Raw genomic sequence first — 69608 nt, forward strand, 5'->3', positions numbered from 1 at the left:
ACGTCTTGAGCCGCCAATGGTATTCTTCCCAATCATGTTATGAAGGTAAAATTGCGCTTGAAAGACTTAAATTATTGTTGAACTTTTTTTCTGAAAAAAAAAAAAGAATTGTTGAACTTTGGACTTTATAACCAATTGGTTGGCGAAGACTGATGTGCAAAATTGCAGTAAAACGCTAATTAGCAACATAAAAAAATCGTTAAAGAAAATTCGAAAGCAATCCAAGTGGTCCATTAAGGATTTCTAGTTCCAAACTGTAAAGATTTGATCTTGATGTATTAGGTTTATAATTAGAGCAGCACGATCCCACTTGTTCCTATTTTGGGTGACCTAGAACCTACGGGTGTATATTACGTAGCCAGAGTTCCAAAATATTTTTTAGGCTTTCTGTTGATCAGCTGTGTAGTTTTGTCTCCAAAGATTGTCAGATTGACTTGCAAAAGGTTTGTTGAAAAGGGTTTTAAGTATGCAATTTGTTTCAAGTTTTTCATTGAATAATACATTTTTCCACCTTCTTTGGGATGTTGTTTGGAAAAGGTTGTTACGTGCGTGTCATTTTTATTTTAATGAAATACGCTATCCCCATTTTTGTTTCCTTGAGGTCGAAGTAGACCAGACCCCAAAAAAAAAAAAAAAAAAAAAAAAAATTCTGTGCGGCTAAGCCTTAATTATCTCACAATTGTATACAATAACAACACTTCAAAGCTTTTGACTCATAGACAAAAAATTAGTACAATGTGAAAAATTACTTATTAAAATGAAGCTAAAATAATTAGCCGAATTTGAGACTCAAATGTATATCTCAAAATTGATTGGTTAAGTAATTTATTAAGTCTAAATATGGGAATTAGATTTGGATATATTTTTGTGGTGAAAGAAAGAACGTTCAATTAAGTTACCAAAAAGATTGAAAATTTAGAAACTGATTAACTCCCGAATTCTGCAAAATTCAAGCCTTGTACCTTATAACCCGGGCTTCAAACCTTTTTTAGGCTTTCTTGTTGATCAACCGCGTAGTTTTGTTTCCAAAAATTGTTAGATTTGACTTGCAAAAGGAAGTTTGCAATTTGTTTCAAGTTTTCCATTGAATAATACATTTTTCCACCTTCCTGGTCAAGGTGCTTGAAAAAAATTGTTACGTGCATGTCTTTTTTTTTTTTTTTTTTTTAATGAATAAGCCCTCTCCACTTTTAATTTTTTTTTTCTTGGGATAATTTCACAAACCTCCCTTGAGGTTTTTGATAATTTCACTCGGTTCCCTTCAGATTTAAGAAGTTACACTAACCTCCCTTGATATGTGATAATATGACTATAATGTCTTTCACTTAATAGATAATTCACAATATAATGCAAGTGTTAAATAAAACCAAGAAAAAGAAATCCTACCTCTTCTATTCTTTACCAATAGTCATTCCTTCTTTCTTCCTTTCTCTCGTTCTTGTATGTAACGATTCTTTCTTCCTTTCTCTTATTGTCCCTTTTCCTTTCCTTTCCTCTTATTTTTTTTCTCTTATTAATATTGTTGGTTCTGCTTTTGTTATGGATGGCCTTACTCTATTTTACAATGTTAACATATATTTCTATGGAGGTCGGAGTATTGTTCTACTGGTGGTGGTAAGTTAGATTATTATTTTATTTGCGATAGTGTTAGGTACTGAATTGAATTTTATAGTGTGAGTTTGGTTGTAAAATTGTTAAGAGAGAACTGATTTTTCAAAAACATTTAGGCTGGGATGATATTACAAGACAGATGTTAGGATTTTTTAAACTACTGGAAATTTTGAATTGTTCAAACTGTTTGTTTAGTAGGTTTGTCGCATGTTTGGAAATAATTAGATTTGGCATTGGAGTTTGAAGTGTTTGCTTGGTGGTGGTGTTGTTGCAAATTTGGAAGAGAATGTTGAGCAAACTAAGTTTCTTTTATTTTATTTTTTTATAGAACAAGGGTAATTTAGGGTATTTGAGGAAAAGTCTAGCTTGATGGGTCTAATCTTGTTACCTAAATATTAAAACCAAGGGAACTAAGTGTAATTTCTAAAACTTGACGGGAGCTCTTAGTAACTGTCAGATACATTAGAGGAGGTTTGTGAAATTATCCCTTCTTTCTTATTAACAACAACAAATTCATTTATGCTCCGATTAAGTTCCCATTCTACTGCCAAATTCGAGTTCGCTTGACTGCTCCTTCATGAATTCTGTCACACATAATGCACATCTTGAACCAAAGTTATTAAGTCTAACTGTGGCAACAAAGTTCATAAGCTTTTGTGGGTGAAGTAACCAAAAACATTGAAGATTTTGAAGCTGATTAACTTCTTTGAGTAAAACTCAAGTCTTGTTAAAATAATTCGATCTTCAACAAGTTAATTTATTGAAAGCGATTACACCCACCGCCGGGGGGGGGGGGGGGTCGTTGGCTGCTTAATTATAGATCCATAATTATTTGATATGTATGAATAATATTGACTCCAGACTAACAAAATCTCTTCTTGCAAAGACCGTCTGGAAACATTCCAACTCCTTTCATGGCCGTCCCATACCAATTTGGCTGTCCGACAATTTAATAATGGCGTTTTGTATATGCTCCAATAATAAGATAGCATTAATGCAGTACCTGTACCTCACGTATCTTGGGAAATTAATTGCTGCCTTTCTGGTCTAAAATTCCAATTTCTTAAGCTACTTAGGGTTTGACGAAGATCTTCTGGGCTTCGATCCAACCACAATTATTGAAGAAAGTGACAATAATAATTAGTCGATGACTGAATTGTGGTTAGTGGTCTCGTCCTATAAGGCCAATCCTGATGCAAAATAATGACAATAATAATTTTAGAAGATTGAGTCACCAACCCTTGCAACGTTATATAAGTTTCAGTTAGTTGGCTGTTTCGGAGTCACACTACATTGAAATCTAGCCGTAATCCTTCCACAGATTGCAATTCCGATTATGTTCTTCAGGTGCAAGTGCGTGAGATTTGTAGGTGATTAATAATCTCTGGACTGTTTTAGATTTCTGCTTATTATACCCCTATATTATTAATTATGGAGATTAAGGGAAACAACATTAGTTGTCTCCTTGACAAGTCAAATTATACTAGTAGTCTGTACTGATACGGACAACACAATAGTAAAAGTTTTGTCATCAATGAACATTAAATTCTTGTGAATTTTGACCTACGATACTCGACAACCAATTACGATTACAATTACAATCAAATACAAAGAAAAAAAAAGACCCTTTATTTATTTAAATGTGTGCATTTCAGTTGGTTACTGTTGTCACAAAAAATACGGATAGAGCATAAAAATATGTTGAAAGAGGAAAAAAATAGGTTCACAATCGAACACCGACAAGTTTTATTAACTCAAAACTCATGAACGATAGACTTAATTACAATCTTACAAGCTTAGGAGGCTTGCCTCATGACCTTGATTGACCAACTAAACTAAGATCCCAAAAGAAACAAATTGAGTATCATAGCTTTCAAAGTCTCTAACCAACCAAATAACAAATTAAGGAAACAAACTATGCAACCCTACCTACTTTGACAACCGACATTAAGAAACTAAACTTCCAAAACACTTTGGCAGGGGCTAAGTTAATCCCGTATAACACGCACTCTAACAAATAAAACTTATGCACATAGTTAAATAAATAGATTAGTTTTGCTTGGTTATAAAAAAATCTTCCAACACATACATATATATATATATATTGCTCGTGTATACATAAAAATGCTTGATATGAAAGCTGCACCGACAAGATCTTCTAATGCAGAATCAGATTTTTAGGTCAGCATTCACAGTATCTTGGAAATTGAAAACCCTAACCAGCACTCCTCTTCCATCGTATATCCGTAGAGGACAAAGCTTGAATGTGTAATTGAAAAAAAAAAAAGAGTTTTAATATGTAATTTTCCGTCCGTCCATCCATCCATGTTGCTCGAAAAAAAAAGATGTACTTTTCCATGCAAAACGGGGCATCTTTGAGCAATGAAATGAAGAACGCTATTTTGAAGTCAAATTACAGTGGGGACCTTATCAGAAGAACACTAACTCCATATCAAGTCGAGATTTCGAGTCGATTAAAGTGTGCAATTTGATCCTAACAAATAGATTGAAATATCAACTAAGCAGCCCCACTTGTTTCTTCTGAAGACTACAAAAACTTGGCTACGTTCGATGTATATGCCATCTGCCATCAAAAGCTCTGATAGCTCATAAGCAGTTCTTCCTGCCCACCACAATGTACCTTATTTTACTTGAGTAACATACCTTATTTTGGCACGACTGATTTAGTTCGACATATAAATGTCAATATTTGTTGCCAAGCCAAAGCAAAATGCTTAATTCTTTCCCTTTTTTTTCGTTTGAAATTTTCAAGATTGAATCTGATTTTAGTTTAGTTCTTAAAGTATCTTGTACTAATTCAATATGTTTCTGTTTTAGTCTAGATTTAGTACTCACATAATTTGTCTTACATTCTAATTAAGAGTTCAATGTAAGCCACATAACCAATGTAAAGGGAGTGATACATGTCTACTCACTCCAAAAAGTTTCTTGCAAACACCTATTATATATTTTACCTACTATACATATTAGTCAATTCGAGTTCCCCATAAAAAAAAATAAAAAAAAAAACTCAAAAGGTATGCAAGAAACTTTCTCTGGTGTACAGATATATCATGACCTTAATGCAATAGACATGTAATGGCTTAATTCGTATGACAATGCAATCAACTTGGCACCAAACTGATATGCAAAAAAACGCCATCCAATCGATTTTAAAAGGAGCTATTGATCTGTTTAACAATATTTCGGACCTTCATAGTAGAGTATATTTGACGGTTGAAGATAAAGCAAAGCAATATACAAGAACTACATTGATATATATATAGTCTTTTAGGATATATATATATATATATATATATTACAGTTAGCAAAGAGTATCAGAATAGCACTCTGGAATACTTATCGGAAAACTTTAGAGCTTAAACGTTTTCACGTGTCTAGATTACAAGAAGCAGAGCTGCACTTGATCCAGAAATTTTTAAGCAGTGATAAATTGACTGAAGAAGAGAAGGAAGGAGAAAAGTGCTGTAGCTGAAATAAGTACATATTTCTCGAATTTGAAGCTCAGAACTAACAAAGGGCCTTTTTCTTTTCTTTTCTTTTCTTTTTATCATTTTTTTCCGAAACAAAACAATAGTTAATTAACATGAGAAACTTATGAAGTCATTGCCTACGTCAAGATACTATTAGTTTCTTGACCAATAATCTGTATATATACAGACAGGGTCTAATACATTATATCCACCACCAATAAGTTAAGCCCTTCATTTGTGAATAGGAAAGTGCCCAGTGATGATGGACAACGTTAATTTTCTTTGTCAAGGAAATCAACATCCAAGATTTTCTTTTTCTTTTTTGGTTAAAAAATTTTGGGAACCTGGGAGTCGTGTTATTAATTAGATAATCCACTAGCTATAAAATTAAGATCCTCGCATTAGAATAATGCAAACTCGCAAAGGCAATATGATCAATATTTCACGTTATACAGTTCGTTGGAATTCCGTAGACACTTGTAAACTGGAACTAAACGAGTAATTAGTTACCTCCAATTAAGACATTAATGGTGGTCTATTATTTTAGTACTGGATCTTAAGGGTGTCATAACCTTCAGTTACAACATTAGATTAGCTAGTCAAATGCAACCTTTTTTAAAGGCATACTGCAATGCAACTTTATTAGTTCTTGGATCAACTATATATAGCTTCTTCTTTTTTTTTTCTTCTTTATTTTTGGAGTTATATAGGTTTTATTTTTCTTTTTTCTTCAGAAGTTGTCAATGAGAAACTCTTGTTCAGGTGACTCGGGCTGTTTGTAATATCATTTGTAATCAAATGGAAAATATAAGGTAGACTGAATTTACATGCAGTTCCACAGCTTATAAATGCATGTTAGTTCCAAGAATGAAGTATGATAATGTGAAAAAAAAAATATTGATGGTGTATCATGTATAATAATAATAATAATAAATAAAGCAAAGAAAACTCGTGTGACTGTTAACTACATGATCAGATGAACACCAAATAAAGAGGGAGAAATTAATAGACCAATTATACTTAAGTATTCTACAAATCGAATATTGCACCCCGGATAGAGTCCTTGTCATGATGACACCTGGAGAATAGTTACAATATGTTGCCCAATTACTATGGAGAATAATATCAGAAAAAAATATCTGTTAGTTCACAACCAAAAATGAATCTATTAGTTCAAGTTGCAATCTTTCTACGCGGTGAGAGATTTGCCTTTTTATTTCCCTAGTATTTTTGCTAAAACAAAAAAAGAAGAAGAAGAAGATATTAATATTGCATAAGTTTAGAATTTGTTAAATCTTTCACACTTGGAACTTTATTTATTTTTTTCCTCCATACTTTGGCATGCTCCGCTAGCAGTTTAGCTGGCAAGTGTTTTCAATCCAGCAATCTTTTTCTGGTGTAGCTTTAGTACAGTGATGAATCTCTAGTCTAAATTATTAGTTTCGTAAGATTTCAAAGGATATGTAATACACGAGGACTTGCAGCAACGACTTGCGAAGCCGCCAGAGACGCAATAAATTGGTCTGTCGATTCCACATGCCCTCCTTACAAAGCCAAATGAGTCAGAAATGAACTAATCAAGTAGCATGTATCTTGGTGGCCACCGGCTCTTCACCGCCAAGCCACCAAATTGCCATTATATGTGGCTGCCCTTCAGTGGCTTTCTTCGATAGAGTTTCTACTCCCATCGACTCCCCTTCCCCCAAGATTAGGATAGATTAGATTATAGGAATATTATCGTTGCGACAAAAAAAAAGTAGCTTGTATCTTGGTAGTTTAAGTTAATATAGTTTCAATCTAGAAAAGATCCAATAGTAAAAATATGTGTAACAAATTATCTTTCTGGCAATTGGTTACTCTTAATAACTTATTTATGAATTTTGGGCTGATCAAGCCGGTGGATAAGGGATGAAAATAATTTTATAAGAATTAATTTATTGCAACACAAGCAAACGTATTGTTTATTTATTTATTTTTTTGTTCTATAAGCACAACTTGTTCATTGCTAAATTGATTGATCGAGAATGATTTTCTTAAAAAAAAAATGTTCTATCAAAATTTCAATGTCTGAAGTAACTAATTGCACAACAATGGATATCAACTAACATTTTCATTAAAAGTTTTCTTTTGCATAGAATATCAATGTTACGTTACACAATCCTTTTTTCTAATATATATATATATATATATATAGATATAACATCCATATTGAAGTATATTACTAATGCAAAAAAATTATATCATCAAGCATGCACAGATATTAAAGGTCTTAAGAATAGATACTATAGATCCGAAAAACAGATAAATTTACACTATAAAGCTCTAAATATATTTTTTAAAAAGCTACAATACTTGCAGTCCCAAAACTATATCTACATGTTTTCAATAGTTAAATCTACTCATTAATTATTTCATGTTCAAATATTATGCAAGATTTGTATAATAGACCTAAGAAATTTTAAATTTGATAAGAAATTTTGAAAAAACTCAGATCTAATAAAGAAATTGAAAAACTACATAAAACTTTCACTAAGAATATCTAAGAGAGAACAAAGAGTGTGTTTGGATAGTATATTATTTGGGATAATTTTTTTAAAAAATATTATAGCACTTTTTTATGTGATGTATGTGAAATAAAAAGGTGGTTGAAAAATGTGTTGATAATGTAAAACAAATAAAATTTGACAAATAATCTCTATCCAAAACAAGAGAAAACTTTTATTAGACAATATTATAAGAGAAGAAACTTCCATTAAAAATCCTAGGAGATAATTTATTATAAACATGAAAAATGAAGAAAGAAATCCATGGAAAAGAAGGAGACCAATCAGGAATTGATCTCCCTTCCATGAACAAAGATGTTTAGTTTACAAAGGGTAAAAAAATTAGAGAGGAGATAGAGAGAAAACAGAGAGAATTTCCCATTACAAAATATTTGTTTCTATAAAAGAATTTCATAATTTATTCTCATAAATCTGCATTAATAACAAAAGTAACAAATATGCAATTTAGATACACTAAATTTGAAAATTTTTAAAAAATATATAAAAAATGAAAAGATAGCACCATAAAATCCCAAAATATCTTCCAATAGGATGAATCACTGTAGTTCGATTTTGTGCATGTCTTGAACTACTAGACATAATGTGAAACAAATTTGGCCCAAGGAGAAAGTTATACCTGATATGATAGATTTGAGAATTTATGGTTCTGATAAAAAAAATTTTAAGGAATCTTAGTTCTAATAAGATAAATAACAAACAATAAGAAAAACTCTCACAAGAAAATTTTAGAAGAGAACGAAACTCCTACTAAAAGAATTTAGGAGAGATTAAACTGTCATCAGAAAATCCTAAGAGAGAGAATATTCCCACTAGAAAAAACCTAAGAGAGACTGTTATTTAAACAAAATAAGAAACAAGAAATTAGATAGAGAGGGAGAACATGGCCGACCTCCTTCCCACAGAGGATGAAGAAAGTTGTCTACAAGAAATATTTAGAGCGGGAAAGAGTTCACATTATACAATATATTTTTGCAACAAATTAAGGGCAATCCAAAATGTGGACTGCTCAATTGAGTATTCCCCCCAAATATTGAATTGTTCAAAAAGATGTTGATATATTGAATGATAAATATTACTTCTGAGATGAATGATAAGCTAACTAAAGAGGTTGATGAACTGGAAATCAAAACAGCTCTTTTTTCTATGAATCCTAATAAATCTCCAGGTCAAGATGGTATGACTCCTTTGTTCTTTCAAAAATTTTGGCATGTGGTTAAATCAGATTTAATTGCTGCCATTAGGCTTTTTTTCCATTCAAGTCATATGCCTAAATCCTGGAATCATACTGTCATTTCTCTCATTCCCAAAACACAAAATCCTACTAATCTGAAGAGCTATAGGCCAATTAGCCTCTGTAATGTAGTTTATAAAGTGATTTCAAAAATATTGGTCAATAGACTCAAGGAAGTGTTAAGCTATTGCATTAGCAAAAATCAAGCAGTTTTTATCCCAGGTAGGCAAATCCTTGACAATGTCATTCTGTCTCATGAATATTTGCATTACATGAAAAATAAAAAACAAGGTCAGAGTGGTTTTATGGCTGTGAAACTTGACATGTCCAAGGCCTACGACAGAGTGGAGTGGAAATTCCTTGATTCCATGATGGCTAAGATGGGCTTCGGTATGGTTTGGAGGCAATGGATTTGGAGCTGCCTTACCTCAGTCACATACTCCTTTAATATTAATGGAGAGCCAAAAGAGTTTGTAATTCCAGAAAGAGGAATTAGACAAGGTGATCCACTATCACCTTATCTTTTCCTTTTATGTTCAGAAGGCTTTTCTAATTTATTGAAGCAGGCTGAAGGAAACAAAAGGATTTCTGGGATGAAGATAAGCAGGAATGGCCCAAGCATAACTCACTTATTCTTTGCAGACGATTCTTTAATATTCTGTAACGCTGAAAGAGAGGAAGCCTGTGAACTTATTCAAATCCTGAGGAGGTATGAGATGGGGTCTGGTCAATCTATCAATCTGGAAAAATCCTCCGTGTTCTTCAGTAGTAATGTGGATTATCAGAGGAGAAGGGAAGTGAGGCAAAGTCTAGGCTCAATTCAGGTTGCTACACAAGGGAGATATCTGGGACTACCTATGGTGATAACAAGATCTAAACAGCAAGTTTTTGGCTACATTAAGGACAGTATTAGCAGGAGAATGGCAAGCTGGAAGAACAAGCTGCTCAGCCAAGGTGGGAAGGAGGTATTATTGAAGGCAGTGTCTATGGCAATGCCAGTCTATACAATGTCCTGCTTTAAGCTGCCAAACAAACTTTGCAAAGAGGTGTCTTCCATGTTTGCTAACTACTGGTGGGGTGAAGCTGAAGGGAAAAATAAGATGGATTGGTGTGCATGGGGGAGATTGACTAAGGAGAAAAAAGTGGGAGGATTGGGATTCAAGGACCTTCAGAATTTTAACAAAGCCTTGCTAGCCAAACAGGTATGGAGACTGGTTTCCAAACCAAACCTATTGGTTAGTAAGGTTTTGAGAGCAAAGTACTGCCATAAGGACTCAATCTTTAGGTGCAAAGTTCCTAAGTGTGCATCGTGGATTTGGCAAAGCCTGATGAATGTTAGAGATTTTGTGCAAAATGGAACTAGGAAAAAGATAGGTAATGGCAAGGCAACCAACATTTGGAGGGACAAATGGATTCCGGGAAATAAGGATGGCAAAGTCACCTCTGTGATGCCTCTGAGCTGCAACATCACAAGAGTAGAGGAGTTGATCTGTGGCTTTCGATGGAGGATACCACTTGTGTTTAGGACCTTTAACCGGAAGGAGGCAGAGGAAATTCTGGAGATTCCTATTAGTATATCAGGAAAGGATGATAGCAATTACTGGATACATAGCGGCAATGGCATCTACACTGTCAACTCAGGTTACAAGGCATTGTGTAAAGGAACTGTTCAACACAAAGGAAGAAGAGAGAATGAGGCGGAAACTAGTATAGCAAGTTCCTATGAAAAGCAATGGAAGTGGATGTGGAGGTTGAACGTTAAGAGCAAGATCAAACATTTCCTTTGGAGAATGGCAAGCTGGAAGAACAAGCTGCTCAGCCAAGGTGGGAAGGAGGTATTATTGAAGGCAGTGTCTATGGCAATGCCAGTCTATACAATGTCCTGCTTTAAGCTGCCAAACAAACTTTGCAAAGAGGTGTCTTCCATGTTTGCTAACTACTGGTGGGGTGAAGCTGAAGGGAAAAATAAGATGGATTGGTGTGCATGGGGGAGATTGACTAAGGAGAAAAAAGTGGGAGGATTGGGATTCAAGGACCTTCAGAATTTTAACAAAGCCTTGCTAGCCAAACAGGTATGGAGACTGGTTTCCAAACCAAACCTATTGGTTAGTAAGGTTTTGAGAGCAAAGTACTGCCATAAGGACTCAATCTTTAGGTGCAAAGTTCCTAAGTGTGCATCGTGGATTTGGCAAAGCCTGATGAATGTTAGAGATTTTGTGCAAAATGGAACTAGGAAAAAGATAGGTAATGGCAAGGCAACCAACATTTGGAGGGACAAATGGATTCCGGGAAATAAGGATGGCAAAGTCACCTCTGTGATGCCTCTGAGCTGCAACATCACAAGAGTAGAGGAGTTGATCTGTGGCTTTCGATGGAGGATACCACTTGTGTTTAGGACCTTTAACCGGAAGGAGGCAGAGGAAATTCTGGAGATTCCTATTAGTATATCAGGAAAGGATGATAGCAATTACTGGATACATAGCGGCAATGGCATCTACACTGTCAACTCAGGTTACAAGGCATTGTGTAAAGGAACTGTTCAACACAAAGGAAGAAGAGAGAATGAGGCGGAAACTAGTATAGCAAGTTCCTATGAAAAGCAATGGAAGTGGATGTGGAGGTTGAACGTTAAGAGCAAGATCAAACATTTCCTTTGGAAGTGCCTACATGGTTTATTACCAGTCAACAGCCTGGTTTTTAAAAGAACACACAAAGGTGATCCAATCTGCGGTGGCTGTGGTGAACAAGAAGAGTCAATCGAACACATGTTTTTCCAATGCAGCAAAGCACAAGAGGTGTGGAAAATGGCTCCATTACAATGGGATGGGTTAAGGGAACAGACAGGGAATTTTCAAGCTTGGTGGACTGCTCTTCTGGAAGCTACATGCCGGACAGAAGGAAAGGAGCATATAGAGCTCACTGTGAACATCCTCTGGCAACTCTGGAAAAGGAGAAATGAATGGCAGTTCAATGCTAAACACAGGCACCCTTGGAAAACAATCCAAAAGGCTCAACAGGAATGGCAAGAACTAAAAGCTGTCCAGAGCAAGCAGGAAATATTCACTGAAGATGCGGTAATAGCAGATGAGGAAGAGGATCTGGAGGAGGCAAGAAGGAATGAAATTCAGATCAGAATATCAACCAAGGTGCAAGACCAAACCAACAGAGTTGGCATGGGGATTTTTGCATCTACTTTCAACAATCAGTGGGTGGCTGCCTGGGCACTTATTGACAGAAAAACAATGAATCAGATGCAGTCTACTGCAGAAGCTGTGAAAATGGCCATTATAAAGGCTAGACACCAGCAATGGAAGGAAATTGTTGTCCACATCCCCTGCCCCCAGCTATTGAAGATGATAAAGGAAAGGATGGCAAAGGACATCAAAATGGCTACTTTGATAGACGATATTAACGACCTCAGGTCTTTATTTCAGAAATGCTCTTTTTGCTTAGATAGGAGCTTAGATTCTAGATGTGAAGTGATTAGTGATTATGCTTTAGGCATATTTCAAGATGAGGAATGGATTAATCCTCAGTGTGTCTAACACTCTTGTATAGAATTCCTTGAGCCTTTGCTCATTTAAGTTTTTTTGCCAATCAATACAAAAATCTATCGTTGCAGAAAAAAAAAAAAAACAAGATAAAGTGAAATTTACAAGTCTAAAATTCTAAATCCTTGGCAATGCTTTCTTCTAAACACCTTCGAAAATTTCAGCCATTTGTTGCGGTTCAATTGGGTTATCGGCCTCAAAATGTGTCATTCAACCCAACTTTTTTGTACTCATGGAAGCGCTTCACTTCGTAGCTTAGCAACAAGAAGCCTCGAGGCCCAAATTATTTGAGCTATTTCGCTTCGGGCTTTAGCTCATGAAGCCAAGCCCAGATTTGGCCTCAGTCTTCAAGAACCTGCACGGATGAAAACTGTGGAAATTGCACCAATGATTCTTCATATATAAATCTTTTTTTTTTTTAGACACAAAATTTTAACAATGATCCATTGTGGTTTATGATCTATTAAAAGTGTAACATGTGAGTCTCGAATCAGACTTCCAACGTGTTTGTTAAAAGCCACACAAGATACATACATACATACATTAATTAACTTTTTATGCGCGGATAGTGTAGTGATTTTTTATACTAATATTTTTGAATGTATGCCATATGTGTATGATTTAAATTTCAAATTTGAATTCATGTTATGTGTCGTGATTTAAAACTGCTAGTGTAAAAAAAAAAATTATACACTGGGCAGTGTATAAAAAAGTTATCCAATATATGAGCAAGATCCTTTTTGGTGTAAACAATTTATGTCATCTAATATTATACCAAAAATACCCTCTAAAGTTTGTTTTCAAATTACTCAAGTTCGCTTTTTTTTCCTCTATCATTATTTTAAGTACAATAACTTCCTAAAAAAAAAAAGAAAGAGTAGCTTTATAGATTTCTTTAAAAAAAAAAACATATATGCTCTAGGATGATATTACAAACAATAACTTATTGTAGAAAAAATAATCAATTATATATTTTTGAAATAAGCACACATGTAGAGTATGCTGAAAGGACTAGTATATATAAAGTTTTTCTCACACTTTGTTCCTCTAATTAATTTGGTATCCTTTGTCTTTTTAAAATTTATGTATTCATTATTTTCTTCTTAATATGCACACACATAGTGTGTGCCTTGGGTTGAACTTTTCCATTTATACTAAAAAAAAATTATACTAAAAAAAAATCATAGTGTGTGCCTTACCCACAAGTGTGTGTGTGTGTGTATTTATATATATAAGATTCATTTTCCGCAAGCCAATTATTTGATACTCACTTACTTTGCCATCAAGATTTTCAATTGCGTTTTGAATATATAGAAACCAAAATGACTCATTTTTGTTTTGCCTTAAAAAAAAGACTCCAAACCTTACAAATCAAAAGGAGAAATGGGAGAGTTTGAGAGTTAGCTGATGTCACTTGTCGAGTTGAGTTTTAAATAAAAAAAAAATACACCATATTATGAATAATATGGAAGAGCCAAAATACATGCTACCATTCTTTATCTCAGGTGAACAACGTAAAGTCTGCTGTAGCACTGGCAATTCCTTTTTTTTTTTTTTTGGGTTTAAGAAAAAGGTAAACAAAGAAAAGATGTTCACGTACCTCAAGCCCTCAAATCAAACATACGTATTGTGAATTAAAAAAGAAAAGTCCTCAATTATGTAGAAATTATACATACCACATATACTAACAGTGTATGTACTATCAGCATCGACTTTTTTCTCAGTTTCGGAAACAAAGGTAGCAAAAATAGAATGATTAATTTTGCTTACACTAACTGTGTATATACTATCAGTAGTATCGGATGAATGATAATTATATAAAATTTTAATTTAAAATTTGACTTTTACATATATATTTTGAATCAAATGATATACTATATGTTACATGTACTATAGGTCTATATGAGATTTACGTAAAAAAAAAAAAAAAAAGAGTGAGAGAGAGAGAGAGAAATGAAAGAAAGAGATGGCTTGCAGAAAGTACAACGAAAGTAGAAGTAGCAGCTTTCTATAACATAACATAGGAGGACAGGACACCCCAATCCGGATCCGTTTGCCGTACGTTGATATTATTATTGGCTACGAACATTTGTTTAGCGTTGGGAGTTGGGGACCCCCTTTTAAGTTTTAACAGTGGCCCCAATACCAATAGTTGTAGCACCTCCAGAAAGCCCGAGTGGTCTCAGTTTCATTTCTTCCAATACTCTGAAACAGAAATTCCCATATTTAGAAATAAATAAACAGCGCCAGCAGTTTCCGAGTCCCCCTCGTCTTTTGGAGCCGTACCATTCATTTCATCCTCTCTGCCCGGTAAGATTTTCTCTGCATTCTTTTTTCTCTTTCTGTTGGATTGGTGATATTCTTGCGTTGCATATTTCAGCCTTATTACCTGAGGAATCTGGGAATAAAGACAAAAGTGAAAAGCAATAATTGTCTGTCCCTCTTTTCTTTCCTTTTCTTTTCTTTCTTTCAATTGCACCCCATATGAATTGTGCTACTAATTTCTTGTGGAATGTTAAAATAGTTATATGAAGAGAGCAGAATATGATATGCCAAGACTTGGGGAATTGAAAAGTGTTGTGAAACTCGAACAAATTGAAGGTTTTTCCTGGTTTATTTGTGTGATGATGCGCAGATTTAGGCGTTGGAATCCTGATTTCTGTTGAAATGCGCAATTTTGTTTGTACTTTTGAGATAATTGTGTGATTGCTTTAGTTTTAGAAACTCGTAAATCATGATTTTACAACTTATGCTGCAGTAGTTTCGTAGCTTCTCTACTTGATTGGGAATTGGCGGCCTTTGTTCTGATTTTCTTAGTTTCCTTTTTGGCCTCTACCTGACGAATGTCGATTAATGAAGTAGTAATGCAGTTGCAGATATGGATTGCTCTGTTGGCCAAGGCTTGTACCCATTACACCGCTGCAAAACTATTCACCTGGTTTGTCCTTTCTTCCTCATGTTAGAGCCATAAGTTCATAATAACGAGCCATGTGACATGGTGTATTTGATCTTTTCGCTTAAATTGGATGTAGAAAGTGGTGTACACCTATGTACTGGTGCATTCCAATTTCACTTATTTATTTTTGCCTTCCAATTTCTAGGTAAGGCATGCTCAAGGATTTCACAATGTTGCTGGTGAAAAGGACCACAGTGCATACTTGTCTCCAGAACTTTTTGATGCCCAACTCACACCTCTGGGTTGGAAGCAGGTAAAATTTCTGAAATGTGATCTGCAAGTATTGCTGGCTTAAGGTCTTAAGGATGGCTTTAGATAAAGAAACATTACTGGGCTTGATGTAATTATTTTTATTCTTCAGATCAATTTTAAAATCAGACAGAAATATTTGCTCAAAATCTGACTTCTGCTTTTTTTTTTTTTGCCTTTTTTAAATGATTAGAGAGAACCATGCCTTAGAATTTGAGAAAGGTTCTTAATAGAAATATTGAAAATGCTTTTAACCATAATAAACTTCTGTACTGTTCATGAGTAAAAGATTTTGCATTATTATTATTAGTGATGAGGACAGGTTCATCCTTTCTAACAGGTAGATAATCTTCGTAAGCATGTTCATTCAACTGGACTGTCCAAGAGGATTGAATTAGTCATCTGCTCCCCTTTGTTAAGGTACTAGTCGTTAAAACCTGAAGCTGTTTATTCTTCGTTCTGGAGCATGAAAGGTGAATTCCTTATAATTTTTCCATTTTTTTGCATTTGTGTGTCTCTGAGTTGCTGCTATTTGAAAATTCATTTGAGAATCCTGCACTGGCACTTGTTGATTAATATATTTGAGTGGATAAAAATGGATGTCTGAGATGTGATAAGTAGAAAAAAGACGTTGAAAAGGGGCAAAAGAATTAATACCTCCTATTTGTATCATGATTTTACTTTCAAAGGTGATATTGGATATTAATACCTCCTATTGGTGGTATCTAGCAGCCTTAGCATTGAACATGAAGACAATAAGTTTCAATAACGGCGGTTAGTTTTTTTGTAGGACTATGCAAACGGCAGTAGGAGTTTTTGGTGCAGGAAGTTACAAAGACGGAATAGATGTTCCTCCACTTATGACTGAAAATGCTGGGAATAGTAGCCGACCAGCAATTTCAAGTCTGAACTGCCCTCCATTCATAGCTGTGGAACTTTGTCGAGAACATTTGGTATGAGACTCCAATAGCATGTAACTTATCTGACCATGGAGTTTGAACTTTGCTATTGATATATTTTTTTTTAGCCATAGATATTGAGTATATATATGTTCTTTTTTGCTTCCTCTAGCTCTAAAATGTGTGCCTTTGTCTTTATGTATAAACCTTATGCATAATTGCAGGTTTTATATGTTTGTGTTCTTAATCAAAACTAATTTGCTTGTTTGCTTTCCCTTTTGCTATGCCCTATTGAATGTGGTATTTAATGATATTTTCAGCAAGTAACTTGATGGTTTACACTAATTTTGAAACAAAATTGCTCCGACATTCCAGTGGACTTTTAATTCTCTGCTTTCTGATGGATTGGAACTTTTACAAAAGCTGTTATTTCTTTAACTTTTACTTGAATGACGTGGATTTCTTAGATGCATCATCCACCTCTCTCTCTCTCTCTCTCTCTCACCCCTATACTTGGACAAGTGGCTATATAAATTAGGACTTCAATTAAATGCATTGCATGATTTTGTGGAGATTTCTACCTCCAACAGTATTTCGCCTGTATCTGGTGATGTTTGAATATAGGATGTTTCTTGATATTTTTCATTTTCACAATGCAGGGAGTTCATTGGTGTGATAAAAGGAGAAGCGTAAGCGAGTATACGACTCTTTTTCCTGCAATTGATTTTTCACTGGCAAGTAGTTTTTTGCAAGTTGTTAAACAATGCCCAGAAAATGAATTAACTGCTTCTTTTATCTCTTTTGTAGCCACTGCTAATAGATTATGTTTTACTTTTACTTTCAGATTGAAAGTGATGCTGATGTATTGTGGAAGGCTGATGTCCGAGAACCAAATGACAAAGTTGCAGCTAGGGGGATGGAATTCTTGAAATGGTGACTTCTTGATTCTTTGGAACAGCTATGGTAGCTCCTTAAATGATTTAATTCCTAAAATTAAATTTTGGAAGATTTGTATCAATTCTAACAGGATGATAATGCGTGAAGGCTTGAACTGTGTATTTTATGAAAAAGGGAGAGAACTTAATAAGGGCGGTTTGGCAAAAAAAAGGTTGTCAGCCAGATTGTGAAAGATCGACTTCTTGGTCCTCCTTCTATTCTTAACTTTGTTTTGTGAAATTGTCCAGGTTGTGGACACGGAAGGAAAAGGAGATCGCAATTGTTACCCACAGTGGCTTCTTGGTTCATACACTAAGTGCATATGGAAATGACTGTCATCCATCCGTTAAGAGTGAAATATGCACACCGTAAGTTACACTTTATGTCTGCAGACTACTTTAATGGACAATTTTTTCAATCGTTAGAAGTAATTGGCCACAAATTTCATCTCAATTTTTGTTAAAGCTCATCTAGAAGCCCATGATTGTATTCGCAAGATGAGATAGACAATTTTGATGGGGAGAAATTGTTTAACATGACAAATAATGCTTTTTTGTCTGTTAGTACAGCGAGTAAGAAGCCATCAGAATAAATCTAATCCTGTGGGCTAAAAGTCTCAAGTAGGTTGTAATTTTATTACAAACTGGTCTGAGTTTGCTGGCTTCTCCCTAAATTGGTGGATGATATGGAAATGCAATTGTTAGTTACTGCAAACCCCATTAGTTTTTTTGGCAGATAGGTAAACTTTGAACTAACTCAGTAGTTGCTATTGAGCATCAACATGATATTAGGTCCACTGTGCTTGTACTTTTGGCATTACTGAAGGAGAATTGCTTCCCCTTTAAACGTGGTCCATGAGATATTGCCTTGAACTTTTAATTTTGCATTTTGCAATGGATTTGTTCCCTGATGGTGTCAACAATGACACATGCTGTTTGTAGAGCGCAATCCATGCAAAAAAAAAAAAAAAAAAATCAGTTTAAAGAGATGTACTTGCTGATGTCAATTCCAGAAATATTCTTTCACCATCCGTTGGCATTGTTTTGTTCCACCAGTGCGTTGATGTTTCCATTTCCATTTGTTTATGCAGATTTAGCAATTGTGAACTTCGCTCCATGGTTATTGTTGACAGAAGGTATGTTGCCTCCAAATCATGAAGGGATCCTATACCTCTCGTTTTTCATCTTTCTCATTCATGAATTTTTGGACCTGCAGCATGATTGGGTCAGATTCTTCAACAACTAATTATCCAGGCAAAATTCCAAGCGGAACTGATGTTCCAAGTGATGATGCTAGTGAGGAGCATCCTGCCGGGTCAGCCAAGTAGGATTTGATTCTTTGGAGTACTAGACAAATTACTATTAATGCTTAGGTCTATCAGGCTCGTCAGAAATCTCAGGTTTTAGAAAATATCATACTTGGCAAGGACCTCCTGCTCCACGGATTCATTTTCTTACTATCATTTTGCTTTGATGACTCAAAAGAGTCAAAAGATTGTTAGAGCCCATTTTGTTGTGGCCAAATCTTTGGCTTGTTGGGTTGAAGATTTATGAATACCCTAAAATCATTACCTGATCCTTACCCCAAAAGAAATAACCATCTCTCTAGCAAGCAATCTCTACATTATGGAAAAGGGTCATTCTTGACTTCGGCTACTCGTTACTTTAGCTCCAGGCATGCTGGCTCTTGATGTTTCTTATTCTTCTTCACACCTCCATTCCTTAGAGAGAAGATCGGTGCAGCTTTTAACCCTTGCTGCATGTTGCTTTCAGATTTTTACAGGGAACATGATGGCGTTAGGTCAATTATTTATTACAAACCCACTACTTGGTCAAAGTGATTATTTGTGCCTATTCAAGCGGCTATTTTATCTTGCACTAAATTGTAAAGAAGACGACTGGAGAAATGTGAACAAGTTTACTCTACACCATATTCCTCCTGCCTTTTCAACTTGCTTAGAGAATACATTTATCGGAAGTGTGTAATGTAGGAATTACCGACAGCCAATAGCAAGCAAGCTCATAACTTAGTAAGCGCAGGTATATAAATGAATCCAGAATCATGAAACAAAAAACATCTAAAAACTGCGTGTAGATCACACAGATTATCGGTACGAAATGACAGTGAAATAATGATCAATGTTCCTCCACTGATCATATTATCCTTTTAAAATGAAAATTCTCAAAATGTGGTTACAACAGTTGCTTACTATAAGTTCAAAATCTAACTCTGTTTCTCCAAAATTTTGATTTGGTGGATAGTATCCAATCAGACAAGAAGAAAAGTTTCTACATACAGCCTTGGCACGTCTGGATTGAACTTCAATATTATTGTGATCTGAAAACAAATAAAGCCAAACCCACTACCACAGAGAATATAAGAACAAAGAAGGCTGCAACTATACTCAAATCACCTAATTTAGCCAGCTGTGATGTCCCGGGGCTCCTTTCCTTCTTACTCTTCTTTGAGATTAAACCATCCGGCTTAGATTCTGAAGATAACTGACTAGCAATGTCCCAAAAAGACTTGCTGGCAGAGGTTACGGAAAGGGCTTCAGATTCCAGCCCCAAAATTGCTGAATCATCTTCTGGAGCTTCCATGGACATCAGCTCAACACAATGATCTTTGAGAACCTGGGATGGCAAGAGCAGGACAAGGAAAAGTCAAAAGGGTATCACTAAGTCAACATTTCATTTTATTTTAAGAAGTGTTTAACTACGCAGCCAACATAATCAGCTAAAGATGGATACTGTCAAAACACACGTCTCTTTCTGAAGAATTAAAGTTCCAATCAAAGATCTGAAGCCCTTAATTCTGATCTAATATATCATTTAGCATTCATCAAATGTTTGAATGGTAGTCAGAGAACATAAATTATTGTTAGAAAAGAATATAAAACATAAGTTTATCAATATGATCTTGTTAAATTCAGAGTTTCCAGAAACGCACCTCAATTGTTTCAGATGGCAGAATGTAGTCACAGATGTATGTACCCGCCAGCCATGGAATGAATACTCTTCGAGGAAATGACAGGTTTGAGAATTCTCTAATTCAAATGACGATAAAAATAGGTGAAAAGGAATTCAACTATCAGCTTTCAGGACTTAAAGAAGATGATCTATTCATAATGGAAGACATATTATCTTCATAAATGATTCCACTTCCAACCAACTAATAAACCATGAGAACAGAGGACGAGATAGGCACTCGCCAATTTTGTTTTTGGGTTGTTTTATATTACTCTATTTCTGTCTTTGTTTGTCCTTTCATCCCTGATGCACACATGCACACATACATACACAGAAAAGTTGACTGCAGGGCCGATCCTTCTGACCTAAAAAATACTCCTCACTTCCTATTAACCAAATTCAGAAGAATTTCATCTGATTCTCTTTCACTGGACTAAGTAGCTTTCATTAGCATTGACCAAACAATTTATTTTTACATATAAAGTTCCATGTCAGTTCAGCATAGTCACCAGAAACAGTTTGTTGATTAAAATAACTTTTTATATTGCTCATATTCACTCACTGAAACCATGACAGGAAAAAATAGAAAATTGGAAAGTAGACACGTCTCATCACGACAAGATAAAAATGGCATCCCATGATCTGATCATCAATAACAGTCAAATAAATGCCAGGAAAAAAACATAATTAGACATCCTTTTCCTTTCATAGAAGCGCTTAAGACCAACTGAATCCAGGACAGATAATGCAAAACTGTCTGTGCACTCTCGTACTTTCCACCAATATTGAATAAGCAACACTTACTGACAGTCATATACCTCTGCAATTGTAGGTCAAGCTGCGGAATTTGTTTTCCCATTGACAAATGACGGCCTGCTCCCTGATCTTCATCAATTATTGATTCTGAATCTCTGTCTGCCTCATCACACAAGATCTCCAATCTACTTTGCAAACTCATGATTATGTCTTCCTAAACACAAGAAGCCTATGATCATACATCTGAATAAAGTTACAGCTACAAAATATCAGCCTGAAGGGAGAAGAAATATAAAACCCTGACCTTCCAAGAGATTCATCACTGGACAGGGCTTTCAAATCAAAGCATGGGCATTTAAAAGATTCAAGTAAAATGTTACTAACATCAGAACATTATCAAGAGATCAAGTGAATTTGAGATGCCAGTTTACATTGATCAAAATTGCAATAACAGTTTCAGCACTAGCTGATTAATTTTCGTAGTTGAAAATTGCCCTACCAAATTCACAATTCTTCTTGAAAATTCAACTCTCTAAAGACAAGCATATACTATCCATCTGTCAATCTTGGTATGTTCACAGGATGGGCACACCAAAAATCTTTATGGAATTGAAATAATTTGTCAACAAATATCAAAAAGATTTCATGTTAGGGAAAGAAAGGGGGAAGCACATTCTGAAACTATTGTGGAGTACCTTTATCTCATTCAAAGCTTGTGACATCGGTTCCTTCGGATTCAGGTATGCAAAAGAGCACACAGAACCATGAAAGACAAGGACACCAACCACCTCTGTCTGCCTGTATACTTTATAAAGAAAAATCACACCAATAAGCGATATAAGCTTACAAAAGTTGAGCAAAGTAACCCAACCAGGTCCTCAATGACGTATAAAATGAAATATTAACAAAACTGGCCAAACTCACCTTCTAAAGATTTCTCGTGCATGAAAGGTAGGAGAAATTCAACTTCATGTAAACCATCTGGTGCATATTGCTCATCTTCAATCCCCTAAACATACATGATTTGAGAAGATCGAGGAAAGAGAATAGACTAGAAAAGAAAGGAAAGAGATAAAGCTGACAGTAGACAACTAAACATTGTCTATTAATAATTGCATACAGGAATTGTGTCATTGAAGAAGCAAACTTGACACCATTTCTTCTGCAGGCCATAATGGGGGCATTGCAGGGTGTGCACAATATATTACTCACTTTAACTCATCAACCATACTAAAATCTGCCTTCAATCCAGTGGGAAAATAACTTTTACACTCTAGCCAATAGCTTTTGAATTGGATGGCTTTAACAGATGGAAGGAATGAAATATCAACATCACACAAAGCTATACTAAGCAATCAGAAAGCAACTTTTTAAATTCCGATCTAGCCTCTTTTATGAGATTATTATAGCTTGGGGAAAAAACATACATTTGGATTGATAGGCATCGAACCATATGCAATGATTTCAGGTGCACACTGATGGCTGGATGGTAAGAAAATCACTTAAACATTCAACCATGTCTAAGTACTAAAGGAGACAGACACTTGCAGTTGCAAAGTTGATTCACTTTGCAACAAAATCATGCACCTAGACTCAAAAAATCAAATTTCAGATGACGGCTATAGCTTGACAATGCAATATCTACAAGTAATCTTCTAAACTTAACATAATCACAATGAAATTGAATAGGCTGATGTATTTTATAAGAAAAAGGTAGCAAAAAGGCACGCTCTTTTTCCATCCACCAGATCTTCTCCTTATCTGAAACAAAACAAAGAGACATGCTTTCTTCATGTCTTATGTGGCTTTCACCATATAACTAGGAACTTACGTACATTTCTACTACCAGTCGCAATACTCTTAACACAAATTAACTGGACTATCTAAGGCTTACAGGACCACAAAATTGCCTTGTTTATTCAAATATATTACAACTTTGAAGAAGAAGCAGTGGGTAACAAAAGAGCACCCTGATGATGGCCTTGTCCCTGAGATGTTTAGAAGTGAGGTTCATGATCCCTAGCACCCTAGACCACCTATCACTAGATGCCCCATATCTGTGACCTATACACGATGAACGCAGGTTAGCATGAGGTAGGCAATTATACAAGAAAAAGCTGAGAACAAATTTTTTAAAAGGTAAGCAGGGCAATAATAGTTCAGAAGTCAATCTAAGCATGACTTCTGCAGCTTTACAACTTGCCTAACATATTTTCCTAATTTCCTACTAGAAAATACCTTTTACCATGAATAATACACGTTATAGAAATCTAAAGGGTATATTTGTGCCAGAAATGTCTCATTTTGTTAATTTATTTGCTTTCTTCTTTGTATTATGTCACTGGATCAGCACCAACAGTACACTATCATTAGTAATATCAATATTAGCAGCATTCTACCCCGTTATCTTCATAGTTAATAGATGACATTAGACATTAGTTACTAGCAGTATATATGGCCAGCAGACAAACAATATTTTAAAGGCTCCAAAAAGTGTGCATCACTTAAAAAGTTTATGACCCAAATTACATGCATGGTGGACACAGACCTTGCATTTCAAGTTAGAGTTTCACAGAACCACGCTACTCCATGATTGATAATAATTCACTGTTTCCATACCAGGCGCAGAAACAATACATACAGTGCAACAGTTCCGCAATTTAACGGTTCCTTACCAGTCTTCCATTAATCAAACACTTTGCGCCTTTAAGCTCTTTGGCATGCGTTGAAAGTCCACGACGAAGAACTTCACTCATTTTTCTGATACTTGATCCATTTTCAGAGAAAACTGGTAACCTGTGAAAAATATAACTCAACCACTTAAAAACATACCCAAGTAGCCACAACAATACTTCACTAAGTGTGATTGGAAAATGTCAAGGAGCCCAAAAAAAAAGAGAGAGAGAGAAAAATGGGAATAGTGCTCTGTCTCCTAGAAATGTTTTTTGTGGGTAGGAATGGAATGCTAGATACTTTCACCAATCACATTAGGCTTAGAATATGAAAAACTAAAATCAGATTACAATTACCTCATATCAAAGTTATATGTGCACCTAAATTCTTTCAAGGAAGACAAAACTTTTCCCATTTTGAAATCACAAGGCCGTAAACTACTTGATGTAATGTTAGAAGCCAGCGAACAATTTCGACAGGTCCATCTGATACAAAATTTTCAGGCAGGGTATCAATGAACTGAAAGACATTAAACTTGTATGAGGGGGCAAATTTTTTCCTGAAGTTACCTTCTGGGACTGTAACTAATGTGGATGAGCAGTCTCTCATCCATATCAGTGTCCATAAAGGGCACTGCATCAGAGACTCCTTTTACAGTCTGAAAGAGCATAATATTAGCAGTAGCATATGGACCAGGTCAAATATTCAGAAACACTAAGGTCATTAAGTGGCCAAACACATTCAAGAGCATGAAACATGCCCAATGTGACTTAGAAATTGTTCCAGATATTGCTACCAATGATGTCATAGGTTGTATTTCACTCAACAAAATGTGTGTACTTGTGTGAACACGTGTTCGCGCGCACGCGTGTGAGAGAGAGAGAGAGAGAGATGGCAGTGTAATACTCAAATCTGGCTGTCTTGACTCTGGTCTATATCCAGACCAGGATTGAGAATACCATCATAATAGTCAAATCCACCTATTCTTTCACATCCATAAAATTAAACAGTCATCTCTCTCTCAATCACAAATTCAAGTTTGTATTTAAACATGCAAAACTCCAGTTGCGGAATGAACAAGACCTGACAAAGTGTAATTGTTGAATTCTTGAAGGAGCTTTCATTGACCCATATGATGTCATAGGTTGTATTTCACTCAACAAAATGTGTGTACTTGTGTGAACACGTGTTCGCGCGCACGCGTGTGAGAGAGAGAGAGAGAGAGATGGCAGTGTAATACTCAAATCTGGCTGTCTTGACTCTGGTCTATATCCAGACCAGGATTGAGAATACCATCATAATAGTCAAATCCACCTATTCTTTCACATCCATAAAATTAAACAGTCATCTCTCTCTCAATCACAAATTCAAGTTTGTATTTAAACATGCAAAACTCCAGTTGCGGAATGAACAAGACCTGACAAAGTGTAATTGTTGAATTCTTGAAGGAGCTTTCATTGACCCATATATAGACACCAATAACCTTCATCCCACCAAGCAGCATTCTCGAGACCTGAAAACGAAACCTTCATTAGTACTTGAGCAATTCTTTGAACCATATATCTAACTTGCCAAGAATAGATTTTCACAGAGTCCTAGGCTGAAAGTCAAGCAGGCACCCAAAGTCCAAACTTAAGAAAATCAAAACTGGACATGAACGCAAGGTCAAAGAGCCCAACTTTGATGATATCCAGCCTAAACGTATCTTTAACTCTCTGGAGATAGATAAGAACCTCGAGCAGGTTATTAATACAACTCGTAAAACTCAATCAATAGGCTCAAAGTTGAAATAGGATGAATACTGGAATACATCTAATCCCCACAGGGAACATAAAAGTCCAGATAATAATTTCCATGAAATTAGAACCATTTAAAATAAGATACAATCAAAATTTAAAATTAATTTCTATGGACTGCTATTCATTTCATAATGATCAAAATAATCTTTATTTACGTCACGTTTTTGCAGTAATACATACACATACATTATACATCATCCAGTGCAACATGTAAAATACTCACATACTTTCATCTTCTCTTAGCACAAAAATATGCAATTCTCGTAGTCATATTCTAAATTCAAACACATAATTTGATAATTCAAATTACAGCAAATTATTAAAAAAAAAAAGTATAACTTGTGGAAATGTGTTAACCTGACGAGCGTGTTCGGAAACCCAATCTCTGTCGATAACCAAAGCCGAGGAGTCGGATTGAGGCTTGCTTTTGGAACCTTTCTTCTTATTTCCATCATCTTTACCGCTCTCAATTAGTGAAGAAGCTGGTTCACCAGCGTCGTTCAGGGGAGTCGGAATTAAATCGAAAACGAAGCCTTTGTCTAAGCTCTTGCTCAATTTCCCGATTACAAGACCTACCTGAGAGGGAACAGCGGCTTGGCTGAGCCGATCTTCGATTAACTTTAGCCGTGATTCTTCTCCGACGACAGCTTTCACCATCTTCTTCTTCCTCGCCTTTGCTCTGTCTAAGCCTCTAAGGAGTGTGACAATTCAGAGAAGGTTTAAGGAGTCGGATCCAATGGAGCGGATATTTTTTTGGGTCGGATCTCTGGTGGAATGGTTTCGTTTCGCGTCGTGTCTTCTTTATGACTTGTTGTCTCGATTATTTTAACTTATTATAGATTTCTCTTTCAAAAATTTAAAAAGTTAAAATTCATAATCAATTTAAGAGTGGCTTTCATTGATTTTAATTTTTTTCTATAATCACTTTTCATAATTAAATTTTTTAAAAATTTAAAGCTATCAAGATAATGCCTTAACCCATTTCATTTATTTTACCCGCGTTGAATATACAAGAAATTAAGAAAAAAAATTACAAATCCCAATTTAAGGGTCTGTTTGTTTTGACTGAAAATCTTTTCCAGAAAATATTTTCTTCAATTTCTGGTGTTTGGCTGCAAAAGAGGTCAGGAAAATTTTTTCTGGTAAAAAATCTTTTACATAACTTGGTGTAAAATGACTTCCGGAATTAAGATACGGAAGTTAATTTCCGACAACTATCGCGACTTATCAGTTTCCTCAGCACTTGGCTATTGTACAAAGCCATCAAGCACTATACCACAGAGATCAAATCAAGAGCTATTGGTTTGTTTGGATACCTCAATTATCCCAAATAATATTTCGCTTGCATCATAGATACATTTTCCAACCCACCTTTTTATATTTCCAACCACCTTTTTATCTCACATACATCACATCACAAAAAGTGCTACAGTAATTATTCCAAATAATATTTCAAATAATACACTGTCCAAACACTCCATTATGTTCCTGCACTTACTTCTGCAAATCCCACAACTTTGCGCCTCTTCGAGCTCTCCTCTTTCTCATATTCCTCTCTACTGTTCCCGTTCTCTTGCGCCATACAAACACATTTATGGATTATACAACTCTAGATCTAAATTGGGCTTGCATTGAGAAGTTTTGAAGAAAGGAAAAAATGTGAAGCCAATGGAGGCAGGAGGAACATTTTTAGAAGAAGAGTTAGTACAATAAACATCAAATTTCAATTGCTAATTTCTTATAATGGTTCAATCAGCTGTAGGCATATAATTTAAACTTTTTATTACAATGGCACTCAACTGGCTTGGGGAGATTGTGAATTCCTGGTTCTGGTCTTTGATTTATTTTTTGAGACTTGAAAGGATTTGGATTGGGGATTGTTTGTTGTGGCTAATGAGGTGGGTAGAGATAATGATAATTAGTAGTAGCAATTAGCAAAAGAGAAATCCGGGAACGATATTATCGTTGGAGGATTTTAATTTTTTCAGAACATTTTCTTAAAATTGCACCAAACACCGGAAAATGAAGGGAAAATTAGATATTTTCCAGGAAAGAATTTTCATTGAAAATGTTTTCTTAGGGAAAATATTCTACATTAAAACAAACAGACCCTAAGAGAGGTTTCTTTTCTCCATTTCTTCTCCTCTTTTTAAAGACCTTTCATTTAGGAAGGAAGGAAGATCACATTAAAGTCTTCCTCTCATAAATTTTGTTTTGCTTTATTTTTCTAATAAAGTCTCTCCTAAATTTTTTTTTTTATTGAGAGTTTTATGTTTTTCTCAAGAGTTTTTAGTGAGAAATTTTTTATCCTACAAATATTTTTCTTATTTTATTGTTAGATCTGAATTTATTTCAAATTTGATCGTTAGACTTGAAATTTGTTTGGATCTTGAATCTTTTTTTGATAATTGTCACCATTGTCATTGGAGCTTAAAAACAAAGTTAAAATTGTTGATTAGTAAATTTGGCGATTGCAATACGCACACAAGAGAATGAACTGCAGTTCATTGCAATGAACTGCAGTTCATTGCAATGAACTGCAACGAACTTCTTCTTGTTGGAAGGTTTCTGCACTTGCCAACACATAATGGAAGACGCTTCAGCCTGCCTCCAAGCAATGCAGCATCAAAATTCACAATGTGCCTCCTGCTATCTACAAGTTGTCGCTAACCATAACACTTTGCAACAAGATTAATCTTCGTCAAAGGTGATGAAGTGGTACAACTTTTACACTATCAAAAGTGAAAAATTTTACAACAAAGACCAATCTTCTTAAATAAAGGAGCAAGAAGTACAGATGGTACTTCTTAAAAAAGGGAGCAAGAAGTACAAGTGTTACAACTTCTACTCTATATGTGATAGTACAACTAGAGGGGTGTTAAAGATTGGTAAGTATAACTAGCATATTGTCTCCCAGGCAATCCAACTTAAGGGGACTTCATCAATGAGGGCTTCATATTAATTTGCACAACTAATACAAAACTGGGGAATACAGACTGACAGTACCATATCACTCAAAGCATGGTAGGAGGCAGAGGAAAGCATGGTATTGTAAATTATATGCATACGACCCATATTGCATCAACATTTCTATCCTACAGACTTGATTGCTTTCGGGATACTAGTATAGATCATCGCCTTTTACTCCTTGCCAGGGAGATCCTTGATTTGCACAAGTCCGTAGGTGGTTTCCAGATGATATCTTCCAAGTTGCTACAGAAGTTTTTGTAAAACTGCAGAGTAAATTCTTTATAATCACTACATTATAGTAGCAAGTTCCAAAACAAATATCCAAGAAATAAATTATCTTTTCAATTCTATTTCTCAGCTCTACTACCAGAAAACAACTAAATCTCAGTTCAACAATCAAAGACTCGAGATTCGTTTAGCAGGCAATAATATCTATCTAGTGCTGTAACAAGTTTGGAACACTTCATAATTTCCAGCAACCATGCATTACCACCACCTTCTCTCTCTTATGCGAATGCAAAAAGACAGCACCCGAGTAAGTATTATAGCCCTTTTACTAGTTTCCTCAACTCCAACAGTAAAGATGAAGAGATCAACAGTGAGCATAACAAATACCGATAAGCTCAATTACAGCAATAATGTAGAATAATTTCCAGTATCTGACCTTGAGATATTCACTAGCATCTCCAGCAGCTTTCTGAATGTCTACCATAATAAATGTTGGAGCAACCTCAAAGATCTGTTCAGGAAATGATTGCATAACTAAAACTGTCTGTCAAGAGTTAAGGACAGTAAGAAGGCTGCATCCTTACCTCCAAAAATACTGAGAAATGTGAAACCTTGTCTGCAGAAAGGCCTTCCACCCTCATCTGAGAAATTTTTTAATTAAAATTTCAAAACATGTATTCCACCACTTAACAGGTTTAGATAGAGATCAACTTTACAAAAGTTTCTAGGATAAGAAATAATATGCCACAAGGCTGGTTTCTAGATTTGCAAAAAGGTAGGTAACATATCTAGTATCCTACCTTATAATTACGAATATGGGTTTTAAAACCCATTGATTGAGCAACAACTTCCATACTCGATAAAACAACCTTTGCAGGTTTTTGTGAAACAAAGCGCGTTTGATGTTTCACCAAATCCTGTATATCCACAGGGTTCAATGAAAATGTTGGATCAGATATGATGAAGTAAAATTAACTAGGACAGGGAGGGGGACTGCATTATGAACTACAACATTAAGCAAGAAGTAACATGAATACTTGAATTAAAATTCATTCAAATTGAGGTGATAATTTGGTGCTTGTACCTGCTTACGATCAAACAAGGCAGAAAGGTTTAATCCTTGGGAGAGAATGATTAGATCAAATGCATTAAGAACCAAAGGCCCTACATCCTCATTCCCACATTGCTCATTAGTTTGTTCTTCCTGCAACACAATAACATGGAGAAAATGTGAGGAATAAAGAGCCAACTTCCGACCCATGAATGAAGAAATTAAAACTCAGCATAAAAACTAGTCATTTAAAATGGGAACATTCTGTGGTTAGCGCAGAAAATTTCGCTCCTAATATAGTAAAACAGCATACCTACTCAACAAACTTTAACTTGTTTCATCATGAATTAAGTTATGAAAGCCACCCTCACAGATCATAACAGCTGGTTAAGAAACAGATTGGACCTTGCAGTAATGGGGTTAAAGAACAAAATGTGCATCATGCAGGTGCGTATTACATCTTTCATTTTAGTAGCTATTCATGCAGTTGTTAATGCATTTCCCAACAAAGAACAAGCTGTCATGCAATATACTAAGAACCCAATCACATAAGGAATACTATTTTACAAGCTTTATGACCTGCAAAGCTGATTATGAAAGAACTATTGTGATGAAAAGAAGAGCGAACAATGAGATACATATACTTAAGAACTTAAAGAAACAAAGAGATTCATCAGGCAAGGATACAGATATTTGTCAGTTATAAGTATAAGTCTGCAAATAGCCTCTAATGCTCCATCACCACAGCTACAGGTGGAAGTATCACAACCTATTCCTGACTACAGGACCAAAGCCCAGAAAAAAGAAATATAGATTGCAGTCATATCTTAATATATCACTAGAACTAACGATGATGCAAAATGCTGCTGCAAATTTACTCTCACCAACCTCAGCATCATTAAAAACAGCATTAACATCATCCAGATTGACATCCTCACTTTCAGCAAGTTTCACAGGAACATAGCCCTTCTTAAACCACTCATCATTTCTGATTTCTTCAATTCGGATACGCTGCATAAACGAAGAGACATTGTAACACAAAGTGAGTGCACTAAGTAATGGTCCCCAACAAAGCTCTTCTCTGAAAAACTCTACCCTAGATATTCAAATGCGTAAACTGCTGACCAATGGAAGCACCTTACAAACTCAGAACCTTTTGAGTTACAAGGTTGTGCATTATGTTTTCAGTTCTTACAACATTCAAATCATACCAAATTTTACAAATAAGGTGCAAGTACTCTAATAAATTCTGTAACGAGATTACTCCAATCTATTGCTTTTTCTTTGGTATGCTACTAAAAATATCAGTTAAAGCGAGATACTTCCTGCTCTCCTCCAATAAATCTTGTATTTTGTTGGCTCAGAAATTTCCAAGAAAGCAAATTTCAATACATGAATTTCTCAAGCTAGCCCCTAGAACTGAAGAAAACCTGAAATAGGCAACTAATTGTCGATTGGAAGAAGACAAGAGCATAACAACTACGGTTTCAGAATCTCAAACTAGTTAGACTTACTTACCGTGTCAGGATTGGGGTCCAAAGTTCGAGAAATCAAGGATCTTGCTCCAACTGGAAACCAAGATGGGCATAAAAATTCTGCTCTTTCAATCTGCAAAACATACATACCAGTATGACATAATAGTTTATATCCTTTATAAATGAATGTAATGGCCAACTGCTTCCTTGACATGTGGCAAATCTCTTGACACCAAAACTACTAGAAACAAGCTTCAATGGAGATTAGATCCAAAAGTCAAGCAAAGCAACCCAAGTATCTGATAACTTTCATGATAGTGCAGATATGCTGAAAACACAATACCTTGCCATATAGTGTAGTAAGATCAATCTCGTCAAATGGAAGATAACCCGCCATCAGGACATAAAGGATGACACCACAGGACCAGACATCTGCTACAGCACCATCATAGCCCTTGTGACTCAAAACCTAGAGAGGGTACATATATCACGTGCAACTGGGAAATGTTTAATAAAATAAAACTGGGAGAAGTAAACAATCTAATCCCCTTTATAAAATTACAAGCTACAGTTAGTCCAAGAACCAGTTCAAAGAAATACCTCTGGTGCCACATAGTTTGGAGTTCCACACGTTGTCTTGAGCAGGTTGACTCCCTGAGCATAAAAACTACTATTAGTGTCCCAATGCTATTGTGTTCAACAACTTGGGCAAGGAAATATCAACTTCTGATGTCTTACTTGTCCTGGTAGCGCACTAAGTCCAAAATCTGAGATCTTCAAATTCCCTTGTGAATCTAGTAGAAGATTTTCAGGCTGCGAAGCATAGCATGCATCATGAGGATTCCAATAAAAGGTATAAAAATCAGATTCAGTCAAGTGTCACTGGGTCAGTAAATGAGAACCTTTAGGTCCCTATGGTAGACTCCTCTACTATGACAATAGTCCACACCATCTATAAGCTGCTGGAAGTATCTACGAGATTCAGCTTCACTTAGCCTTCCATGGTGAACCTACATATGGATGCCGAAACATTGTGACCCTCTAAGCATGCTAGAAGTTTTGCTGGGAGCATATTAGAAAATCCATTTTAAGAAACAATATTTGGTAAAGGACCTACAATTTTGTCAAACAATTCACCACCAGTAATAAATTCCAAGATGATGTAGATCTTGGTGCGGCTTGCTATCACCTAACATGGGATGACTAAGATTAGCAAGACTAGCAAACTGCATAGAATTCTGAGATAATAATAACAATTCCATTTGAAAAGGAATGGAATAAAGTTTTCATTTTGAAAGCATGCCTCGTGTAGACGGACAACATATGGATGCCTGACAAGCTTCATTATAGATATCTCCCTCTTAATCTGCATGAAGAAAATGACAAGACCTGTCATTGAGATTTAATTATGGAAATTCTGAAAAGCTTAGGCTCGGACATGAAAACATGTAAGCTGTTGCGAGAGCAGCAGAAGAAAATGAACAAAAATACACAAAAACATACTGCCTAGCGTCTAATGAGGAGAATCCCATTTGAAAAGTATCATTGAGCTCTTCATGTAAGAAATTAAAAAGCACATATATCTAAAACATCAAAGGTGCTACAACTTTCAAGTCGTGAAAAAGTGGGATGGTAACTGTAGATTAAAAATTACCAAATTTTAGCTATTAATCATTAGAATGATGCAACATCAAGTTGTCAAAAAAATCAACAACTGAACAACCGCTTCATGGGATTTGCTGGCAACCGAGTTCAACCGATTAAGCAACATTCAAATTCAAGACAAGTAAGGTTGACTAACCACAGATTACTAGCTACGTTATGGCTATTCAAGTATCATTGGAAATTTCACAAAATAAGTTTCAGCACAGTCATCTTTCAATGAGCTTAATTAGCATACTAGACCATTACCTCGAACCATGCCTCTACCTCAATTGTCATGTCATAACATAATTTACACCAACAAAACTCTATTCTTAAGGTTTAATTTTCAAGAATTTGATTCAAATTCAATTAAGAGCAGAACGGAACTAGATTATAACCAAATAAAAACAAGTACTTGCTGGATCCATTTTCAGTCTGTCTAGAGAGTAGCTAATTAGCTACAATACAAGCAGCAAAATCATTTAAAAAAAAAACTGAATTGTCTAAATTTGAGCCAAAAGGGATCATGGGAAATAGAGAAAAACCTGGTCGACCATCTTGTGCTTGATGATGGTGGAACGATCGAGTATTTTCATGGCAACACTCTCCCCTGTCTCTGTATTTTGGGCAAATTTAACTTTAGCAAATGTTCCTTCTCCTATTGTTCTTCCTATCTCATACTTGCCTACTTTCCTCACCACCATTTTCTTGTCCTTTTTCTTTTATTTTCTAAAAAATTCTAGTACTAAATTTTGAACTGTTCAAAATTTCAAAATTTTCCTTGCTCCTCCTTCCCTAGCTTCCCACCATTTCCTCTTTATCAATTCTCTCAACCAGACCACATTGATCATCAAAATCACCGAAACTTGTTTAAATTAATCAATTTACAAAATCCCTTCGCTAAAAATATATTAACAAAAAGAAAAGTAGGAGCAAGAAAGAAAGAAGATTAGGTTTGATAAAGTAGACAAAGAGAGAAAAAGCGGAGAAAGAAAAGAAAGGAAATGGGTTTTGTAGTGGCAGAGTGGTAGAAGTGGTTGAAAAAAGGTATTATAGTGAAGTGAAAGCGAGGTGAAGAGAAAATTGGGATGATTTCAGAAACCTCCCCTGAATTTTTTGACTATTTCACTGACCTCCCCCAGGTATCAAAAATTACACTAATCTCCTCTAAAGTTAATTATCTTATAACATTTAGACCCAATTGATAATTAAAAGTAATATTAGGAGAGAAAATATATTATAATTTCATCACTACCCCTCATCTACAACATTATTTAATTAATTTAATACCAATCCATACATTAAAAAAAGCACTAAAATTTGTTGTTGTCATTAGAGATCAAATCATATACAGTATCAAAAAATAATATATCATGTTATATTTTTTACTTAATACAATATCCAATTACTCTTTTCAATTATATACCCATTGTCAAACATGATCTGCAATAAATAATTAAGAAATTTGCAATCAAAATATCACAAAGAATAAACTTTAACATCATAAATATACTTATCAACATATTAAAATTAGTTGTTGAGAATTTTATGGAATTAAAGTTCACTCTTTGTAATATTTTGATTACAGATTTTTTTTATTATTTGTTGTTAATCATGTTTAATGGTGAATTTGCCACTGAATAATGCAATTTAGATCTTACATTAAATCAAATGTATAGAATGATATGCTATATTTGATACCATATGTGATTTAATTCCTAATGATAAACAACAAATTCTAGTATTTTCTTTAATATATAGGTGGGTATTAAATTAATTAAATAATTTAGTAGATAATGGGCAATGGTGGAATCATATTATTTTCTCTCTCATAATATCACTTTTTAATTGTTGATTGGACCTACATGTTAAACCTTAAGGGAGATTAGTATAATTTTTAAAATTTGGATGAAAGTTAGTGAAATAGTCAAAAACCTTAGGGGAAATTTCTGAAATTATCCCGAGAAAATTAGTGGGGTTTGTTGATGGGAATGGAATAATAGTGGTACCAATTGATTTCCAGTCACCAGTCAACTGTCGCCACACTAAACTCAACAGTGTCTCAAGTGAGAAAGGCGACGGCTAACTATTTCTATATGTTATATTTCATTTCTTCGCCTTGTTTTCCATGCATATGGCATCTTAAAAAGTTCTGAGTCAGGCCTTCACCCAAGTAAGAGTCAGACTCTATGAGTACTCTCCGAGTCGAATTCGGATTAGTCTCATTAAGAGTGAAAATATCGGATGCTCAAAGCACAAAAAAAAATGTATAGATTCCAACGCCCAACTTCCCACTTCTTCATTTCTTTGCCAATGGTTTGAGGACACTTGTTAATGGTAAACTCTTGTGATTTGTCATAAATATTTGCTCACCTTTTAAATCTAAAATGTGTAGTCTTTTAAAAAAGAAAATGTTTAACCAATTTTCAAAATATTAACATCTAAATCGTAATTAATGAGTTCATCAAAATCATTATTTAGGCAAGCTCTTTTATTTTAGAAGAAGGGAAAATGTTTTTTTATTTTTAAGTCAACATACATGGATACTATATAAGTTTATGAAGACATTATAAAATTCAATATGGACAACTGGCTCGAATAGTACTTAAAAAGTTTTTAGTGAATCACTTTTGGATTTGCGATTTTTATTTTTGGACAACGTTATTCTTTAACATTTATTATTGGGCTAATTTAAATCCTCCACTTTAATTTCTGATAATGTTTATCTGTTAATTTTTATTATTGGATCAACTTGACAAAGTCGTGATTTCGTATTTTTTATCACTTACTTAAGTTTTAAAGTTTATTATATATATATATAAATATCGAGTATTGGATATTGGGTTTTTAGCGTCCTTCTGTCAAATCTTATCGAATTATCCATCGATTACTCCTTATCAATACCAAACCTTAATGAATAACTCATGGGTCGTTTAATCGAATTAACCATTGGATTGAATGCCTACGAGTGTCAAATTTTACCATATCTATTGCCATCCCTACTTTTGGAGTACTAATTGTCGAAATTGAAGATTCTTTCAATCCATTTTTCATTTTACATAAAATTATAAGGAGATATACAAATATAATTAAACATTAGTGAAGTCATGTGGCAATATGCAAAATCATAATAAGTTTATTACTAATTTTCCCTTCTTTTAGGAGCGCTCACAATATTTTCCCCCTCCCTTTCGTTCCTCTTATTTTCTATTTCTCGTTTCCATTATCAGGATTATAGTGTGTGTGTGTGTGTGTTTTTTTTTGGGTCTAAGGTAAACATTGTGAAGATATGAATTGTACATGTAATTGTGAATAAAGGGGGGGAAAAAAAAAGAAAAAGTGCCACAGAAACTGTCAAAGGACTGGGCAGCAAACTTGTGTTTGGTCATTGTGGAAATAATAAATTTGAGGGAAAATTTGTGCAAAACTTGAGAATCAGTTGTCATGTTGTGCTGAGTTAAATTGCTTTTGTAGACTTCAAAGTCTTCACTACGTTTGATCATCTTATTGTTAGTGGCGTCCAGTGGATAATATAAAAAATCAACAAAGTGCATGGCATGCCAAGCAAAAGTCATAAAACGACATAAGTATACAGTTTTTTTTTTTTTTTTCTTTTGGTAGAAACAAAAATATCCTATTAAGTATTACAACCACATAAGTAAACAGCTAATTAATCCCAGTTGCAAGTGAATGACATCATTGGTGGAAAGGAAGTTCCTTTTTTTTTTTTTTTTGCCCTTTTCAATCTCAAATCCTCAGCTTAGTTAGCTTGTTTAATGTGTAGATTTAATGTTCATGTTAACAAATTTGTATTTAATCTGTACAACTATTACTGCATAGGGTACTGTAGTATTGATTGCTTATTAAAGGGGCTCAAATTTTGAATTTTGTTCCTTTCTTTCTTTCTTTTTTTTTTGTTTTTGATTAATGCATACTTTTGTTTCATGAAATCCTTTTTAGCATCATTATCCGTCATTAGTCAAACAAATTAGGCTCTCATTTTTTTTTCTTACTTTTCAAACAAATTGGATTGTGATTTTTGCAGAAAAATGTTTACTTTTATCGTAAACATATTTTTTAATCATTTTTTTAAATTCATATATATCAAATTGTTACAGTATATTTTTTTATAAAAAAACTTCTAAAAATAACAATCCAAACGAATAAAGTCATTAGATTTCGTACCAGCAAACAAAAAAAGATTAAATCAAGATCTCGATCTTCGACATTTTAAATTTGCTACTTGTAAATATTTTCAACATGCTTCATCAATATATATATATATTTATATTATATAATTAGATGTAGATCGAGTTCAAATTTTGCTTCAGCTTCAAAATTCATATGCATGTGGAATCCGTGTCTAAGTATAGATGTTCATTATATTACAGACACATTGGTAAGACATTCAAAATGCGATGGCGACCATGAGTTTCACGTAATGTAGCATTTCATATAGGTGGTACGACACTATACCAAAAAATAGTATCAAAAAATAGTAGTATCAGGCAGATTATTTCAGATAGAAATGGAGAAAATCAACAATTTAACAAAAAATAATAACTAGCACAAACGATGAGTAACGGACAAGAACTAATATGGTTCGACTTAATCATCAAACCTACATCTACGGAGAGAAACATATGTTCTTATTATGAAAAAGAAAATACTATAAAATTACAACTTGATTATCAAATCCAACTCTCGTATAATCTTTTCACCTATTAAGAACTCTCTCTCTTGTAAAATGCTAATATACCTATTTATAGAACATCATTTGGCCAAAAATCAAATAATATTAGAATGAAACTTTATTATCTACTCCAAGTAACTAAACAATTAGGAAATTAGTTACTTCCACACAAAATAAGAAATTTGACTAAAAGAAATTAAGCCAATTTTTTAATAAAAAAAAAAACTTTACAACTCATACCTATGACCTTAATTACGTTGATGGGAAATTAATTAAAGAACAAACAGTATACGTGTCTCATCTTGTCTTTGGTTATTATCGAAAGTCCTGAACAAGAATTGACATGACTAAAAGAGGGATGATTTGGTTCTCAGTTATTACCAGTCTTCGTCGGAAGAAGGAGGAGGGAATGCATGAGAATTGGCTTTTATCGAGCAAAGACATTATGGTGGCCGACAAAGTTGTAACTTCTAAGACCAACCCCCTCTACAACTAGCGAACCTCAATGGAGCTGGCCCCCTTCCATCTTCCAACTGATCAATTTGACTATGCATGCTTTCTATTTTGCTGCCACAAACACAAATGAAACTTTTTATTATCTACTAAATCTCTACACGAGTGTGTTTGGTTGTGTCAAATCTGAGATGTGATTTTTGTGGCCAGATCAGGTTTGGCTTTATTGGTGGGGAGAAATAATTGGCTATGCTATGATAATAATGCATCGAGGCAACTCATAACTCAAGAATGATTATTTTTCGCTATTTGGCTGTGATTTTTGTTAAAAAAAAAAAAATTTAGCTTTTTTTGTTAATATATATTTTTAATTATTTTTATCTCATATATATCAAATCGTTATAATATTTTTTTTTACAAATATTCGTAAAAATAGCAATTCAAACCATAGTACAGAGCATGCTCATAATCAATTTTTCTTAACTTGTTTATGTAAAAGAAGAGTACATTTCGTGCTTCGCAATAATAATTGGCTCGTACGTTTTTTTGGCTAGGCGTCTAACAACTTCTGATACCTTAGAAGATGATTAGATGAGGATTATTTAATTTATTAGGAGCACTAGCTCAGCCTACTTGCGAGTGAGAGCAATTGGCTGTCCAACTGCTGTGAAACACGTAAATTGACAGTGGTTTCTAGAAGATAGTGCATCTGTACCATGCAACGTAAGGGCTATTAGAAAACCACAATGGTTAAAACAGATCAAAGGAATAAAGAATCCAGCATTCTAGCAAAAGTGGCCTTGCTTGGATTGCTGTTTTCCGTAGAAAAATTTCGTCATTTTCCGTGAACACATTTCCCTATTACCTTTTTTCCTCACATACATCAAATCGCTACAGTAATTTTTCCATGAAAAATGACAGAAAATGCAATCCAAACGGGACCTAATATTTCTTTCATTTCCATTCATGCATTAGCCTCAATTTCTTATAGTTTCCTAGTTTTAGTTTTCTTCCTTCTTTTGAACAAAATTTTAAGCATTGGCAGATGCATGGGAAGGAATAAGCAAGAAACGAGAGGGTAAGAAGAAAGGAGATGGTGAAGACGAATCTACTGCCAAGTACCCAGAACAGTACCGAACAAAAACTCTTCTTCTCCAGTACGTTTTTTGTAGTGATCAAATAAATAGATGAATGATACTTGCAAAACAAAAAAAAAAAAATTTAACCAATTAAATAGTTCTACAAGAGAATCTCTTGACATCAAAACTACCAGAAGCAAGCTTCAAAGGACTGGGCTGCATCTACAAACTGCGTTTGGTCATTGTGGAAACAGTAAATTGGAGGGAAAGAAAGTCTCTGCAAAACTTGGGAATCATTTGTCATGGTATGCTCAATTGAATTGTCTTCGTACACTTCAAAGTCTTGAGTCTCTTGACTACGATTATAAGATCACCGCATTGATAATATGAAAAATCCAAAAACTGCATGCGATGCCAACAATCTTAACATGACATAAGTATGCAGTTTTTTTTTTTTTTTTGGAGGATAGAAACAAGAGAAATGTTCTTGGGATAATTCGGAAGGGATTGAACCACCACCGGATCAGACGGGTGCACTGCACACGCACCTAAATTTTTTAAACAAAGCCATATTTAATTGTGACAAATTGATGGGAGGCAAGGTTCACCACCAAATCTTAATGCATTGGTGGTGGCCACCAACCCAAAGGCTGGTGGTTAGCACGTAAGTTACAGCTGATACACGAAAAGTTTTCATTGGACCATGATTGATGCTAGTTGCAAGTGAATGACATCATTGTTGGAAAGGAAGTTTTTTTTTTTCCCCCTTTTTTCAATCTCAAATCATCAAGCTCAGTTAGCTTGTCTAATGTGTAGGTGAATATGTTCTTGGAAAGGAAGCATAGGGTTCTGTTGAATTGATTGCTTATTAAAGGGGCTCAAAATTTCAATTTTGTTTGTTTGTTTCTTTTTTTTTTAAAAAAAAAAAAACAATGCATTCTTGTGTTTCAAGAAGTCTTTTTAAGCATTATTATCCGTCATTAGTCAAACAAATTGGGCTCTGACGTTTCTTTTTTACTTACTTTTCGGACTTAAGAAGAAAAAGATGAATCTTTTGTCTTGTCGACTGTATTGTTCTGACTAAAATGTCAAATGAAAACATTTTACCTGTTTTAAACGTCTTTTCAACTCCATTTTTTTTTTTTGTTTGATGTTCAATGAATTGTCACCTTAGCCTTAAGATGCCCAAATAAGTAAAAAGTTAAAGCAAATAATTAACTTTAGAATTTTTACCTACTTCATTTGCCGTGGTAACCCGACATTAGAGAGAATCTAACTGAATTAGACAAAATTTATCCCATAAAAAAACTTGAAACATGCTCTTCATTCGAGCAGTTGTTTAATTTCTTTTGTTTTTCTTTTTAACAAGAAGGGGTAGAATTTATGAGGTAAGACGGAGAAGAGGGACTGAAAGTTGAAACCCAGGACAATAAAGGAGACGAAACAAAAGACTCGACGTACCATAAAGTAATATAACATGGACTTAACCTTAATCATGTTTATTTCGGTCTTTAATTGAAAATATGCTCAAAACATGCACTCAAAGTTATACATGCCTGAGACCTCAGGGCCTCAGGGGGATCCCCTTTATATTTTATTTTTTGCCTTACTTGCCTCATTAAATCATTAGAACTCATACCAACCAATTAAAAAAAAAAAAAAAAAAGAGCCATCAGAAGATTAAATCAGGTTTGTTTGGATTGAGGATTATTTGTCAAAATTTTTTTGCTTACATCATCATTACAATTTTCAACACACCTTTTTATCTTCCCAATTATCTTTTTATCTCATATGCATCACATCACAAAAAGTACTACAGTAAAAATATCTCAAATAATTTACAATCCAAATAGAGCCGACTCGATCTTTTCCACTCAAATAGAAAAAATAAAATGAAAAAGATGATGCCGACCTTCTAAATTTACTACTTGTAAGTATTTCAAACATGCTACACCAACAATATATATATATATATATATATATATATATATATAGGGATAATTTCACAAACCTCCCTTGAGGTTTCTGACAATTTCACTCGACTCCTCTCAAGTTTAAAAAATTATACTTACCTCCCTTGATATAGTAAAATATCTATAATGATCTACACTTGGTAGACAATTTTAAATTTAAGGCAATAAATTTACAAAATCCAAAAAAAATCTATTTTCTGTCTCTTGTCTATTTTTGCCCCTCTCTTTACTAATTAATATAACCTCTTTTTATTATCTTTAATTTTGTGGATATTAACAAATTGAAATTACAAAATCAATAGAGAGAGCAGATTACGTGTCAAATTAAAAGGAAATGAAGAGACTCACAATGATAGAGAAATAAATAATAAAATTGACGATTGAAATAGAAAAAAAAAACTAATGATCTGAAATTTGTCATAATTTGTTTGTTGTTGAGAAAAACTTTTATAAAATGTCAATAATTACATAAGGATTTCTTTCATTGGATTAGAAATTTTTTATTATGATTTTATTATGGAGGTAGAATTTATTCTCTACTTTTGGGATATTAATATTTTTAAGACTATAGAAGGGTTATAATGGCGGTTCTAGGTCAGATTAGCTTGTATTGAACAGGTATTTGAGCATTGATATTTAATTTTGGGGTACAATTGGCTGTCAATGGTGTTTGTGTATGTGTTTTTTTCTTTCTTTTTTTTTTTTTTGCTTGGCAAGTATTGATACTATATATACAATTTGAAATTTTTCAATGGTTACTTGATTTTAAAACTTATACTTGGATGGTTGTTAGGAATTAGGCTTGTTAATTTATACAAAGCATGGAAGAAAATGATTGAGTATACTATATTTTTCTTTCTTAGTTCTGTACAAAAGGGCAATTTAGGGTTTTTGTAAAAAAACTATCTCATTGGACCTATATTGTTATTAAACAGTAAAAGTAAGGGAGGTATATGTAATTTTTAAAACCTGAGGGGAGCTCTCTGTAATTGTTAAAAATCTCAGGATGGGGTTTGTGAAATTATCCTCATATATAAGCATGTCTGTCTCAAACATGCTTTAAAATTGCCATACTACCAAGTCCAGATCATTCATAAAATAAGCTGTAGGTCAAGTTCAAATTTTGCTTCAACTTCGAGATTCATATGCATATGGAATTCGTGCCTAAGTATACATGTGAATATTGGATCGGCAAAGATATTCGCAAAGAAGTATGATGGTGCTTTATTTTGGTAAGACATCTCAGAATGCGATGGCCATCAATTCGGGCGATGTGTTTTCACGTAATGTATCATTTGACGGATTTGGGGCAGGGACGGTCCAGATTGGACTTCAAAAAAATGTGCGGCTCAGATAACAAGTGGTAACTCGATTTCCGCGCCAAGTGTGGGGCCCACCACTATCTGTTGTGAAAATACAACCTGTGGAAAAAAAGTTACACGGTGAACAAAAGAAGTTACGCGCTGTTGATGAAGAGGAAATTTGTCAGGGACGTCCCTGCCCCGAGTCCATCATTTGACATAGGTGGCAGTCGCCCAAAAAAAAGTGACACTCCATTAGATTGATGGTCATCAAAAACTTTACAACTCATACCGATGACCTTCATTTTACGTTGATGGGAAATTAATTAAAGAACAAACAGGGTAAGCGTCTCAACTTGTCTTTGTTTATCATCGAAAGTCCTAAACAAGAACTGAAAATGAGTAAAAGAGGGATGATTTGTTTCTCAGTTATTAGTTGCGTAAAGTCTTCATCAGAAAAAGAAGGGAATGCATGAAAAAACTAAGAAGTATCGACCAAGCTCTCCATACAAGTAGTGAACTCCAATGGAGTTGGCTCCACTTCAACTTCTAACTAATCGATTTGACTTCTCTTTCTAGTTTGCGGCCACATACGCAAATGAAACAATCTGTCCACGAGTATGTTTAGTGGTGTCAAATCTGATCTGAGATATGACTCTTGTGGCCAGATCACGTTTGGCTTTATTGGTTGGGGGAAATAATTGGCTATGCTGTGATATTAATTAGGAATGTCCAACGAATTCGAATTCGATAAATCGAAAGTTTGAATTCGAAATTTTTCAAAAATTTGGTAGTAGAATTATCGATCGAATTCAATTTCGAATTAGAATCGAATTCCGAATTCGGAAACCTTTTTTTCTTTTTAGTTAGATGTATTATTATGTAATATAAAATTTATATTACATATATTATAAAAAATATTAATATATATAATATATATATTATAAAATGAAATCGAAATCGGAAATTTCTATTTCTATTTCTGATTTCGAATTATGAATTCGAAACCAAAAATTCCGATTTCAAAAACTCCATTGCCGAATTCGAACCAAATTTGCATAATTCAAAATCAGAAATTTCGATTTCAGTGTCGAATTCCGAATTACCGATTTCAAAAATTTTGAATTCGGTTGGTAAATCGAAATTTTTTGATTTTGCACACTCCTAATATTAATACATCGAGGCAACTTATGAGTATAACCCTAGAATCATATTTTTGCTATTTACTAAGTAAAACATGGTACAATTTGCTCACGGATCAATTCTTCTTAAACTTGTTCGATGATCTGCACTTGACACATAATTATTTGGTATAGGTTCATGTTTTGGAAGCTCCAGTTATCATTGGCTGCTAATAGTGACTATGGTATGAATATCTGTTAGAAATTTGGCTTAATTTCTTTTAGGTAGATTCCATATTTTATGTGAAAGTAACTAGTTTTCTCATTGAAATAGTAGTCAAAAATTTTCCATTTAAATGAGTTTAGAAATTAGAAGAAATTTTCTATTTTGTATAATTTTAGGTATTTATATGAGTTTAGGAATTAGAAGTTACTTCCATTCTGCATAAGTTTATAAATTACTAGTAATTATTTTCTATGATTACTTGGGTGTTAATTAAGTAATGTGACTTATAAATAGATGGAGTAAGGATTGGTATAATACATAAGGGGCGACATATAGTTTTATACATAGGGTGAAAAAAGGGTTCTTGAAAGGTGAGAGAAATTATACAAGAGTTAGGTTTAATTTGGATTTAAGTTATATTTTTGTAGAAATTTTCATAATAAATAAATAATGTGTGTTATGGCGTGAGCTTAATAATGAAGTCGAATTACATTCAATCCTGCACATTATTTATTTTCGTGCTTGTATCTTGTTTGTTATTAAATTATTATGTATTTGATGTCTCCACAATGATTTATTCCACATCTAACTCCTAACTATGTCGAATTAAACATAGTAGCTTACGTAAGTACGAGGAAAACAGAAATAAGACAATAATATCTTTACAAACAACTTGTTGCTCAACTAGTGATAAAACGCCAACAAAGAAAGAGGAAGAACAGAGCACCGAGAGAGATGAAGATACATGAAGGGGCAGCATGAGTACATTTGGTGCTACGCAATAACAATTGGCTCGTACGTTGTATTTGCTAGGTGTCTAACGATTTACTTCTGATACCTCAGACGATGAAGATGAAGATAATTTAATTTATTGGGAGCACTAACTCTGCTTGCCTGTGAGAGCAATTAGTTGTTCAACTGCTGTGAAACACATAAATTAAACTGACGGTGGTTTTTAGAAGATAGTGAAAATGTATCATGCAACGTAAGGTCTATTAGTAGTAAACCAAAATGATTAAAAGAGAAAAAAGAAATAAAGAATCTAGCATTCTGGCAAAAAGCCTAATTCTTCTTGACTTTTTATTCTTCTACCTATATAGTAAAGCACGAATGGCTTTGTTGAAGGTAGTGGTTGTTGTGTTGATGTAGCAGCATTTTATTGGCTGGAGTTTGGTCATCATTCACGTGAGCCTCGCGTGGTTTCGCCAGGAGGAGGAGTGGGAATTCTTGCTGTTGTCCGAGAAGAAGCAAGTGAGAACCTTCGGTTTTTGAGAAGAAGCCGTTTCTCTGTAGCGTGAGTACCATTTGTCTGGTCAACAGCTTGCTAGCTGAGTGAGCTTATGTATGACGTTGGTGATGGTTTGATTGATGACAAGTGTTGGCTGATGGGCTCAATGTGTGGTATGATTTGACGATATTGCCCTTCTTTTAAAATCAAATGTACCGTTGTATCTTGCTGAGGTTCTTCTTTGTCTTTGCGATTTGGTGAGAAGAGTTTCAGCTCTGCTCTAGAGAGCTACCAAAAAACGCCTTTTTTGCTCTTTCCTTTGATTGACAAGACTGAAAACTCTTTGTTTCTCTTATGTATGCAGAGGTTGCTACGTTTCTGGTGCCGCCTTTTCCAGGTACCGTCATCATGATCCGCGGTAGCTGTGCCTCATTTTTTTTCATTGTTGTTTTCTTCTTCTCCTGCTGCTTGCTTCTTGGTTCTGAGCTATAGCCTCGTTTCTTTTTCCTACTTTTTCTTTTCTTAGTAAGATTTGGTGTCTTGCTGCCTTTTTGCATAAGGTTTGATTCCGCTATTATTTTTTATTTTGAGCTCCTTGCAAGCGCCTTGCCTGCATTGTCGTGCTTATTTGGTTCTTTTCCCCCTAAATTTTATGCCCTCTTCAGCTGTTACTGTTGCATTGCCTGTTTGCTTTGCTTTGCGTCTCATTTTTGCTTCTTCTTTTGTTTCTCATAGGGTCTATTTCACTTTTATTTCTGCCAAACCCTTTTGGACTGTGTTTTCCATTTTCCTCCTGTCAGCAATATCTCATTTTTGCTTCTTCATTTATTTCTCATGGGGTCTATTTAAATTTGGTTTTTTACCAAAGCATTTTGAACTGTGTTTTTCATTTTCCTCCTGTCAGCAATCCTTGTATCACTGTGTTTTTTTGCCTTGTGCTTTTTGTCCTGCTTTTCCTTGTTATGTTCAGGTTATCTTTCCCCGTCTCCTGTTTAATGCTTTTCCCCTTTTCCCTTTAATTTCCTTATACTTTTTCCCACTTTGCTCTCTGGTCCTTGTTCTACCGCATTTATTTACTCTTTGTTAATGCATCTCCTTAACCTTTTTCCCTCTTGCTGTTTTATTGGATACAGGATCTGGTGCTGCCCTCTTCTCTATTGCTCTACTGTTGGCTGATAAAGGCTTGTTATATATCGCTAAGGTTAAGGTGACATTACTTATTCTCCCTTCTATATGTCCTTTTGGCTTGCTCTTGGCCAATAACCGTTTGATGCATGCTTTTGTTACCTCTCTTTAAATGTTACCAGCTTCACTCGGACTTTTACCTGCTTTTTACTTGTCTGCTCTGTTCCAAGGTGCTGTGTAAGAGCTATGCTTTAGCTTTCCTTCACTATGCTTCTTTTTTGTATATTTACCCAGTTCCATGTGTGCTGTGTAAGAACTGTAATTTAACTTTTCTTTACTCTGCTTTCCTTGGTATACCTACTCAGCTTCATGTTGCTGTGTGGGAGCTGCGATTTAGCTTTTCTTTCCTCTGTTTTTAAATTATTATTTGAAAAGATGTATTTGATGCATGTCTCTGTTGTGCCATTTGCTTGTGTTACAATTTTGCTTGAACTTTGGCCTCCTTTGTGCTTATTTAGTTAGGCCTATGGTGGTGTATTAGAGGTATACATTAGACTTTCTTTTCGCCTGCTAAAGTGTGTAGCGATCAGATGGATAGGAATACTGTACGGCGCAAAAAATATGCAGAAATACCGCCTCTGAAGAAAGCAGAGTTTCTGCGCTCTCGAAGGCAAGCTCGAGCTGCAAAGAAAACTGAAAAAACTTTAGTTCCACATGTTCGCAAGGTCCCGTTAGGATATGTGGAAACTGGTGTGTCGTTCCCAAATACTCATCATATGCCATGTCATAGTGGCGGTCCTGCGCCTGTGCATTCTCAGGCGTTGGGAAGCACAGATGTTGTGCTTCCAACTGATAATGCCTTTGCGATTAGTGAGGGATTAGAATTCATGTCGCACCGTCCACCTGGTTCCTTTAGTGGTCATGCTTCCTCCTCACAATCTGTGAACAATGCACATTCTGAAGTTATACTTGCCTCATTTCCTTTGAACTCATCTATTATAAACTCTGAACGATCAGGCCAAAAAGAACTTGCTTGTAAAACTAATTCTTTGTCTGCTGGAATTTCGGATCCCACTTTAGAACCTCCTTCCACAGGTACTGCCTTGCCTTAGCATACTCACTCTGTTTGCGAAATTGCTGAGCTACTTCAGCCACGCTATAAGCAATGAATAATTAGCTTTATAGCCTGGTTTCTGAAAACCTTCTTCTTTTGTTAGCCATGTCCCTTTAAGGGACTTTTGGCTCCTTCAGCTATCTTATTTACTTCTGCAATTCGCAGACATCTTTCCTCCTTGCAGAAGGGAGGCTGCCAGGTGTAGCCCAACACCTGGTTGCTTGAAAAAAAAAAAAGAAAAGTAGTTCCTTCTGCTGATCCATTTATAAGTCGGCCTCGCTCGAAAAAATGCACCACTCCTGAATCTGTAAACAAACAGACCTTAGGTTGGAATTTACTCCTAATTTGGTTTAGCCATTGCTTGCTTTATATTCTGATTCATCCATCTGGCCAGTCACGTCTAATAGAGTCATTCGTGTGTGAAATATAACTGCAGCGGTAAAGCGAACAGCTGCACGTTCAAACATATCTCGTCTTGCCAATATTCCTGACGCACCTCTGATTCTGCCTGATGCTCCTAATTGTGAGCATTGTGGAGCGAAAATGTTCCACTTGGAACCTCTTTCCTTTTGCTGCTCGGAGGGAGAAATCTCTATCGTTGCTCCTCCAATGCCTTACGATTTGAAGCGTTTGTTCATTGGCAATGATGAAGAGCGTAATCAATTCAGAAACAATGTTCGCACTTATAACAACAACCTTGGCTTTACATCTTTTGCCGCGAAATATGACTCCGAATTAACAAACAACGCAAAATGTGTCTATATCTTCCGTGTTCAAGGTCAAGTTTACCACTTTCTTGATGGTCTTATTCAGTTGGGCGATAGACCATTTGGGATCCAGCTATATTTTTTTGACACTGATGAGGAATTAACAAAGAGGCTTGGTAATTCTGATAAGCTGCGCGAAAGCACTTTGAAATTGCTTATGCGCGTTCTTTCCAGCAATCCTTATGCTCGCTTCTTTAAGGGCCTTAGGGATGTTCCGAACCTTGACAATCTGAACATCATCCTTAATTGTTATCCTTCACTTGACCAGCGAATATATAATCTTCCCTCCACCTCGCAAGTTGCAGCTATATGGACTGAGAGTGAAGATCAGTCATTCGATAGACGTGCTCATATTCAGGTTTATTCTCGCTCAGCTGGTAGCCATAGAATTCAACATTACTATGGCTGTTACGACGCTTTACAGTACCCTCTAATTAAAAGGATTTGCAAAAGGAAGAGAGGAGGGGATGCTTGTGAGGATGAGATTAACATTGATCCAGCTTCAGTTAGCTCCTCATCGAAGTTAATTAATTTAGAACAGAGAGGCGAGTACATTTCTCTCTTGTTATAAACTACTGAATCTACCCATTGCATTACATCATCTAATCATATTGAGCGTATTTTCCTTCTTTATAGCTGCTGATCGAGGAAAAACAGAGGAAGATACTGTATCTGCTAGAGAGTATTACTGTTATAGGTTCCAAATAAGGGACGATGATGAGTCAATGTTGTTACACATTCTTAGGTTGCTGCAGCAATTTTCGGTTGATGCTTACGCCAAAATTGAAACATGTAGGCTTGACTTTCATAGGCATCGGCAAACCAGGATACGTTCTGAAATTCTACAAGGAGTTCTTGACAGTGTTTCTGTTGGCCAAACTGCTGCTTCTAAGGTTGGTCGCAAGGTCATTCTTCCAACTTCTTTTATAGGTGGTCCGAGAGATATGAGGCGTCGTTACCTTAATGCGATGGCACTGGTATAAAAATACGAAAAATTAGATATTTTCCTTACAAAGACGTGTAATCCAGCATGGAAGGAAATACAAGAGAATTTGAAATACCATGAAAAGCCTCAGGATCGGTCGGACCTTCTCGCTAGAGTTTTTAGGGCCAAATTCGAAATGCTTAAAGCAGAAATTCTGAATAAGAAAATCTTTGGCAAATTTACAGCGTGTGTCTACGTGATCGAGTTTCAAAAGCGAGGCTTTCCTCATGCCCATTTATTATTGATCGTAAAACCTGGTCATAAACTACTTAATCCAGAGTCGTATGACAAAATAGTTTGTGCTGAGTTGCCCGACAAAGATCGATATCCTCACTTATATTCTCTTGTTGTGAAGCATATGATCCATGGTCCTTGTGGAGCCATACTCTTAAGCTTGTGAAATACTTGTATAAGTATGTTTTCAAAGGACACGATCAGGTGAGCTTTAAGATTATATTGTGTGAATCAGTCGATGATATTGATGAAAAAAAAGACTTCCAAAAAGATAGATGGGTTTCACCTCCGGAAGCTTTTTGGTGCATTTATGAATTTAGACTCAATGAAATGACCCCAGCAATTTACACTTTCCAAGTTCACCTTCCGGACCAGCAATTCATTTCATTTGACAAGAACTTTGACTTGGTGCAATTACTGAGTAAAATTGACTTTTCTAAGACAATGTTAACTCAGTTTTTCCACATGAATAGAACAAATCCTAGGGCACAGAATCTGAAATGCTTGTACAGAGATTTCCCTAAACATTTTGTTTGGTTTACTAAATATAAAGAGTGGACTGAAAGAAAGCATCGAAAGGTGATTGGTAGGATAGTGATTGTTAGTCCAAAAGAATGAGAGAGGTATTATTTGAGGTTGCTTTTGACTCACATTGCTGGCCCGACCTCTTTTGAAGACCTTTTGACTGTTAATGACCAGAGATTAGCTTCGTTTAGAGAAGCTGCTTTGGTCCTCGGCCTTCTGCAGTCCGATGCGTATATAGACGAGACGCTACAGGAAGCAGTAGCATTCCAGATGCCATCCTCATTGAGGTTATTGTTTGCCACTCTCCTTGTGTATTGTTCTCCGACAGATCCTAGATCATTTTAGGAAAAGTTTGAACCTGAGCTTTGTGCTGACTATCATTACGAGTAGCCATTTGATGCCCTTTCTTCTCCTGAAATTAGAAGAAAAGTTTGCAAGATATTAACACCTCACTAGAACAAATGGGCAAAAGCATTGCTGATTTTCACTTTGTCTCTGATGAACTTTCACCTGGTTACACTGAGAGGTTGACAAAAGAGATTGAAAGTAAAAGGAACTTAGTAGTACCACCCGATGATCTGTTGTTGCCTCAGATGTTGAATTCTAACCAAAAACTTGCCTATGATCTAATCATAAAAGCATGTTCTTCCTTAGAAGGCCAAGCATTTTTCGTTGATGACTTTGGCGGCACCGATAAAACATTCTTGTACCGGGCACTTCTCGCAACTTTGCGATCACAGAACCATGTTGCACTTGCAGTTGCAACATTTGGAATTGCAGCATCGATCCTTCCTGGCGTAAGGACGGCTCACTCGAGATTCAAGATACCACTTGATTTCTCAAAAACTAAGAGTTGTCAGCTTAGTAAACAGAGCTCTGCTGCAAAACTCATTTCTGAATCTAAGCTTATTTTGTGGGATGAGGCTTCGATGGCTAAGCGGGACACAATTGAAGCATTTGACAAGTTGCTGAAAGATTTAATGGACTCTGATTTGCCATTTGGAGGAAAGGTAATAGTTTTTTGTGGAGATTTTCGGTAGACTCTACCTGTCATTGAGCAAGCAACTAAAGAAGTCCTCATAGGGTCGACCTTCCCTGTTTCTCCTTTGTGGCCTAAACTATATAAAATCATACTCACAGAAAATATGCGAGCTATGCTTGATCCAGGATTTTCACAATTTCTTTTAAGAGTAGGAGAGGGAAGGGAGCCTGTTGATGGTGAAGGTGAAATAAATTTATCATCGGATATAGTTATTCCTTATTACGATAAAGAGGAGTCTTTAAACAGGTTAGCTAGCTACATATAACCAAGTTTAGTGTCTTTTTAATAGTTACTCCTCCTATTTCCATTTTCAATGAACTTTCTTTTACACAGGTTAATAGAAAGCGTCTTTCCAGATTTGAACCTCTATTCGCAGGATCCTTATAACCTGATAAATAGGTGCATCCTTGTTCCTAAAAATAGCTCAGTTGATGAGCTCAATGAAATAATGATTAGGAGATTTCCTGGAACCCTTCAAACTTATATTAGCTTGGACAAGACTGTTGATCAACGACACCAAGGCGATTATGAGGACTTCCTCAATTTTCAGAATCCTAAAGGTCTCCCTCCTCATAAGTTGCTGTTGAAGGAAAACTGTCTGCTAATGCTTCTAAGAAATTTAAATCCAGCTGAAGGTCTATGCAATAGCATAAGGTTAATATGTCGAGAACTTGGTCAGCACACAATTTCTGCAGAGATTGTTTTTGGCCATCATCGAGGCAAAAGAGTTTTTATTTCAAGGATACCTCTTCAAACGCCTGACAATGACAAAAATGAGATTGCATTCATGAGACTGCAGTTTCCTGTCCGCCTTTGCTTCGCTTTGACCATCAATAAATCACAGGGTTAAACTGTTGACTACGTTGGCATCTATCTAAGAGAACCAATTTTTTCTCACGGCCAGTTGTATGTTGCTCTGTCCAGAGCTAAGACCGCTACCAAAGTTAAAATTCTTCTGGTTCCTGGAACATTTGATGGCACAAACGTAGATTGCAAAACTCGCAATATTGTCTTTGATGAAAGTTTTAGATTAGCTCAGGCCTAAACAATTTTCTACTTGAATTATGCTAAAGTAAGATGCTTATGCAGATTTGTTTTTGTTAGATTGCTTTGTTCTTGGATCTTTTAGTTCTTGCTCATTTATCCATCGACTTATGTGGTTATAGGATGGCTAACTTGCTGCCAATGCGAGATATTATGCCTCACATGAAAAATTAGAGCTGCATCATCACTGTTCAGGAAAAGCAACAGATCACAAGCTCAATGGGAACACCGACAAGAAAGCAGAAATTTGTTTTCTATGATTCAGAGGTTAGTCAAAGCCACTGTTCGGTCTTAGATGTAATTGTTTAAACGCACTATTCTTTTGCTTTATTAATCCTGTATTAATTTTATCTCTTTAAGTAGGGATCAAGAGTCGAAGGAATCATCTTCAATGATGACATTCCTAGAATGAGCCAGATCTTGCAAGTTTTTAAAAAATATAGAATCTCCAATGCTGAGGTCAGACCTATACCGTCAAAATTTCAGACATCTGAGCTTACCGTTCAATGGGTTATCAGCAGCAGGACTGTTATTGACGAAATTGCTGATGATGATGAAGTCATGCCTGTAAAATTCTGCTATTCAAAGTTTACTGACTTAGTTCAACACATGGATGACAAAACTAGATCAGTGGGTGAGTCTTTCAATGCTTTACTCTTAATGTGTTTGCATTCTGAAAAAAGTTCTTTACGATCACTTTCTCTGTATTGTTCTTAGACATGCTGGGAGTTGTGATCAGCGCGCTTGAGAGGAAAACAGTTATCAAGAACTCAAGGCAATCAGATGTTCAGAAATTTGTCCTGCTTAACGAAGAGTAAGAGTTTTAAGCTTCAGTTTAGGCAAAAGTTCACGCTGCCTTTTCTTTTTTTCCTCTGCAGTTACTTTTTCCAATCTCTAACTGTTACCTCTTATCACGAACACATATCACAGCCGGTGTTATTGTCTCTATGGGATAGTTTCCTGGCTAATGAGGGACAGGAAATTGTATCTAAACTTCACAACTATCCTGTGATCATTGCTCACAGAATCAAAGTGAACAACTATAATGATTTGTTCCCATTTTATTTTTTGAGATTTTTACCGTTTACCTTTTGTATTCGTCTGCAGCACCTGTAAAGACCTGTTCCATTTCTTTTCGTCATATAGGGGTCGCACTTGGTACTTGGTTTGATTCAGCTATTCTTGTTGATCCACCTGTACAAGAAACAAGAGAACTCAAAAACTAGTACATTCTATTTTCAGTCATCGTCCTTTGCACAATTTAGATCTAAATGCTGTCCTAACTTTCAGTCCTGATATTCTTTATGTTCCTTTCACCCAAGGCATTGAGGAACACTAAGTTGATTAAAGAGATTGTCAAAAAAAAAGGACTATATTAAATATAATCCACAGCTGTCCTTAAAATCAGACCAGAAAACCACCTGGATTTGGAACATAACTTCATTGCAAAAGGTTTAGGAGTGAAACATGCTGCCCTGCTTTCATACTTTTGTCATGCATGATCATCTTTTTATACTCATAGTTGCTCATCTTTTAGATTATATGGGTGAAGGCACAGTTCTTTTTTGAACACATCTTCCAGAAGTATTGGTACATGTGCTGTAAAAATTGTTGTCGATCTACAGCAGCAAACTACCAAATTGAGTTTACCTGTAACTCAAGCAAAGAGAGACACCCTGCAGTGCCTAGGTGCTAAATATTCTGTTTGTAATATATTCATTTCTGTTAATTGTTTTGTAATACTTGTTCACATTAAAAAAGTCACTTGTTGCATATTGTGTACCTATTTTCAGATGCCACTTTGATGTTGATTTGACCGATGACACCAGTATGATACCAGCTTCAATTTTTGGCGAATTAGCAGAGAACCTACTGACGTTTAGTGCACTGGAAGTAATGCAGCATTTTAATTAGGCTCTTACTCCTAAATCTTGCTAATAAAGGTATTCTATACTTTTTACTCTTACTTTTCGTTCTCTCAACAGAATGTTGAACTTCCCCTCGAGTTTGTCCACAAGGAGCTTAAATCAAAGATGTTTCTACTTCACATCAAACCTGTGCAAACACAGCTGGCAGATGCAAGGCAGCGCTACACAATTATATACTACTCTGAAATTAATGATGATGTCGATTCTGTCCGGTTAACAAGTGAACCAAAAGATGGCTCTCTCTTTCCTGGCAAAGAATCTGACACTATACAGCTCGCGACTCCAGGTAACTCACAAATATCTGCTTTTTTAGTTCTGCATTTATATTTTACTCCAGATAAATAATATGACAAATCAAAAAAAATATGGTCACAGGAGAGAATAGTGCTCGTTCAAAGGTTTGTGTTCGGCTTTCTGAAAGGTTTGATGGACCACAAAGCACTGAAGCAAATGAGGATGAAAATGCAGAGTGCAGCTCTACCAAGAAGCAAAAAATCAACTGACTTGTTACTGTTGGGTCTTTTGTCCACCTAATTCTTAGGTTCTATGGCTAACATGCTATCGCATATTTTTGCAAAGTTCCTTGTGCATTCCTAGAAGGATCATTGATGTATTAATGAAACATGTGCTTTTGTTCATGGATACCCCTTAGACTGGTTTCAATCTGGCACCTTTTACGTTTGCTGATAACTTGCAATCAGCACCAGCTATGTATTTGAATTGATGGTTTATAACTATTATGTGCTTGTTACAGTATCCTTTAAATTTACTTTCTACTCTATTCAGCTCATTAACTGACCTTTTACTGAATGCGCTAGCTGTTATACACCAAATTTTGTAGAATACCTTTATCAGAACCTATTCAAATTTTCTCCTGCAGATAACTCTCTTACTAAATATCATACCTGTTATTATGAGTCTCTCTTACTCTGTTCACCAGCTCAAATTTCGTGTATCTATTAGCCTTAAATTGTGTAGTTGTGCAGCCTTCAATTCGTTTGCAAAAACACAACTTTTTTCCTCAGACAGAACTGTGTATACCCTTACTTGGTTTGAAACACAGTAGATAAAATAGATGCACAGTGGTAGCAATCACTGGACTTTCTCTGCATTCACTTCTTTTATTATTAACCAGTTATGCATCTTTGATGTGCCAGATCATTAATGCCCTTAACTGTGAAAAAATAAACGCCAGCTTAACTATAAAGAAATTCATTTTTAAAAAAATTATTAGCCATCAATTGTTTATATATAACTACTTCTTGAATAAATCATACATCCCAACAAAGCACTATAAGTTAAGTTTCGTACTTGCTTCTCTCAAATTATCCCTAGCCTTCAGTTGTTTTCTTTGCCTTCATATAATTACATCTTTGATGTTTTTCTTTAATTAGCTTGTCCAATTAGATCAATGGCGGAAGGTTCATCTACTTATGGATTAACAAATACCAGCTCAATCGCTTGTTGTTTTCTACTGAAATGCAATCACAGAGGAGAGGTCTAATTTTCTTCTTTGTGATGGAAAATATTTGTTAACGCTGTGCAGTCCAGTTATATAACTTCATTTGACATTTCCTATTTTCCACTCCTGAAACGCAGATTCTGCCTGCTGAATTCAGGCTATTGCTTACTCAGCACCAACGCAACAGAGTCATTCTCAGGCATGGAATTTATAAATGGCCTGTTGTGGTCGGTGAGCGTTCATTTGAACAAGGCTGGGATGAATATTGCCGTGAAAACATTACTAACAGACATGATATGTTGCTTCTCCGGCATACCGGCAATCTCATATTTGATGACGTCCATTTTTCCAAGCTGCAAAAACAGGTTTACCTGTCTTGGACAGCGCCATTGCCAAATTTATTGCAGGCCGGTACTAATCATGCATAAGGCCAGTTTACCCTTACCTTTATATCTGCTACTTGTAGCAAAATTGTCTCTAATTTATTATCTGCTAAATAACTTCAGATTGTGCAGATTCTATGATAATTCCACAGTGGGTTGCTTCATCAGCGAAGCCAGATTTAACCCAAACTCTCACTGATTCGGTTTCCTTCTATCAAACCTTTAATACAGCAACCCCAAACACATTGGTAACCTATCCTTGCACTATTTCTTTTCCCTCTCTCACTGCATTCCTTTAAACCAAATCTATATATTCTGTTCTCGGATCTTACTTTCGTTCTTTTCTATTAGAAAATCCCAAGATTCGTCGATCACTCTGTTAATGGACGCAGAACTCCAATGCTTCTTATTAGGACTGGAGAGAAACTTACACAGGTTGGTGTGAAAGGAAAAAAACTAAAAGCAAATTGGAGAAGCTTCGCTCTTCAGCATCAGTTGCAGCACAATGACATCCTTGTCTTCATTCCAGAATCATCAACTACCTTCATAGTTTTAGTATTTGATGATAATGGAGTCGAGAGAGTCTTTCCATTGTCTTGCATTTTCAAAGTTTATTCTAATTGTCATGGTTGTACGTAACTTCTGTAGTATGCCTTTCTCTATAAACTAAATTTGCTTTTCTCTTGAAGCTCTTCATCGCACATTGTTCCAATTTTTTATTTCATTGAAGCGCATTCCGACTCAATATGGCTGCATTTCAATGAAATCAAGCATGCAGCAAGTACATTACAAATACCTAACATCTATTATTGCTGCTCCTTTTTCCCACATAATCAATAATTAATCAGTAACTAATTTCATATAAATGGCCTGTTATGGCATGAAAATCAAGTACACTAAGCATTCCACCTTTCTATTTATCAAATGGTTATTTGATTCTCCAATCAATAAACTTCAGTCAGGGAACATTTCCATTGACTGTGGTGATAGATTGTTGCATAGAGAATCCTTACTTCATACCATGCATCGCACTTCCATTCTCCTGTCCAGAGTTGTCGCGTTAGTTGTTCCAATTTTCATGTTACGTACAAAGAATTGAATAAACAATATACAAACATTTGAACAACATCAAAATTAATGCTTGTTGTAAATTTATAACCAACACAGACAAATCAATCCTCCATAGAATAATAGAAAAATTAATAGTGTTTACTCATTGTTTAATATTTTAAAACCTCCCATTTACTTCTCTGGACACTTCGTCCCATCTCTACATGAAGCAAAATCATACTCATGAGCTTCAATTTTATTTGTCTCAATTGTTTTCTTTTCGTCCTTTTTCTCAACACCATGTTAAATTCAAACATTAATTTACTTGCGTTCTCTTACGACATTGCTTTTTAAAAAAACTTAATCATTTTATAACCAAATAGCTTAAATGCAATGCATCCGATTTATGATATCTCCACTCGAAAATCGGGGCATTTTCTGGGTAACATGAAATTAACACTGCGCATCGTGCGGTGATCCCCTCCTAGTAATTATAACAAGGTGTTGACTGATCTTGTACTTCCTATCGAATTTTGAGATTGACATCTGAGGTAAAGTGACATTGGAATTGGGCCTATCTTCTTTCATTTCCTTTCATGCACTAGCCTCAATTTCTTATAGCTTTCTTTATTCTTTTTTCTCCCTTTTTACAAAATGTAAAGCATAGAGAGGAGGGAAGGAATAAGCAAGAAAGGAAAGGGGAAGAAGAATGGAGATGGCGAAGATGAAACTGCTATGTACCCAAAACAAAGAATAAAAAATCTTTTCCTCCAGTGCGCTATTTGTAGTCAAATAATTTTAAATGGAATGTTTGACATCTTTAAACAGTGGCATGTAGATGAATGCTACTTGTGTGTTTGGATAGGCAATTTACAAAAACTATTTGCTTGTATCACGAATAATATATTTTTCAACATATTTTTTTAATATTATTAATCACTTTTTTATTTCACATACAGTACATTCAAAAGATTATTACAATAATTATTTCAAATAAGCTTTTAACCAGTTAAAAGTTTTACATGAGTGTTGAACTTTGGAACATTGAAAAATCAACGATGGAAGGAAAATCTCAACCCCATCGTCACAGAGAATAGTAGTTTTACGCCTCGAGCAAATCTCACTTTGTAGTTTAGTACCATTACATAAACCCTGTTTAGTTTCTTAAAGTCAAGATCATACCCTTCATTTCTTTTCTCGTTTAACTTGATGAAAAGTGAAAAATTTTTACCATGTTGTTGCCGAACAAAAGTAACTTTTACATTAAGATCTTGCTATAGAAATTTCAAGGTGACATGTTCTTTTGTTATAGCTAGGCACATTCATACAAGTAATTTATATAGTCCGGTGAAATAAATAATGTAGTATAAATTTTCTACTGGCCAATAATAACAAAATAGCCAATCGTCTTATCCCCCCTCACCTGCATGAAACAGGTTGTACAGGTTCCAGTAGACATCAAAAGGGCCTGAGCTTTGCTACTGCAATGTATCATTGTATTGGGTTGGGCATGGTTGACCTTTATTGCCAAAGATCTTGAAAATAGTTGAGCCCAAATTTTTAAGAGGGCCAACATCCACACAAATAGTCGACAAAAAACCCATGTGGCTGAACAAAAAAAAGCATAGTTATTAAACCCGGCCCGGAGAGGAACCCGGTGAAACAGGTAGATCAACGGGTTACTGGTTCAACCAGTGGGTGAGTGATCCAACCGGTAGGTCACTACATATATTTAAATATTATGTTTTATAATTTTTGATATGATTAAAACTATAATAAATTATGTTATAGTAAATACTCAATTGGTTCAATTTATTATAGAATCATTAATTCTTATAAGAATTAACAAAACCTAAATTTAATTAGTAATCCACCAAACTTCAAGTATAAAATTTTATCTAAGTATAATTATTTAGTTTATTTACGAATTTTAAGTGCAAAAGGTTATTAAGAATAATATTTATTTTTAAAATAAATTGTGTAATATGTTATTTTTTAAATTCATTTCATAATTTACAGAATTTAGGGAATAATAAAATTTTATTAAAAGATTCCAAACAAATTTTGTTTTGAAGAAATAAAATAAGAATAAAAAACTAATATATAATATAGAAGGAGTAAATAAGCACTAAGTGAGCTATTGGACTAGTGGTGAGTGCGCTTAACCTTTATACTTGAGATCTGAGATTTGAATCAGCATTGGAACATCTTCTAATCATTTCTATCCCAAAACCGGGTTCCTTACAAAACCGTCCCCGAGTTCCTTACAAAACCGTCCGGTTCAACCGGTTGAACCGCCGGTCCGTTGAAAAGTCAACAGATTTCTTGCACAAACGATCCAATTACAAACCCAGCCCGGTTTCATGACCGGTTCACCGGGTTGACCGGTATAACTATGAAAAAAAATTTACTATTTGGAATGCTCCGGTATTCCAGTTGTTGTAGTATTTTAATAAAATAGTTAAATTTTCAATTAATTGTGTAAGTTACAAGGAGAATAAATTGGCAACAATTTCTGAAATTTATTGGTGAATGAATGATTTTTGACTAAAGATTTATTATATGAATTATGAATTTTCAATTACAATAAGTTTTTGTAACCAACGGCCCTTTGAACCGTTGGCCACCACCAAAGACTTTAAGTCTTGATGGGATGGGAGGTCAATAATTCAAACCTTGATGGGATTGGAGGTCAATGTTCAAATCTTACCTCCCATCAATGTATCATTATATATAACTTCTTCTAAATCCATACGGGTGCATGTACACCCGTCTAGTCCGATGGTGGTTTAATTTTCATCGATTTTTCTAGGCCCCGTTGGGCCTCCCTCCTAAGTGTAGGCTAGAGTAGGATTACGAGTAGAAGTAGATTAGGTCAAATGTTGCCGTTTGATAAAAAAAAATTACAATAAGTTTTTTGTAATTCAATTGCAATAAGTTTTGTAATCTACAATTCTAATTTAAATATAATTTGAATAGCCAATAATTCCTACATATATCTAGCATATAATGTAACTTATGGGTTTTGATTAACTTTTCATCACCTATATATACGTGTAGTTGAGATAGAAATAATACTACAACAACTTTTCATAAGAGAAAAACCATTTACTCCTTTGTTATTTTTTATCTCATAGATTGGCAACAAAAATCAGTGTTAGTGGAGCTATACGCTCTTAGTTGTGTAGACTAATAAGAGTTACAGCAAATGTGGATGGGTTGTTATATCCTAGGGGTGACTAGTTGGAGATTCTGCTGCACCAGAGTTGATTCTTCTGCAGAGACTTAAATTACCTTAAAGAAAACGAGATATCCGTATCTTAGCTCACCGCATTTTCTCATACTATTGTTATAACTATTTTTAATTTTTCTATTTGACTTTTGTATTTTTTGTTCTAACGGAACAGAACCAGTCAATAACAAAATTATCCCTACGTAGATCATATAACTAGGGGATGCAGTGCCAAGGGTGCATACAATTTTGCAACTACTGAACTGGGAATTCTAGGCTCTCAGTCTTTCCAACACGCTTTTAACTCACTTCATCGATGCTGCAAAATCCATACTAAGCAAGGCTCGAGAAGATGGACCTAGGTGATTTTTAGTATTCGTTGTTACTACATGTTTATCTCTTAAAGATAATATCATATTAGCGTTTGTATTTCAACTTTTCACCTTGTCTTATTGTATAGGACTAGGCAAGCATCAGACTTCAATATGGTATGGTGTTATTTGGGAAGAGTTCAATCGCTTGCAAGTAGAAGTTGCAAGATGTGGAAGTATGGGAACTGAATATTGCTATTTTTGAGGAGGATAGTTGATACTTTTCTTTCTTTCTTTTTTTGGAAAGGATGTAATGAGTGAATGAGACTCGTGAGATTAAATATGGGTTGTGTTATTTTAAAATGGTTTTAATGCCTGCATCTGAGATTTTTTTGGCCAAGTCTAAAGTCTGTATCTTAGATTATTTTTGTGGGCCAAACCCGAAGACAACCCTACAAAACTATAAAAAGAGGGTATCCCATTCCCAACCCATTTTTATAATTTGGGTCGGCATGAATGAGGGGGCGGGTCACGAATTAAAACATGTTAAAACCACAAGTATTTGACCTAGTCCATATGCAAGGTTAATTCAATTGTATATTCTGTCCATTAAAGCTAGAACTAGTAGTGAAAGACCTGTGTCTCTTTCTTCAAATTTTCATATTTGCAATGATTTACTTTATTATTTCGATAATTTGGTTAGCTTTTTAAACTTGTCTATTATGTAGTTTCTCATTTTAGCTACGGGAATGTTCATTTCAGTCCTTTTTTATTTATTTACGCCCCCATTACGTCCTCCTCCTTCTTATTAAGAGACTATAAAGCCCCTATCCTATTTTTATTTCTCATACTCATATATTATTAACTCACCAAATAAGTTTCTATTGACAAATTGAAGTGATATATTCAATTCAAACGTATCTACCTCATTACATTATTAGTTTTTTAATTTGTAACTTTTAAATTTTTTTTTTAATGAGGATCAACCGTGATTTCCCACTTACTCTTCTTGATGACTTAAACCCATGGTCTGTTGGTTACAGGTCAAGGATAATGAGGCAAATACATGAGAAACCACTGTTGCAAAAAAATAAATATTGGGGTGGTTTGGGAATATGAATAACAAGAAGGGAAATTCATTAACATTTCTCTTTCAGTTGTCTTGAAGAGGTTGTTTTGAAACTTGTTTAATTACTTTGAATGTGTTAGGATTACTAGTCCTGTGATTGCCTTTTCCATGAATCATATACTTCAAATTATGAAGAAGGTTTTTAAACTTTTATTTAGTTCTCAATTATCAATTACTGAAACTTGAAATGCAATTTTTTTTTAAAAAAAAAAACTCAGATGTAGATTCAGGTACTTGAGGGTTTCGAACCGCAACGGATCTTCTGTCTCACACTCTGTGCCATTCTCTGTCCCACTTTTTATTATATTGCTATTTCTCCAACATAAACATCATGTTTTAGTTCCTTTTTGTTTCCTAAAAATCCAATAACTATTAATTAAGTAAAAAATAAATACAACACCTTCAAAAAGCAATATATAATAGAAAATTTAAAAATACAGCAGAAAATTCATTAAAAAATCTCATTTTTTATGCATTTTGATATTTTGAATTTGTTAAATTTTGTATATTACTCAATTAATAGTTATTGGATTTTTAGGAAATAAAAAAGAACTAAAATATGATGTTTATGTAGGAGAAACAGCAATATAATAAAAAGTGGGACAGGGAGTGGTACAAGATGTGGGACAGAAGATCCGTTGCGCGAACGAACCAATGTTTCGCGAACCAATGTGACGGATACCCACATTCTCTATAGGCAGGTTACGATTTGATAATTTTTTTTTTTTTTCAGAACTCTTAAACTCCAATTTGGGTCATGAAATTGTCCCGTGGTTTAGCTCTGAAGTTAACAAGAATTCAAAGGCAATATGCCCATTTATCGCGCCTCATGTGCGGTAGATTATTGCTTTTTTGAAAGGAAAAATCTTCCAAAACGTCCCTCACATTTTGTAAAATAACTTTTTTCGTCCCTCACTTTTAAAAGTATAATTTTATGTCCCTTATATATTCACATCGGTCAAATTTAGTCCCTAACTAGGTTTCCGATCATTTTTTGGCAGGAATCCATCATGTGCAAGGCACGTGATCATTTTTGAAGGGTAAATTTGTTAAATTATATTTTACATAATCTGATCTATAGTCCTCCACATTTTATAAAATAAATTTTTTCGTCTCTCACATTTTATAAAATGATTTTTTTCATCCCTCACATTTCACAAAATGAATTTCTCCATCCCTCACATTTCAAAAAATGAATTTTTCATTTCTCACTAATTATGTGTGTGAATACATTTTTTTTAAACACATGTATATGTCTATTTGATTTTGCTTAATAATAATAGCATAAACACATGTATGTAATTGGGCCCAACTTGTGGGCTATCTTCTCTTTTTGTATGATTATGACTAATATTTACCAATAGAACCTTAATTTGCATATTCTTATTGTATTTTGACCGAAAATAGCTTTATTGGCCAACTTGACAATGAATGCAAGATTTTTTACTAGCTAATACCAGATGAAATCAAATGATCACGTATAATATATGGTATTCGTATTGCTAAGTGAAATCAAATAGACACATACATATATTTATGCTATTCGTATTATTAAACAAAATCAAGTAGACATATACATGTATTTAAACAAAATGTATTCACACACATAATTTTTTTTTTAGGGTTTCCCTCACACACATAATTAGTGAGGGATGGAAATATTCATTTTTTGAAATGTGAGGGATGGAGAAATTCATTTTGTGAAATGTGAGGGATGAAAAAATCATTTTATAAAATGTGAGGGACGAAAAAATTTGTTTTATAAAATGTGGAGGACTATAGATTAGATTATGTAAAATATAATTTGACAAATTTACCCTTTAAAAATGATCACGTGCCTTGCACATGATGGATTCCGGCCAAAAAATGATTGGAAACCTAGTTAGGAACTAAATTTGACCGATGTGAATATGTAAGGGACATAAAATTACACTTTTAAAAGTGAGGGACGAAAAAAGTCATTTTATAACATGTGAGGGACGTTTTGGACAATTTTTCCTTTTTGAAATGGTCACGCAATTAGACAATGACGCGAATTAAATTGCCTACCTTTTCAGTCTTAAAAATTGGGTCATTCCTCATACCTACATCCAACTGCACTTATTCTTTTTTTTTTTTTTTTGAATTTTATGAAGTGTTGTTTCCAATTCCACAAGTTAACTTTTACAGTATTCTTTGATCTTATTTCAGAGGGGAAGCATATGGTTAATTTAATTCAATAGACAAAAACGTACCATAATCTAAAACAATTAGCTAATTAAAATTTTGAAGTAAACTTGGACTGTGGCTTTCTACAGAAAAATTTTTATATTTTTCGTGAACAAACTTTTCAATCATGTTTTTACCTAGCGTACATTAAATTATTATAATATATTTTTATATAATTTTTTTAAAAAAATAGCAATCCAAACAGAACGACTTGTGAAAGGACTAACAACCATGAAAGAAGTCATCATGAAGGGAGGCAAGATATTAATGGTTTCAGACAAGCATGCGATCGTTTTCGTATCATTCACAACCGGAGTTTCTCAAGATGGAAATGGGATCAACGGGCACACTTGGGGCATTCAAGAGTGGGATTTGAGTTGGCCTCCATCTCAAAAACAGTCCCTCCATACGAGTGTTGCAAAAGAAGATGGTTTATGCCATACGAGTTTGGCATGGATGCCACATGATATTAGAGAGAAAAGCTAACAAAATATTTGTATCTAATTTGGCTTATTCGGTGTTTCAAAATTTGATTTGAGTTTAGTTATTTGTGAATTATGTTTTGTCTCTTGTTACAGTAATTGATTTCTCAAGAGTCAGGTTAATTTCTTTTTAGGATGCTTTTCTAATTTGGATTTGCTCTCCATCAATAGTGTCATTATTTAAGAGTTGGATCCTCTTTTTGCTCTAAATCAATCCCCCTATTGATAATAACCCAAGTAATTCAAGTTCGAAGAGCCAAACGACGCATTAAAGAAAGGATAAATCTTTCGTACAGTAGCAAGGTTAGATACATATCATATATGCAAAACTTATAGTTGACATTTAAACTTTGAATATATATCATGCATCTATTGTCGTTAGTGTATACACTGTCACTATAGAAAAGATTAATCGTAAAGAGATAAATCTTTTCTAGATTTAAAGAGTTTTCCTGTTATTAGGTTTAGAGTTTAAATTATAAGCCCGAGAAAGGGCTCCTAAGGTTTCTAGAATCTTTTCGTTTTTAGATTCAAAGTTTGAATTATGAGCGTTAATCAAAGTCTTTGACAGAGAAAAATATGCTGAGAAAAGGAGTCGATCAGCTCATTCTCATTCTATCGTCTCTCATTCACGGTCTATATGTTTTTTCAGTCACAAAATTGAGCCTAATGTAGTCAAATTAAGGGCTAAAATTGCATAAATTTTGGGAATAATTGGGATCGAAAAAAAATCAAGAATACCTTTCCCACAATTACAGGTTGCATATTATATCTCCATGCCGATGAGTTGTCTTGACCTGCTTATGCTATGAGACATTTTGACGAATATTTATGATGTGGAAAAATGGCTGTGATCGTTACCGGAAATACAAGTAATTAGTATATGCTTGTTTTGATTGTGATGATAGCGTTTGGGTCTTGATAGTTTTTATACTTTTTGTGTACTCCTAAAATTTGTCAACATTAAGGCATCTATAGCTGACTGGCTTCGGCAACGACTCAATTTTTAGCCATTCGTTAGCTATCTTAACAGGGACAATTTAGTCATTTCATTGATTTTTGCTTTTAGCCAATTGATTCTCGAATTTCTAGTTTGACCAGTCTTAAGGGGGATAACCTGTGTACTAAAGAGGTAAAGTGAGATTAACCCCATGATTCCGGGGGCCAAAGTGCCTTTCATCCTCTTTTTTATTTTATTTTATTCGAGTCGTACATAATCAAATTTGGGAGACGGTGATAAATGACTGCGTACTAAGGATGCGTTTGATAAAATTAAAATCTGAAATTTGAAATCTAAAGTCTGAATTCATTAAGTTATTGAGCTGTTAAGTACTAAATCTAATACATTTGAGTATATATTATATTAAATGATAAGTGAATAGGTTATTACTTACTATTAGGAGTAAACTTTACCCAAAACATTCAGTGCCACTTAATTAATTTAAATATTTAATTTTTAGTTATCATACGTAAAATCTGAATTCATTAATTTTAGGAGTAAATTTTTTATACACTGACAGTGTATATACTATCACCCGTTTAATTCATAACATGTGTACAAAAATTGAATTTCAAATTCAAATTTTACATAATTGTCTTTCATATAACGCGCTGTCAGTGTAGGAAAGATTAATCCTAATTTTAATTATTGAATTTAATTATCAAACAAGGCCTAAACATCATACAAGCAGCGGGGCTTGATCCGTTAGTTTCACTTTCACCTTCAAATTCATTAATTCAATAATGTTAGGTGTGGACTTCCATTGCACTGTGTCCGCTAGAAACTTAACCAAATAGCGCGTTGTGGGTCAACTACCAACCAATCAATGCAAAATACGAAAAGAAATCCAGCAATATGCATGATTAAACTAATGCAATATTGCTAACTATTATCTAAAATATGCCCATAAAGTTAACCTTAATTAATTCGCCATGATTCCAACATAATCCACTTATCTAGCATTGTTGAATCCCAAAAAAAGAAATAGTATACACAAAATAACAATGCAAAAAAAGCTCCACTACTTGTCAAAACATACACATCCAGCATAATTGCATTCTATTATAAAAATTACTTATAAAAATATTATTTACTAGCATCTCAAACACATTTTACAATGCAGTTCTCAATTTTTTCAATCACTTTTTTATTTTATATATATCATATAATAAAAAATACTATAGTTATTATTTTAAATGTTACATAAAAATATTAACCCTCTCGATAGTAGCGTAATTAATTCGCTTCTCTTGATTTTGCTGAATTTTACATATGTATACACAATAACAAAAATGCCAAACAAGCTCATGTCAACCCATAAGCACCTATCATAATCGCATTACATTATAAAAACTAGTACTAGTATTAAGGATACAATTGTTTCAAACAAACAAAAAAAAAAAAAAAAGAGATACAAATTAAAAAGAAAAATATCTAATACATTCACTTGACCACAAATTTGCCGTCGGGATTCAAAACTCCACCAGCCTGTCTAACGTCGAAGGTGGGAGCCACCGTGGGCACCGCCTGATAAGGCGGAGGATGGTGCATCACGTTCACACCTCCAGGCGCAGCACAGAAGACCTGCCTTCCTGCGCCGTCGTAGCTAACTTGCGCATACCCTGGCTCAGAAGCAATTGGTGGCCGTACCAATCCGATTCCAATCCCGTCAGATGTGTAGGCCCCACCAATCTTTTGTTGCTGAATCATCGAGGAAGATGCAGGCGGACCCATCGGATTATACACCGGCTGTTCCCGGTAAGCCTCCGGCACCATCCTTTGCACTCCGAAGTACTGCTGGCCGACTTGGCCGGGGACCTGTCTCATCGCCGGAGCTTGATAAACCCCCGCCGGAGTTTGAATTAGGTACATAGGAGGAGGCTCGGTTCCCCCAACCCCAGCTGGAAAAGGCCCTTGTCTTTCCTGCCAATACGTCGCCGGAGTTGTCACCGGCGCGACCTGCTCCGCCTGAGGAGCCTGGGGTGGAGGTTTTTGCTGGTAAAACTCATCGACTTTCCTCCTGTACAAATCTTGATCATGGCCTGAAATTTGCATCTTCTGCATCTCATGCATCTGCCGTTGAATCTCCGCCGCCGGAGGAACCACGGGCTCGCCTATCACCTGCCGAACCATAACCGTAGGAGCCACCGGCGGAGGATCCTGCAACTTCGCCGGCGTGGGATGACCCTTTTCCAAACCAAACAAAAAATCAGGGCTCCTCGCCGGCTCCTCCACCCCAGAAACCGCCACAGACTGCGGAGAAGAGCCCTCCAAATTCTGATTAATCTGCGCAGCATTCAACGCGTCAACAAACCACTGCCTCTCAGCCTTGGAATCATCCGACTCAAAACTACTCACGGACGGCGGCGGGTTGGCATTCAACGGAAATATAAACAGCCTCAGCCTCGCCGGCTTAGCTGAAGACCGATGAAGACGGTCATATTCAAGCATCATATGCTCCAAATCCTCATCGTTGGTAACCGAAATTAACGCATCAAGGTCTTCTCCGGGCAACTGATACTTAAAACTTACTTCAGAGGAATCAGAAAGCGAAGAGAGTTTAGAGATGAGCATGGAGTACTTGACGTTCCTATCGACGGCCAAGATTTTGGTGTCGCCGCCGACGTAAGTGAGCTGGTTGTCATGAGGGCGGGGGAGGATTTTACCGCCGTAACCGCACAAGAACTTGACTTTGAAGTAGGCAGATGAAGAAGAAATGGCCTCATCCCAGGAGGAATTTTCGAGGGACCTTGGGGAGGAATTTACGGAATCCGGGTAGGATGAATTATTCAATGCGTAGTTCTCCATCTCTTCGTGTTTTTTTTTTCTTCTTTTTCTTCTTTTTTTTTTTTTTTGGCCTGGGGAGATTTTGGGTTGTTTGGGAGGGGATTAAGGGACCGGGGAATGAGGATTGGCCATGATAAAACAGAAAAGCTGAACGGAGGGAAGACTATCGATTCAGGGGGCTGGGGGACCGGGGGCGGGTGAGGGGATGGTGGGACCAAGGAATTGCAAGTCTATTATTGAGGAGGCTTGAGGAGTTGGAAGCAAGATAATGATGAAGCGTGGAAGGAAGACTTTTAAAAATTTGTTTTCTGCCTTGAAAAAGATTGGGGGGTGCATTATTGCTTGTGTTTCAACCCGCAAAAGATTACTCGCATTCGTGAACGAGAATGTCAAGGTAGTAGTACACTATTCATGCACCCACCACCTAGCAAGTTTTTTTTTTTTTTTTTTTTTTTTGAATAAGAAGTAAATTTGAGTAACGAGTTATTCTTAAGTTTAGTTGTAATTTTTTTGCAAATTCTAAAATTATCTCTTCATAAAAAATATGACATAAATTGCCTTGGTAAAGATAGGAACCTTCTTAAGAATTACCATGGTAAGGAATAGTTTTCTGACACGAATTAACCACAAAATATCATCGTTTAATGATTAAAGAAAGAAAGGTTCATCTGTAGTCGGGTCAAATCTGATTGTGACATGTTGAGTAAATGTTTATATTTTACACATTTGATAAGCCCAAAAATCTCAAAGCCAATGACACATTTGCCTGGAAAGTCTACTGTTGTTAAATAGCTTATATTAGTTAGAAGTCTGTAAAATTGGAAAACAATAGAAAGATAAATAATGGAATAAACAGTTTAAAAAATAGTAAAAAGCAAATTATTTCTAATGTGAACTCATAAATTTGGAATTGGAAGGAAATCCATTAAATGCTAACGGCTCGAATTTTGCCTCTCCATTAATTAATTGGCAGTCAAATGTTCGCAGTCTACTTCTCATTTTCTCCAACTTCTCTCTAATTCTTTTTCTTTTCTCCACAGGCTTTCTTCTTTGTTGGATTTCATTTTATTTTGTTTTTCTAATAAAATTTCTCTTAAATTTTTTAGCGAGAATTTTTTAGTGAGAATTTTTTCTTCTCTTAGGAGTTCCTTGTGAGATTTTTGTGCTGTTCCTTTTCTTATTTTGTTGTTAGATTTGAATTTATTTTAGGCCTAGTTATCAGATCTAAAATGTTTTTGGATTTTAAGTTTTTTTAACAAATTTCATTATCATTATTGGAGTTTAAAACTAGACTTGGCAATTACAACATGCACATAATGAGTTGCAGTGATTTATTTTTATCAGAATGTAATTTTTAAATTTCTTGTATGTTTCAAATTTAATTATAATTTTTAGATTGATTACAGTTGTTAAATTACAGATTTGTTCTTAGTATATTTTTGTCTTACCATTAGAGTAGTAATGTAAATCAAATTGTGTTAGATGATTTCAAACAATCCAATAATGAGATTTACTTTTTTTATAAAAAATAAAAAGAAGTTAAATGATTTTGAAAGAATGGCCAACTAATTATAAGAGGTCACCAACCTTGATAGGTAGGATGGTACAAAATGATAAGCCATTAGTATAAAATAAGCCCGTTTGAATTGTTATTTTTAGGATTTTTTATA

At 35.0% G+C, this 69608-nt stretch overlaps 8 protein-coding genes across 17 annotated transcripts; 5 read left to right on the top strand and 3 right to left on the bottom strand.

Annotated features, from left to right (window-relative positions):
• The first annotated feature begins 14494 nt into the window (after nucleotides 1–14494).
• Nucleotides 14495–19066, top strand: LOC113714681 (phosphoglycerate mutase-like protein 1). 4 transcript variants are annotated; one of them, XM_027238672.2, is made up of 10 exons: nucleotides 14495–14761; nucleotides 15328–15389; nucleotides 15553–15660; nucleotides 15997–16076; nucleotides 16447–16609; nucleotides 17215–17289; nucleotides 17400–17488; nucleotides 17740–17859; nucleotides 18582–18626; nucleotides 18707–19066. In XM_027238672.2, the coding sequence occupies exons 2-10, from the start codon at nucleotides 15330–15332 to the stop codon at nucleotides 18816–18818; spliced, it is 852 nt and encodes a 283-aa protein (XP_027094473.1). In that variant the 5' UTR covers nucleotides 14495–14761; nucleotides 15328–15329; the 3' UTR covers nucleotides 18819–19066. The 4 variants fall into 4 exon arrangements, with proteins under 4 accessions (XP_027094473.1, XP_027094472.1, XP_071924508.1 ...); XM_027238671.2 differs by having other exon boundaries at nucleotides 14496–14761; nucleotides 15322–15389; XM_072068407.1 differs by lacking the exon at nucleotides 14495–14761 and adding an exon at nucleotides 14803–14883 and having other exon boundaries at nucleotides 15322–15389.
• A 543-nt stretch (nucleotides 19067–19609) lies between these two features.
• Nucleotides 19610–26493, bottom strand: LOC113714683 (uncharacterized). Of its 2 annotated transcripts, XM_072068406.1 has the most exons (11): nucleotides 26265–26421; nucleotides 26046–26170; nucleotides 25307–25402; nucleotides 24459–24547; nucleotides 24246–24374; nucleotides 23892–24012; nucleotides 22141–22225; nucleotides 21912–22021; nucleotides 21279–21430; nucleotides 20441–20537; nucleotides 19610–20124 (listed from the first exon to the last, which is right to left on the bottom strand). In XM_072068406.1, the coding sequence occupies exons 3-11, from the start codon at nucleotides 25391–25393 to the stop codon at nucleotides 19819–19821; spliced, it is 1176 nt and encodes a 391-aa protein (XP_071924507.1). In that variant the 5' UTR covers nucleotides 25394–25402; nucleotides 26046–26170; nucleotides 26265–26421; the 3' UTR covers nucleotides 19610–19818. The 2 variants fall into 2 exon arrangements, with proteins under 2 accessions (XP_071924507.1, XP_027094474.1); XM_027238673.2 differs by having other exon boundaries at nucleotides 26046–26493.
• A 1944-nt stretch (nucleotides 26494–28437) lies between these two features.
• LOC113714684 (CBL-interacting serine/threonine-protein kinase 8) lies at nucleotides 28438–34084 on the bottom strand. Of its 6 annotated transcripts, none has more exons than XM_027238676.2 (14): nucleotides 33602–34084; nucleotides 32716–32778; nucleotides 32530–32601; nucleotides 32315–32422; nucleotides 32151–32225; nucleotides 32013–32066; nucleotides 31756–31881; nucleotides 31456–31545; nucleotides 30826–30948; nucleotides 29971–30090; nucleotides 29687–29803; nucleotides 29471–29527; nucleotides 29323–29397; nucleotides 28438–28921 (listed from the first exon to the last, which is right to left on the bottom strand). In XM_027238676.2, exons 1-14 carry the CDS (start codon nucleotides 33758–33760, stop codon nucleotides 28820–28822), a joined length of 1341 nt encoding a protein of 446 aa, XP_027094477.1. In that variant the 5' UTR covers nucleotides 33761–34084; the 3' UTR covers nucleotides 28438–28819. The 6 variants fall into 6 exon arrangements, 5 of the variants coding, with proteins under 5 accessions (XP_027094477.1, XP_027094481.1, XP_071925399.1 ...); XM_027238680.2 differs by having other exon boundaries at nucleotides 30826–31011; XM_072069298.1 differs by lacking the exons at nucleotides 32315–32422; nucleotides 32530–32601.
• An 11305-nt stretch (nucleotides 34085–45389) lies between these two features.
• LOC140016268 (replication factor A protein 1-like) lies at nucleotides 45390–53431 on the top strand. Its single transcript, XM_072069783.1, has 5 exons — nucleotides 45390–45527; nucleotides 46264–46337; nucleotides 52089–52233; nucleotides 52330–52600; nucleotides 52684–53431. The coding sequence occupies exons 3-5, from the start codon at nucleotides 52186–52188 to the stop codon at nucleotides 52782–52784; spliced, it is 420 nt and encodes a 139-aa protein (XP_071925884.1). The 5' UTR covers nucleotides 45390–45527; nucleotides 46264–46337; nucleotides 52089–52185; the 3' UTR covers nucleotides 52785–53431.
• Nucleotides 50342–50920, top strand: LOC113713865 (ATP-dependent DNA helicase PIF1-like). The gene has a single exon (XM_027237675.1). The coding sequence runs from the start codon at nucleotides 50342–50344 to the stop codon at nucleotides 50918–50920; it is 579 nt and encodes a 192-aa protein (XP_027093476.1).
• On the top strand, nucleotides 51026–51772 carry LOC140015726 (uncharacterized). Its single transcript, XM_072068543.1, has 2 exons — nucleotides 51026–51168; nucleotides 51256–51772. Exons 1-2 carry the CDS (start codon nucleotides 51026–51028, stop codon nucleotides 51770–51772), a joined length of 660 nt encoding a protein of 219 aa, XP_071924644.1.
• An 8-nt stretch (nucleotides 53432–53439) lies between the features above and the next one.
• On the top strand, nucleotides 53440–54650 carry LOC140016267 (uncharacterized). The gene is made up of 4 exons (XM_072069782.1): nucleotides 53440–53655; nucleotides 53760–53859; nucleotides 53952–54180; nucleotides 54270–54650. The coding sequence occupies exons 1-4, from the start codon at nucleotides 53561–53563 to the stop codon at nucleotides 54395–54397; spliced, it is 552 nt and encodes a 183-aa protein (XP_071925883.1). The 5' UTR covers nucleotides 53440–53560; the 3' UTR covers nucleotides 54398–54650.
• An 11726-nt stretch (nucleotides 54651–66376) lies between these two features.
• On the bottom strand, nucleotides 66377–68408 carry LOC113713866 (uncharacterized). The gene has a single exon (XM_027237676.2). It carries the CDS (start codon nucleotides 67957–67959, stop codon nucleotides 66595–66597), a length of 1365 nt encoding a protein of 454 aa, XP_027093477.1. The 5' UTR covers nucleotides 67960–68408; the 3' UTR covers nucleotides 66377–66594.
• Nucleotides 68409–69608: the final 1200 nt, after the last annotated feature.

This window comes from Coffea arabica, chromosome 10c (genome assembly GCF_036785885.1).
Source record: "Coffea arabica cultivar ET-39 chromosome 10c, Coffea Arabica ET-39 HiFi, whole genome shotgun sequence".
NCBI classification, from domain to species: Eukaryota; Viridiplantae; Streptophyta; class Magnoliopsida; order Gentianales; family Rubiaceae; genus Coffea; species Coffea arabica.

What these genes read in the sequence shown, in the direction of transcription:
- LOC140016267 (XM_072069782.1), top strand. Translation starts at nt 53,561, where the DNA reads ATGTGCTGTAAAAATTGTTGTCGATCTACAGCAGCAAACTACCAAATT. An exon ending in TGACGTTTAGTGCACTGGAA is followed by an intron (nt 53,860 to 53,951) that starts GTAATGCAGCAT and finishes TTCTCTCAACAG; the next exon opens with AATGTTGAACTTCCCCTCGA. An exon ending in TATACAGCTCGCGACTCCAG is followed by an intron (nt 54,181 to 54,269) that starts GTAACTCACAAA and finishes ATATGGTCACAG; the next exon opens with GAGAGAATAGTGCTCGTTCA.
- LOC113714683 (XM_027238673.2), bottom strand. Translation starts at nt 26,345, where the DNA reads ATGGTGAAAGCTGTCGTCGGAGAAGAATCACGGCTAAAGTTAATCGAA. An exon ending in GTTTGATTAATGGAAGACTG is followed by an intron (nt 22,226 to 23,891) that starts GTAAGGAACCGT and finishes ATGTATGTTTAG; the next exon opens with GGGATTGAAGATGAGCAATA. An exon ending in AAGCTTTGAATGAGATAAAG is followed by an intron (nt 21,431 to 21,911) that starts GTACTCCACAAT and finishes TCTTGTGTTTAG; the next exon opens with GAAGACATAATCATGAGTTT.
- LOC113713866 (XM_027237676.2), bottom strand. Translation starts at nt 67,959, where the DNA reads ATGGAGAACTACGCATTGAATAATTCATCCTACCCGGATTCCGTAAAT.
- LOC140015726 (XM_072068543.1), top strand. Translation starts at nt 51,026, where the DNA reads ATGCGAGCTATGCTTGATCCAGGATTTTCACAATTTCTTTTAAGAGTA. An exon ending in AAAGAGGAGTCTTTAAACAG is followed by an intron (nt 51,169 to 51,255) that starts GTTAGCTAGCTA and finishes TCTTTTACACAG; the next exon opens with GTTAATAGAAAGCGTCTTTC.
- LOC113714684 (XM_027238680.2), bottom strand. Translation starts at nt 33,760, where the DNA reads ATGGTGGTGAGGAAAGTAGGCAAGTATGAGATAGGAAGAACAATAGGA. An exon ending in ATGTTGTCCGTCTACACGAG is followed by an intron (nt 32,602 to 32,715) that starts GCATGCTTTCAA and finishes ATCCCATGTTAG; the next exon opens with GTGATAGCAAGCCGCACCAA. An exon ending in ATTTCTCAGTATTTTTGGAG is followed by an intron (nt 29,398 to 29,470) that starts GTAAGGATGCAG and finishes TTTCCTGAACAG; the next exon opens with ATCTTTGAGGTTGCTCCAAC.
- LOC113714681 (XM_027238670.2), top strand. Translation starts at nt 14,980, where the DNA reads ATGAAGAGAGCAGAATATGATATGCCAAGACTTGGGGAATTGAAAAGT. An exon ending in GCTGCAAAACTATTCACCTG is followed by an intron (nt 15,390 to 15,552) that starts GTTTGTCCTTTC and finishes TCCAATTTCTAG; the next exon opens with GTAAGGCATGCTCAAGGATT. An exon ending in CACCTCTGGGTTGGAAGCAG is followed by an intron (nt 15,661 to 15,996) that starts GTAAAATTTCTG and finishes CCTTTCTAACAG; the next exon opens with GTAGATAATCTTCGTAAGCA.
- LOC113713865 (XM_027237675.1), top strand. Translation starts at nt 50,342, where the DNA reads ATGGGCAAAAGCATTGCTGATTTTCACTTTGTCTCTGATGAACTTTCA.
- LOC140016268 (XM_072069783.1), top strand. Translation starts at nt 52,186, where the DNA reads ATGGGAACACCGACAAGAAAGCAGAAATTTGTTTTCTATGATTCAGAG. An exon ending in TTGTTTTCTATGATTCAGAG is followed by an intron (nt 52,234 to 52,329) that starts GTTAGTCAAAGC and finishes CTCTTTAAGTAG; the next exon opens with GGATCAAGAGTCGAAGGAAT. An exon ending in TGACAAAACTAGATCAGTGG is followed by an intron (nt 52,601 to 52,683) that starts GTGAGTCTTTCA and finishes TATTGTTCTTAG; the next exon opens with ACATGCTGGGAGTTGTGATC.